This window comes from Cervus elaphus, chromosome X (assembly GCF_910594005.1).
Source record: "Cervus elaphus chromosome X, mCerEla1.1, whole genome shotgun sequence".
NCBI classification, from domain to species: domain Eukaryota; kingdom Metazoa; phylum Chordata; class Mammalia; order Artiodactyla; family Cervidae; genus Cervus; species Cervus elaphus.
In genome coordinates this window covers 112,486,827-112,558,915 of record NC_057848.1, presented here as the reverse complement: position 1 = coordinate 112,558,915, position 72,089 = coordinate 112,486,827, and the positions used below count along the sequence as shown (strand labels likewise).

Sequence of the window (72,089 nt, the reverse complement as noted above, 5' to 3'; positions counted from 1 at the left end):
ATGTAAATTCCACAAGAGAAGAGATTTGTCTCTTATTCACTGGTACATTTCTAGTGCCAACCACATAGCTGATGCTTCATAAACATTTGTTGAATGAATGAATTCTAATTATAGCTTCCTCCTTAGGATTGGTCTTTTGGATCTATTTCTGGATTCTCTATTCTGTTCCATTGACCTACTTGTCTTCTCTTGTGCCAATACCACTCTCTCCAAAAGACTATAGCTCTATGTTAGTTTTAATATGAGGCAGAGTGAATTCCACAAATTGCTCTTCAAAATTATCTACTGTGATTTTTTTTATTTTTTAAATTTTATTTATGTTTTGGCTGCATGGCTTGTAGGATCTTAGTTCCTGAACCAGGGCTTGAACCTACACCCTCAGCAGTGAAAGCGCAGAGTCTTAACCACCGGACAGCCGAGGAATTCCCTAGTGAGGATTTAAAAGTGTGGAATCTGAAGCCAAATTTCCTCATTTTGAGTTCTGGTTCTGGTGCTTACTGGCTGTGTGACCCTAACCAAATTATTTAACCATTCTCTGCCTCAGTTTTCTCATATATGAAATAGGCACAAAACAGTGCCTATCTTACAGAATTATTGCTAATCATGGCCATTTGCTTTTTGATATCATTTATAATCAGCTTTTTAAGTTCCACCAAAAAGGAAAAAAAAACAGTTGAGATTCTGACTGGAATTGTATTGACTTTACAGATTAAACTGGGAGATCACTGATATCGACAACAGTGTGTGTTTCTATCTGTGAATATGGCATTACCTTTCTACTTGTTTAGATCTCTTTAATGTTTTTCAACAAAGTTTTAACATTTCTCCACAGAGATACTAATATTTTATACAGGATTTTTATTATGCTCATATGAGAGATTGACCTATAAATTTTCCTTTATTTTAGTGTTCTGGTCAATTTTGTTATCAAGGTTATAAAGCTCCATAAAATTAATTGAGGGGAATTTTTCTTATTTTTCTATTCCCTGAACAAGTTTCGTGTGAGTTTGGATTCATCTGCTTCTCGAATGTGGAGAGAACTCATCTGTGAAATCATCTGGGTTGTGAGATTTGGAGTGAGGAACATGGTAGCATTCTACTATTGATGTATTGCTTTAAGGTTTATAGGTCTATTCAGGTTTTCCATTTCTTCTGCAGTTACTTTTGTCAAGTTATGTTTTCCCAGGATATTGTCCATTTTGTTTAAGATTTCAGATTATTGTCATAAAATAGTTCATGGTAATAACATTATTTTTTGGTAAAATATGTAATTTTACAGAAGTAATTCTTTTAAAATTAATAAAAATATTTGTGCATAATATAGAAAGAGTAAGAGAGGGGCATAAAACAGTAACACTTAACACTTCCCAGCCCACTCAAATTAATCACACAATTTTTCTATTTCCTGTGATGCACTCTGTGTTACAAAATGAGAATCATCTCCCAAGCATAATCAATGATCCTTATTGTTATTTTGTTTTGTTTTCCTTTCTTTTTCTTTTGGCTCTAACTTTATACCTAAAAATATTTTGGAACTCAACTATACATACATCTCCTTTCCTGATTTACCATCAGATATAGTCTACCTCCTTAGATAACTTTTAATTTCAAAAAGCTCATTATTGCTGCTTCTCTCATATTGTTTCTATTTAATCTTATTATAATGGTATAAATATCAGTTTTGGCTGCTCTACATCTACCAGGACTATCTTCTTAAAGGATGCTTTTATTTTCTCCTTAGCTTGGTATTTCTCAAAGCATTCACTCCAGAGGTCTGCATACACTTTCATAAATGAGTGTCAATTAATGGAGTAAAAGGATAAATAAAAATGGTAAAATAATTCATGAATGAATAAAAGTATTTAAAGTAAAGTTAACACCTTATTTCTAAATAAAGATCACCCTGAAGTGTGGCCTATTAACACCAAGGTGATTCAGATTTATCTAACAATAAAAATGTCTCAATATAGTCAACACATACAGCAGAGTAAAACTGTATTTGTAAAGCCCAGGACAGAGTCAAAATCACTTCCATGTTTTTATATGAAGAAGGTACACATTATGCATTGTTTCTACTTTCTCTGCTCTAATTATCCACTCCCCCCTTATTCAGTTCAGTCAGTCACTCAGTCATGTCCGACTCTTTGTGACCCCCATGAAGCACAGCACGCCAGGCCTTCCTGTCCATCACCAACTCCCAGAGCCTACCCAAACTCATGTCCACTGAGTTGGTGATGCCATCCAACCATCTCATCCTCTGTCATTCCCTTTTCCTCCTGCCTTCAATCTTTCCCAGCATCACATCTTTTCAAATGAGTCAGCTCTTCACATCAGTTCAGTTCAGTTCAGTTCAGTTGCTCAGTCGTGTCCGAATCTTTGCGACCCCATGAATTGCAGCACGCCAGGGCTCCCTGTCCATCACCAACTCCCGGAGTCTACCCAAACCATGTCCATCAAGTCAGTGATGCCATCCAGCCATCTCATTCTCTGTCGTCCCCTTCTCCTCCTGCCGCCAATCCTTCCCAGCATTACCATCTTTTCCAATGAGTCAACTCTTCGCATGAGGTGGCCAAAGTATTGGAGTTTCAGCTTCAGCATCAGTCCTTCCAATGAACACCCAGGACTGACCTCCTTTAGGATGGACTGGTTGGATCTTCTTGCAGTCCAAGGGACTCTCAAGAGTCTTCTCCAACACCACAGTTCAAAAGCATCAATTCTTTGGTGCTCAGCTTTCTTCACAGTCCAACTCTCACATCCATACATGACCACTGGAAAAACCATAGCCTTGACTAGACAGACCTTTGTTGGCAAAGTAATGTCTCTGCTTTTTAGTATGCTATCTAGGTTGGCCATAACTTTCCTTCCAAGGAGTAAGTGTCTTTTAATTTCATGGCTGCAATCACCATCAATCAATCAGAATGCAATCAGCACTCTTTGGCATTGCCTTTCTTTGGGATTGGAATGAAAACTGACCTTTTCCACTCCTGTAGAGACTGCTGAGTTTTCCAAATTTGCTGGCATATTGAGTGTAGCACTTTCACAGCATCATCTTTCAGGATTTGAAATAGCTCAACGGGGATCACCTCCACTAGCTTTGTTCGTAGTGATGCTTCCTAAGGCCCACTTGACTTCACATTCCAGGATGTCTGGCTCTAGATGAGTGATCACACCATCGTGATTATCTGGGTCGTGAAGATCTTTTTTGGCTGAAGATCAGCCTTCTTTATGGTCCAACTCCCACATCCATATATGACTACTGGAAAAAACACAGCTTTGATTATACGGACCTTTGTCAGCAAAGTGACGTCTCTGCTTTTTAACACACTGTTTCTCATAGTTTTTCTTCCAAAGAGCAAGCATCTTTTAATTTCATGGCTGCAGTCATCATCCACAGTGACTTTGGGGCCCAAGAAAATAGTCTGTCACTATTTCTACTGTTTCTCCATCTATTTGCCATGAAGTGATGGGACTGGATACCATGATCTTAGTTTTTTGAATGTTGAGGTTTAAGCCAGCTTTTTCACTCTCCTCTTTCATTAAGAGGCTCCTTAGTTCCTCTTCACTTTCTGCCATAAGGGTGGTGTCATCTGCATATCTGAGTTTTTTGATGTTTCTCCCTGTGATCTTGATTCCAATTGTGATTCATCCAGCCTGGCATTTCACATGATGTACTCCGCATATAGTTAAATAAGCAGAGTAACAATATACAGCCTTGCTGTACTCCTTTCCCAATTTTGAACCAGTCCATTGTTCCATGGCCAGTTCTAACTGTTGCTTCTTGACCTGCATACAGGTTTCTTAGGAGGCAGGTTAGGTAGTCTGGTATTCCCATCTCTTTAAGAATTCTCCACAGTTTGTTGTGATCCACACAGTCAAAGGCTTTAGCACAGTCAATGAAGCACAAGTAGATGTTTTTTCTGGAATTCTCTTGTTTTTTCAATGATCCAACAGATGTTGGCAATTTGATCTCTCATTCCTCTGCCTATTCTATATCCTGCTTGTACATCTGGTAGTTCTCAGTTCATGTACTCTTGAAGCCTAGTTTGAAGGATTTTGAATATTACCTTGTTAGCAAGTGAAATGAGTGCAATTGTATGGTAGTTCAAACATTCTTTGGCATTGCCCTTCTTTGGGATTGGAATGAAAACTGTCCTTTTCCAGTCCTGTGGCCACTACTGAGTTTTCCAAATTTGCTGGCATATGGAATGTAGCAGTATAACAGCATCATCTTTTAGAATTTGAAATAGCTTAGCTGGAATTCCATTGCTTTCCCTAGCTTTGTTCATAATAATGCTTCCTAAGGCCCAATTATCAATTTAAAATTTCAGTACTTTGGTGGATTTCATCCAATTACATTTATTCTGATCACTGTCATATTTTTCATTTATTCATATCATCTAAATTAATGCTTTATATTTACTCTGATTTTTTATGCTTCTTTTTTCTCCTTTTCTGTCTTATTTACAAGTAATTGAGGTTTTCTTGTTAAATTTTTCCATCTACTAGTTTGTATGTTGTATGCTCTATTTTCTATTCTTTTAGTAGTTACTATTAAATTTCAATATTCATACTTAAATGAACAAAGTCTAAATTTAACTACTATTTCTACCTTCTGGTTTCCCTCATGGCTCTGAAGGTAAAGTGTCTGCCTGCAATACGGGAGACCTGGGTTCAATCCCTGGGTTGGGAAAAGTCCCCTGGAGAAGGAAATGGCAACCCACTCCAGTACTCTTGCCTGAAAAATTCCATGGACGGAGGAGCCTGGTAGGCTACGGTCCATGGGATCGCAAACAGTCGGACACAACTGAGCAACTTCACTTCACCTCACATTTCTCTCAAATGATACAAAGATCTTCTAGTGCTTTAATGCTGATCACCCCCTCAGCTTACTCGTTGCTGTCCAATAAATTAATTGCACCCTTTTTAAAACTCCCAACTCAGTCACTATAGTGTCTCACATAGCAAATGGTTGTTTATATTTATCTAAGTTTCTTTGCTCATTATTATTCTTCTCATCTCATTCTTCTTTCTGGAAATTTGATAAGATCTTTAGTGAGGATCTGATTTTATATATATATATATATATATATATATATGAATGACTTTATTTGGCTCTTATTTATCAATATTAACTTTTCAAGGATGAATATTCTAGGTTGACAGATATTTTCCCTTGGCACTTTGAAAGTATTATCCCTATATCTTCTGACTTTGTTGCTTTTGAGAAGTCTGTTCTCAGTTTAATAGTCATTGCTTTGGAAATAATTCCTTATTTCTGCTTGGCCCCTCTATCTTTTTACCACAGTGTGTCTCTATCTTTTTACCATACAGCTTTCTTTGTCTTTGTTCTGCCTGAGATTTATTGTAATTCCCAAATCTAAGAATTCATGTCTTTCATCAATAATGGAAAATTATCAGCCATTTTTCTTTGAATTTTGTTTCTCTCTCATTTTCTTCATTCTCTCCATCTAGAAATGCAATTAGATTTATGTTATATTAGCTCATTCTACTACCCATATCTTTTAATTTCTTATTTATAATTCCTATCACTTTCTCTCTCTTTCTGTTGCATTCTGAACAATTTCTTCAGATCTATTTTTCTAATCACTAACAGTCTATTTCTGTCTAATTTGCTATTTAATCTGTCAGTTGAATATTTTAAATTAAACTAACAATTACATTTTTCAGTCTGAAAAAATGTATTCAAGTTCTTTTTAAAAGTGATCTAGGCTTCCGTGACACCAGATGTGATGGTATAGGTTAACTTATCCCTACTCTCCTTGTGGCAACTAGAAATCCTAGAAATAGCACGTGAGGAAATAAAAAGAGAACTGTGAAAGGTGGAAAGATGACAATGAAATGTTTAGAGAGCCATGGACTTCAGGAAAGGGACATCAGCAGGGCATCTAAGAATCTCCTACCCGACAGATGTTGACCCAGGCCTATCATAATTGACCCCCAATCTAGTAACACAAGGAAACCAGGTAGGTTCATTTCTTCCCCAGATGGAGCAAGAGTCCCAGTAACAACCCCAAGTGATCTTAGCAACACTGGCAAGGGAGATTAACAAGGATCACCTCTGAAAATAAGTAACCAGAACAAGTTTCTCCTTCCACACCAGTTCCAAGAATCTCCTCCACCACAGAGACATAATATGTGGCCAGATAGTATCAGCATGGGGTACCCCACCATAACAAATGACATAGGCCTGAAATTTATTGTACCCATGGGCCTGAGACTCCTCTGCCCCAACCAGGGACATGGAATATGGCAGCTCATGGGTACCAACAAGGAAAATCCCATTGCAACAAGTCATCTGGGCCTGAAGCCACTCAATCTCCCACAGACAGGAGGGTAATCCTGCCACAGGAAGCACCTGGCCAGAAAGAAGTCTCCTTCTCTCACAGAGCCAGAGACATCCCTCCAAAATAAGTGAGAGGCAGGGCCAGTGGTGAGGGAGACCCCACCATAAGTGGCTTGGACCAGGAAGCATCCTCCTTCCCTGTAGAGGATCGCTTTCCCCATCAACAGGCACTAGGCAGTCTGACTTGAGAAAAGTGCTTCTGCAGAGACCAATGAGAACCCAAGCAGCACCAGATAAACCAAGGAGATAAATGGATAATAGCAAAGGCTATGAAAATTAAATTATCATTGGAACCAGAACCTACAAAAGTAGGCCAGGACCAGTGTGCTGTACCCAAACAGGATGAAGTGCCTGCTAAAATAAGAGATTTAAACAGGACCCACAGTGTTTCAACTTAATGGCCAAAATGTCCAAGATACAATAAAAATCATCTGGCTCTTCATAAGAAGAATCAGAGCCAGAAAAATCACAACATGAATAAGAAAAAAAAAACAATCAAATAACACCAACACCAAGATGAATCAGATGTTAGAACTATCTGTCAAGGATCATAAAACAGCCATCATAAAAATGCTTCAACAAGCAGTTCAACATTCACTGGGAAAAAGTGAAAAACAGAAAATCTCAGAAAATAAATGGAAGTTACAAAAAATGGAAATTATGGAACTAGAAAATGCCATACAAAACTTGCCACATGGGCTAAATAGAGTGGAGATGACAGAGAATAAAATCAGTAAATTTGAGGACTGGTCAATAGAATTCACTATATCTGACGAACAGAAACAAAAAGGATTGAGAACAAAATTAAGTGAATCTCAGATGCCTGAGGGACAAAACAAAAATCCAACATTCTTTTCATCAGAGTTCCCAAATGAGAAGAGAATGCAACTGAAAGAATTGTTGAAAAAGTAATCTCTGAAGCTTCCTAAAATTAGTGAAATACATAAACCTATCCATGGAAGAAGCTGAGTGAACACCATAAAGGATAACTCTAACAAAATCCAAACCAAGGCACATCACAAATGAACATCAAAAGCCCAGTCTGTAAAAGGAAAAACTAATAAATTGAACTTCATAAAAAATTAAAATCTATTGCTCTGCACAAGACTTTTAAGAGAAGAAAAAACAAAGACTGGGAATATTATTTGCAAAGCACACATCTGACAAAGGATTAATACCTAGAATATATAAAGAACTTCAAAACTCAATAATTAGGGACTTCCCTGGTAGTCCAGTGGCTAAGATTCCAAGCTCCGAATTTAGGGGGCCTGGGTTCGAACCCTGGCCAGGAAACTAGATCTCACATGATGCAAATAAGACGTGGCACAACCAAATAAATAAATAAATATTTTTTAAAAAACTCAATAATTGAAGAAGAAAATAATCCAATTAGAATATGTGCAACAAACATGAATAGACATTTTACTAAAGACTGTATACAAGGACAAATAAGCACATCATTAGGGAAATGGTAATAAAAACCATAATGAATTATTACTACACACCTATCAGAATGGCTAAAATAAATAGTGACAATACCAAATGCTAGCAAGGATGCAGGGAGAAGGCAATGGCACCCCACTCCAGTACTCTTGCCTGGAAAATCCCATGGATGGAGGAGCCTGGTAGGCTGCAGTCCATGGGGTCGCAAAGAGTCGGACATGACTGAGGGACTTCACTTTCACTTTTCACTTTCATGCATTGGAGAAGGAAATGGCAACCCACTCCAGTGCTCTTGCCTTGAGAATCCCAGGGACGGGGGAGCCTGATGGGCTGCCATCTATGGGGTTGCACAAAGTCGGACACGACTGAGATGACCTAGCAGGAGCAGCAGCAGCACCAAGGATGCAGAGAAACTGGATCACTCATACATCGCTGATGGAAATATAAACTAGTAAAGTCACCCTGGAAAGTAGATTAGTAGTTTCTTTTTTTAAAATAATGATCACATGATCCAGCAATTGCACTTTTGTGCATTAATCCAAGAGAAATGAAAACTTCTATTTACACTAAAACCTGAACACAAATGTTCATAATATCATATAATAGTCAAAAACTAGAAACAATCCAGATATCCTTCATCTGGTGAATGGGTAAACAGACTGGTACATCCATATTGTGGAACAATAAAAAGGAACAAACTATTAATAAAAAACAAAGTAGATAAATTTATAGGCGATTATGTCAAGTGAAAAAAAAGTTAACCCTGCAAGGTTACATACTGTAGGATTCCATCTATATAGCACTTTTGAAATGATGAAATTATTGAGTTGAAAAACAGATTAGTGGTCATCAGGAATTAGAGAGAGGCATGGAGGCAGGAGCGTAATGGGTATGTTTATAGAAAAAAGAAACATACGAGATCCTTGGGTGATAGAACTGTTCCATGTTTTAACTGTAGAAGTTGATACACGAACGAACCTAACACATGATAAAATGGCATAGAATTAAACACATACACATACAGAGAGAGACAGACAGACACACACACACACATGAATACAAGCAAAACATAGGAAATCTGAATAAAATTGGTGAATTATAACAATACTAATATCTTGTTTATTTTTGCTTTTATTTCCAATATTCTGGGAGGTGGGTCATAGAGGATCCTGCTGTGATTTATGTCGGAGAGGGTTTTGCCTATGTTCTCCTCTAGGAGTTTTATAGTTTCTGGTCTTACATTTAGATTTTTAATCCATTTTGAGTTTATTTTTGTGTATGGTGTTAGAAAGTGTTCCAGTTTCATTCTTTTACAAGTGGTTGACCAGTTTTCCCAGCACCACTTGTTAAAGAGGTTGTCCTTTTTCCATTGTATATTCTTGCCTCCTTTGTCAAAGATAAGGTGTCCATAGGTGCGTGGATTTATCGCTGGGCTTTCTCTTTTGTTCCATTGATCTATATTTCTGTCTTTGTGCCAGTACCATACTGTCTTGATGACTGTGGCTTTGTAGTAGAGTCTGAAGTCAGGCAGGTTGATTCCTCCAGTTCCATTCTTCTTTCTCAAGATTACTTTGGCTATTCGAGGTTTTTTGTATTTCCATACAGACTGTGAAATTATTTGTTCTAGTTCTGTGAAAAATACCGTTGGTAGCTTGATAGGGATTGCATTGAATCTATAGATTGCTTTGGGTAGTATAGCCATTTTCACAATATTGATTCTTCCAATCCATGAACACAGTATATTTCTCCATCTGTTTGTGTCATCTTTGATTTCTTTCATCAGTGTTTTATAGTTTTCTATGTATAGGCCTTTTGTTTCTTTAGGTAGATATACTCCTAAGTATTTTACTCTTTTTGTTGCAATGGTGAATGGTATTGTTTCCTTAATTTCTCTTTATGTTTTCTCATTGTTAGTGTATAGGAATGCAAGGGATTTCTATGTGTTAATATTATATCTTGCAACTTTACTATATTCATTGATTAGCTCTAGTAATTTTCTGGTAGAGTCTTTAGGGTTTTCTATGCAGAGGATCATGTCATCTGTGAACAGCAAGAGTTTCACTTCTTCTTTTCCTATCTGGATTCCTTTTACTTCTTTTTCTGCTCTGATTGCTGTGGCCAAAACTTCCAAAACTATGTTGAATAGTAGTGGTGAGAGTGGGCACCCTTGTCTTGTTCCTGATTTCAGGGGAAATGCTTTCAATTTTTCACCATTGAGGGTAGTGCTTGCTGTGGGTTTCTCATATATAGCTTTTATTATGTTGAGGTATGTTCCTTCTATTCCTGCTTTCTGGAGAGTTTTAATCATAAATGGATGTTGAATTTTGCCAAAGTCTTTTTCTGCATCTATTGAGATAATCATATGGTTTTTATCTTTCAGTTGTTAATGTGGTGTATTACAACAAAGGAAACTATAAGCAAGGTGAAAAGACAGCCCTCAGATTGGGAGAAAATAATAGCAAACAAAGCAACAGACAAAGGATTAATCTCAAAAATATACAAGCAACTCCTGAAGCTCAATTCCAGAAAAATAAATGACCCAATCAAAAAACGGGCCAAAGAACTAAACAGACATTTCTCCAAAGAAGACATACAGATGGCTAACAAACACATGAAAAGATGCTCAACATCACTCATTATCAGAGAAATGCAAATCAAAACCACAATGAGGTACCATTACACTCCAGTCAGGATGGCTGCTATCCAAAAGTCTACAAGCAATAAATGCTGGAGAGGGTGTGGAGAAAAGGGAACCCTCTTACACTGTTGGTGGGAATGAAAACTATTACAGCCGCTATGGAGAACAGTGTGGAGATTTCTTTAAAAACTGGAAATAAAACTGCCATATGACCCAGCAATCCCACTTCTGGGCATACACACTGAGGAAACCAGATCTGAAAGAGACACGTGCACCCCAATGTTCATCGCAGCACTGTTTATAATAGCCAGGACATGGAAGCAACCTAGATGCCCATCAGCAGACAAATGGATAAGGAAGCTATGGTACATATACACCATGGAATATTACTCAGCCATTAAAAAGAATTCATTTGAATCAGTTCTAATGAGATGGATGAAACTGGAGCCCATTATACAAAGTGAAGTAAGCCAGAAAAATAAAGACCAATACAGTATACTAATGCATATATATGGAATTTAGAAAGATGGTAATGATAACCCTATATGCAAAACAGAAGAGACACAGATGTACAGAACAGACTTTTGGACTCTGTGGGAGAAGGCAAGGGTGGGATGTTTCGAGAGAACAGCATCGAAACATGTATATTATCAAGGGTGAAACAGATCACCAGCCCAGGCTGGATGCATGAGACAAGTGCTCGGGCCGGTGCACTGGGAAGACCCAGAGGATTCGGGTGGAGAGGGAGGTGGGAGGGAGGATCGGAATGGGGAATACTTGTAAATCCATGGCTGATTCATGTCAATGTATGACAAAAACCACTACAATGTTGTAAAGTAATTAGCCTCCAACTAATAAAAATAAATGAAAAAAGGAAAAAATAAACACCTCTAATATAAAAAAATAATAATAATAATATCTTGGTTATGATGTTGTACTATAGTTAGGCAAGCTCTCACCCTTGGGGCAAATTGGGTAAAGGGTACATGAGTTCTCTCTATATGTCTTACAACTGTATATGAATCTACAACTATTTCAAAATAAGATTAATTTTAAAAGAATTATAATAAATGTGGTATATCCTTATGATGTATTATTCAGCAATAAAAAGGAATAAAGGATATTGACTTCCAGAATTGCAGTGTGAGGAATGCTGCAAGTCCTCTCCCCAGAGAAAAACCAATCTCACTGCTGAAGATTATTTTTAAAACAACCATTTAAAGTCTCTGGAAATTGTTCTAAGCATGTACCCCAAACAGAGAAACATCTATTCAAAAAAATGTGTAACAGTGAGAGTCTGTGATCTTTGAGTCATGACACACTCCCTTATCAACACCCCAGCTATCATACCAGTCATGTGTGGCCAAGAAGACAAGCCTCTCTCTTCATCTACCTCCCAGTCTGGCACTGTGGTTTCATCTTTGGAGGGGCAAGTGTTATTTCTCCAAGATTCATATTTCAGAAGCTCTGCTTTTTGGGCAAACACTGCCAAGAGGACCAGTCTCCTTTCCCCAACCCAATCTCCATTGGTAAGACAGAAGCTTGACTCTCGGCATGAGAGGTTGAGAAAGTTGGGTCCCAAATGCCCTTGTTTCAGCTTATTCACAGGGTTAAGGGGTAAGTTCAAAAGGGGCTACTGTCTCAGCTGTGAGCCTTGCTCATAGAGCAGTACTGTCACAGAAGCAGAAGAATCAGGCCACTGCCCCCACCCTTAACTCCTGTATAAGGGCAAAGAGTTTCTACCCAAAGTGAGACAGACCATAAGAACAGAGAACTCACACTTACATGGGTAATTAATCTACAACAAAGGAGGAAAGAATATACAATGGGGAAAAGATAGCCTCTTCAATAAAAGGTGTTGGGAAAACTGGATAACTATAAGCAAAGAATCAACCTGGGCCACTCTCTCACACTATGCACAAAAATAAATTTAAAATGGATTAAGGACTTAAATGTAAGATCTGAAACCATAAAACTTCTAGAAGAAAACATAGGCAGTATGCTCTTTAACATCAGTCTTAGCAATATTTGGGTGGTATGTCTCCTCAGGGAAAAGAAACAAAATAAAAAACAAACAAATGGAACTCGATCAGACTAAAACACTTCTGCACAGTGAAGGAAACTATCAACAAAATGAAAACGCCACCTACTGAATGGGAGAAAATAGTTTCAAATGATATATCTGATAAGGGGTTAATATCCAAAATATACAAAGAACTCACACAAGTCAACATAAAAAAATTTTAAAATGGGCAAAAGACCTGAATAAGTATTTTTCCAAAGAATTTATATAGATAGTCAATAGGCACAGGAAAAGATGCTCAACATCACTAATCATCAGGGAAAGGCAAATCAAAACCACAATGAGTTATCATGTCACACCTGTCAGAATGGTTATCATCAAAAAGACAATAAATAATAAATGTAGGCAAGAATGTGGAGAAAAGGAAACCTTCATACACTGTTGATGGGAGTGCAAATTGGTACAGCCACCATGGAAAATAGTATGAAGATTTCTCAAAAAATTAAAAATGGAACTAACATACAATCCAGCAATTCCATTCCTGGGTGTTTATCTGAAGAAAATGAAAACACTAATTAGAAAAGATATATGCATTCCTATGTTCATTGTAGTATTATTTACAATAGCCAAGATGTGGAAGCAACCTAAGTGTCCATCAACAGATGAGTGGATAAAGATGTGAGATAGATAAATAGGTAGATATACACACATGAAATATTACTAAGTCATAAAAAAGAATGAAATCTAGCATTTGCAACAACATGGATATAATATGTAGAATCCAAAAAACAAAACAAATGAACACACATAACAAACAAAATTGAAACAGAGCCATAGATTCAGAGAACAAAAAGATGGTTGCTGGCAGGGGGATGGGGGAAGGAGAGTAATAGGTAAGGGAGATTAAGAGGTACAAACTTCCAACTGCAAAATAAATGAGTCACAGGTATGAAATATAGTGTGGAATGTAGTCAATAAATATATAATATCTTTGTATAATGACATATGGTAACTAAATTTATCATGGTGATCATTTTGAAATGTATAGAAATATCAAAGAACTATGTTGCATAACAGGACTTCAAAAACAAACAAACTCATACAAAAAAGAGATCAGATTTGTGGTTACCAGAGGCAGGAGTGGGAAGACAGGAAATTGGATGAAGGCAGTCAAAAGGCACAAACTCTGTTATAAGATAAATACGTACTAGAGATGTAGTATAGTGGTGGTGATTTAGTTGTCAAGTCATATCCAACTCTTGCGACCCCAGAGATGTAGTGTACAGCATGATAAATATAATTAACACTGCAGTATGTTATAGATGAAAGTTGTTAAGAGACTTAATCCTAACAGTTCTAATCACAAGGAAAACATCTTTTTCCATTTATTATTTTTGTATCTATATGAGGTGATGAATATTCACTAAATTTGTTGTGGTAATAATTTTATGATGCATATAAGTCAAATCATTATGTTGTATACCTTAAACTTACATGATGCTGTATGTCAGTTAGATCTCATTAAAACTGAAAGAAAAAAAATGTTAAACAGAAGGCTCTGTAGCCCTCCTCAAAGGTACTGACATTACTTGGAATAGAATGTGGGGAAGTTCATGTCTAAGTCTGTTGTTCAAAACAATGGAGACCTTGATGGTAAACAATTAAAAGGAAGTTAGTATCTCCAGAATACTCAAAGCAACAAGTAAAATAGTATACCATCTAGAAGTTTAACAGAAAGACAGAAAGCCTATGCAGGATCTGAGCAGCCACAAACATTGGCAACACTAGGCTTCTACAAAGGGAATCTACTTTAATCAGATCAGACCATGGAGTGATTCACACCCTAGGGCATCATCACAATCAATAGACTAATCAGCTAGCAATTAACTGAGGCTAACAACTGGGTGGGATACCAGTAGAGGAAGACCATCCCAGGTACTCAAGGAGACTGTGCACTTGTCCAAGGCTGTGCCTCTGAGGAGGACAGAAGAGGCAGCAAACTGTAGGGGAAACAGGTATCACTGAAATAGTCCAGCCAAGTCACTAAACCATAACCAAGAAAACAAGCAAACAACAATAAAAATAAACCCCAGGGAACAGGGGAATCAGTATCCAGGGTTGCTACAATATATTATCTAAAACATTCTGTTTTCAAAAAAAAAAAAATCATGAGATGTGCAAACAGTAGGAAAGTGTGACCCATAAACAGGAAATAAAGTAGGGGCAATACAAACTGCTTGTTAGGAAGCCCAGATGTCAGACTTAGCAGATAGACTTCAGAACAGTTATTATAGGTATGTTCAAAGAACTAAAGTAAACTATGATTTAAAATGTAAAGTAAGCTATTTTGGCAATGTCTCATCAAACAGGAAATATTAATAAAAAGATAGGAATCATTTTTTATGAAAACCAAATAGAAATTCTGGAGCTAAAAATGTAATAATTGGAATTTTAAAATTCACTAGAGGAGTTCAAGAGTAATTAGAGCTAGTAGAAAAAAGAATCTGTGAACTTGAAGATAAATCACTAGAGATTATACAATCTGAAAAACAGAGAAAAAAGAAAGAAGAAAGTGAAGTGTGAGACACCATTAAATACAGCAACATACATGTAATGGGAGTACCAGAAGGAGAGGATAGAGAGAAAAGAGCAGAAAAATACTCAATGAGATAATGACTGAAAACTTACCAAATCTGATGAAAAACATTAACTTATACATCAAAGAAGCTTGATAAACTCCAAGTATTAATACAATAAAGACAAAGAGATCCATATCCAGATACATCATAGTTAAAATGTTGAATGACAAAGACGAGGAGAAAATCTTGACAGTAGTAAGAGAAAAACAAATCATCAAATGCAAGATGCCCCAATAAAATTAGCAGCTAACTCTTAATCAATAATGAAGACTGTAAACAGTGTGGAGATTTCTTAAAAAACTGGAAATAGAACTGCCATATGACCCAGCAATCCCACTTCTGGGCATACACATTGAGGAAACCAGATCTGAAAGAGACACGTGCACCCCAATGTTCATCGCAGCACTGTTTATAATAGCCAGGACATGGAAGCAACCTAGATGCCCATCAGCAGATGAATGGATAAGGAAGCTGTGGTACATATACACCATGGAATATTACTCAGCCATTAAAAAGAATTCATTTGAATCAGTTCTAATGAGATGGATGAAACTGGAGCCCATTATACAGAGTGAAGTAAGCCAGAAAGATAAAGGACATTACAGCATACTAACACATATATATGGAATTTAGGAAGATGGTAACGATAACCCTATATGCAAAACAGAAAAAGAGACACAGAAGTACAGAACAGACTTTTGAACTCTGTGGGAGAAGGTGAGGGTGGGATGTTTTGAAAGAACAGCATGTATATTATCTAGGGTGAAACAGATCACCAGCCCAGGTGGGATGCATGAGACAAGTGCTCGGGTCTGGTGCACTGGGAAGACCCAGAGGAATCAGGTGGAGAGGGAGGTGGGAGGGGGGATCGGGATGGGGAATACGTGTAACTCTATGGCTGATTCATATCAATGTATGACAAAACCCACTGAAATGTTGTGAAGTGATTAGCTTCCAACTAATAAAAATAATAATAATAATAATAATAAAAATAATGAAGACTGTAAGGCAGTGGGATGACATGTTCAAAGTGCTAAAAGAAAACAAAATTATCAACCAAGAAACATTTACAACAAAACTGTTTTTCAAAAATGAAGGGAAAATTAATACATTCCCAACTTGGCAGTTGCTCTAAATGTAAACACACGGTTACCTTAAGAGACAAGAAAAATTAAAACACGTCTACACAAAGACTTGTACATGCATATTCATAGCAGCCTTGTTCAGAACAGCTGAAGGGTGGGAACAGACCCAATGTGCATTGACAGACGAATGGATGAACAAAATGTATATCCATACAATGAAATGTTATTTAGCCATAAAAAGAAATGAAGTACTTATGGATACATGTTAAGCATGAATGAGCCTTGAAAACATTATGCTAAATGAAAGATGCCTCTGTGTGTGCTAAGTTGCTTCAGTCTTTATGACGCTGCGGACTGTAGCCCACCAGGCTCCTCTGTCCATGAGAGTCTCCAGGCAAGAATACTGCAGTGGGTTGCCATGTTCTCCTCCAGGGGATCTTCCCAACCTAGGGATTGAACCTGTGTCTCTTTGTCTCCTGCACTGGCAGGCAACTTGTTAACCACTAGCGCCACCTGGGAAGCCCAAGTGAAAGATGTCAGTCACAATAAAAACATATTATGCCATTGGTATGAAATGTTCATAATGGGCAAATCTATAGAGAAACAGAGTAGATTAATGGTTGTTTAGGACTGGGGGTAGGGACAGGGGGAGCTGGAGAGTGGTGGCAAAGGGGTTTAGGGTTTCTTTTTGGGTTAATATTCTAAAATTGGTGTGGTGATGGTTGCATGATTCTGTGAATATACTAAAAATCAGTGTATTGTACACTTCTATGGGTAAATTGTATGGTATGTGAATTGTATCTCAATAAAGCTGCTTCCAAAAAGAGGGGGATAAAGTATCTCATAAACACAATAACATGTAGAATATAAAAACATTATATGACCAAAAAAACCCTAAAAAGTATATACTGTTATTCCATTATATGAAATTCTATAACAGTAACAGAAAATACATGCATGGTGCCTACAGGGGCCGAGTAACTGAAAGTAGAAATGAGAGAACTTTCAAGTGTGATAAAAATGTTTTACACATTTTTGATTTAGAGTGGTAAAAATACAATGTACACATTCATAAAAACGCATTGAGTTATTACATTTGGGATAAGTACATTTCACTGTACGTAAATTTTATCTCAATTGAGACAGAATATAGGAGACAAGAGGAAGGAGAGAAAGGGAGAGGGGAGGGAGCAGATATAGAAGCTATTTAAAGTAAAATCTATAAATTTGGCATTCAGTAGGATACAAAGGGTAAGGAAGAGGAAGGGATCTAAAACAACAAAAGGTGGCAGATTCTATTAGAATCCTGGCTTTAAAACCAGATAATCCTCCAAGACCTGTCTGTGAGACTGGCAATCTCACCTCTCTGAGCCTTGGTTTATTCATCTGTGAAAAAGAATTGTGATCCCTCTTTCACAAGATTTTTATGAGAACTAATGAAATAATACATATAAAGCACCTAGAGGTCTTTATTATTATGACTCCAGATCTCTAACTTTGCCCCTAGATAGGTCAAGTTCCTCCTCTGGGATGGGATAGGGTCTTGGATACAGGAAGGATTTGTATAAGGAATACCTGAAGGAAGGAGCCAAAAGTGAAGATGAGCAGCAGTCTCCCAGCTTGCTGACGGATGGACTTAGAGCCCAAGATGAAAGTCGCTACATCTATTGATATTTCCAGGAGCCCTTCCCCCACCTAATTCCTAAGCTGAGAGGTGAGATGCTGGTGGTATCCTTACTCTGCCAGCTCATATTCAGAGAGGCATAAACCCCTCCAAACCTTCTTATCTCTGTCTGGGCGATCAAGCTTGGCTTTAAACTCATTTTCTGGCTCAATAGGTAGAGCAGTACTCTCTCTGAGAGCAATGGGACACTTCTCTGAGGTCCATGGAAGAGCCTACATCATTTGCATCAGATAAAGAGTCTGTTTCCTCTTCCATTCATGCCCTAATGTCCAAAGGTGTGCAAAGCCCAGAGGGCGAGAGGTGGGCCAGCTGGGTTCTGGATCATGTTTGACCTATCAGAGCTACCTGGCAAAGAAAGATAGAAGCTAAGTCATGACACCTAAGTTAACTTCAAGGCATACTTAGGATGCCTTTGAGAATACTTGTGATAGACTTTGAGACAGATGCTTGGGGATCTTAAGGGGCTTCATGCTGATAATTTTGAGACTGAGCATGCTTTGAGAGGAATTATAACCTTCCCAGTGTCTTGAACACCCTCTTTCTCCATTCACTTTCCATATCCCTAGAAGAGCTCTGACAGAGGAAGTCTGGGTATAGGCCAAAGTGATGGTCTGAGACTTACCAGTCTCAGGACTCGACCAGGTTGTGTCTTTCTCCTGCCCCGACTGAGAGCCATGTTCTTGGCAGCACTGCAGAGAGGGTTGAGAAAGCCACAAGGAGCTAGAGAAAGCAGCCAGCAGTTTGGAGATCTGACAGCCTTATTTCACAAGTCATCTCAGGTGAGGAAAAGTAACCTCAGTTACCATGGGGGGGCAGCAGAGGCCAAATTACAGAGCCCTTAGCCTAGACTCAGAACTCCTGGGTTAGAATCTGTTTGTGCCTGAGCATGGAGCCATGCCGGGGCAGCTCAATCCTGGGCAGCATCACTCCCTGAAGCCCAGTTCATATGGAACCCAATGTAGAGGATGGAGTCAGCCCAAAGAGCAACCAGCGAAGTTAGAGAAGATGAAACGCTCCAGGACAGTGGGGCAGCCTCAGGGACTGAAAATACCGCAAAAGAGAAGTCCAAAGCATGGTAAAGGAGGAAGGCAGTTATTTGCAAATAATTTAATTCAGTCCTTACTATGTCTGTGGGGCTTCCCAGGTGGCACAGAGGTAAAGAATTCACATGCCAATGCAAGAAATGCAAGAGACATGGATTCGATCCCTGGGTCGGGAAGATTCCCTGGAGAAGGAAATGGCAACCCACTCCAGTATTCTTGCCTGGTGAATTCCATGGACAGAGGAGCCTGGTGGGCTATAGTCCATAGGGTTGCAAAGAGTCAGACACAACTGAGCACACATGCAACTTACTACGTCTGTGCACAGAAATCTCTCCCTCCCTAACTGACTCTCACATAGAAACTTTCTCCAACTTTTGATATTCTAGGCTGAGCTGTGTAAGCCTAGAACTTCTGATCAGCTGCTTCAACTTCTCCCCCAGATCATCCTAGCAATGACTTTTATTCCATGTCATTGCTGGGAAACCATGCTGGTTTCTCTGGCCTGGAAAAGCCACCTTCTTACTTTTAAGGTCCATAAATTTAAGGTACCCAGATATTGTAAGAAGGCAATGCAGGGACTCTTCCTAGAGTTTCACCTTCCCCTTGGGTAGACCAAAAGAGTGAATAATCAGTGATTTCTTGGGGAAGAAGGTGAGTCTGGTAACCAGTTCTAGCTTAATTCATTACTAAACTCAGAAGACACTGGCCATCCACATCCTGCAAATGAGCTGAAAGCCAGAAGCACTCCTAAAAAATAGGTCCTTATTGGGAGAGTCCAAAACCAAGCTCAGAGTTCAGAATAGGAAAAGAGAGAGTGCTAACTGACATATCAGAGCCCCAAAGGGGTTCAAAAGACCATGGAGCTGATAGAATAAACAGGCTCAGATTTTAGACCAACCCATGAAGGTGCTGAGCTTCCCTGAGGGATACCTTGCAGAAGGAAGCCTCTCCCATGCTTTTCCTCCTAAGCTCCCAAACCATGTGTGAACTTCATACCAACTCCAAGAGATCCACTAGCTTCCTTCCTGAAGACCTAGGGATTCAGTCTCCTTTCCTTTTCTGTCTTTTTTTTTAAAATATTATTATTTATATGGCTGTGTCAGGTCTCAGCTGTAGCACACAGGATCTTTGTTGCAGCATGCGGGATCCTTCGCTGTGTTACACGGGCTTCTCTCGTTATGGCACACAGGCCTAATTGCTCCGCAGTATGCGGGAACCTAGTTCCCCGAACAGGGATCGAACACATATCCCCTCCATTGGAAGGGGAAGAATCCCAACCACTGGAACCACCAGGTAAGTCCCTCTTTTCCTGGCTTACCACCAAGGCAATACAGAGCAGAAGCAACACATTGCACATACTAGGTTTGGTGAAGTATTACAGTGGAATGAATATGAACTGGTGAAGTTTCCATCTTCCAAAGTTCCCAGATTGAGGAGACTGAGATTGAAGAGGTTGTGCTCTATCTCCTGACTCCCTTCTGAGATGCCCACTAGAAGGTCTGTGAGGCTTTCTCCCTCTGCATTATTTATCCTGAGGGTGGGAATTACTTCCCCCAACACCCCTTCACACACATTTCTCCCACTCATACCTGAGCAGCAAGGGCATGGAGGCTCCCTTTCTCTGGATCTCAGAGGATGTTTATCCTGAGGGGCATGAAGAAAAGCACCCAGCCCACAAGCATTTTCTCTTAGCCAAGAACCAGACTTAATAACTTGCTAGTGTCTCAAGCAACAGAATAAAGACGCCATGAGAGACAAGAAGGAAATACCTACCTTGTGCTATAGGGGCTTCTCAGGTGGCACAGTGGTAAAGAATCCGCCTGCCAATGCAGGAGACACAGGAGACACGGGTTTGATCCCTGGGTCAGGACCATCCCCTGGAGAAGAGAATGGCAACCCACTCCAGTATTCTTGACTGGAAAATCCCATGGACAGAGGAGCCTGGCGGGCTACAGTCCATGGGGCCGCAAAAGGGCAGACATGACTGAGCATGCATGCACCTGGTGCTTCAAGGAACAGTTCAGGGTGGACTCATACATACTGAGGGCCATATAGCAGACACTTCAGAGCCATCATGACATTTTATCTGCACAAAAGCCTTATGAAGTAGCTATTTTTTCCCATTTTGCTGATAAGGAAACATAGGCTCTGATGGCTTGTGCTGGGCTGGGAGGCAAAACCAGGCCAGGTCTGCCTGACTCCAAAGTCTGTACTGGTTTTACTACAATGTGCTGCTTCCCAAAGATGGTGGGAGCCATAGACTAGAGCTCACAAGGTCAGCTGAAAGAGGCAACTTTTAAATCACTGTGCATGCATGAGTGCTAAGTCGCTTTAGTCATGTTCAGCTCTTTGTGACACTATGGACTGTAGCCCACCAGGCTCCCCTGTCCATGGGATTCTCCAGGCAAGATACTGGAGTGGGTTGTCATTCCTTCCTCCAGGGGATCGTCCCAACCCAGGGATTGAACCCACGTGGCTTAAGTCTCCTGCATTTGCAGGTGGGTTCTTTACCACTAGTGCCACCTAGGAAGGCTTAAATTACCATGCCATACCCCAAAACTAAGGAGGAGAATCACAGACCCTCCAGGGGACAGGACAGCTACAGAGCCAAAGTGCAGCATATGCCAGGATGTGGACCCCAGTCAGAATCAGTGCAAGAGCAGGTTGTGGGAGGGACTGGGGAAAAAGCTCAAGTCTAGGAAATCCAGGCCTTCCTTCCTTCAAGGTCCCAGATCATAGATTGAGCAGCATCCAAGGTAATTTGGACTCTAGGGCTCAGCCCAGCTCTGTTGCATTACAATCTCCACTCAGTTCCCTTCTATATTCATCTCTGCTGGTGTCAGAAGATGAAACAGGCAGTGACTTGGTATTGAGTTGTGGAGGATGGAGGCCTACATTTCACCACACAACACACAAAACTACAGAAGGAGACTTTCTGGCAATCGACACTGGATCCCAGACTGGGAGCCTTTTGACCAAGGCCTTGCCCAACCTAGGGGGCTGGTTCCAGAGAAGACCTAAAGGGCAGTGCTGGACAGGCCCCATCTGCCCAATGCCAACTGGAAAATCTACTTGTCTCTATAGATAGGTCCTTTGTTAACCCATAAGAAAGTACTCAGTGAATATAGAAACCAGTTCCCTCATTATGCACTGAAAAGAGCATGGGAAAGAGGCTGTGGTTGCCTCCCAACTCTGGTCTATTAAATCTCCCTTACCTTTAGGGCCCTAGGTCTCACTCTGATCTTACCACTGTCACTCCTTTGGCAAAACAGAATATGGAGTCTCTCAGACTAGAGCAATGACAACCTTGAGAAGGAGGGTATGCAGGAGGGAAGCTCTCACTCCCAGGACCTCCACAGTGGGCCCCATGGTAGGGTTCTGCCTCTTTCTCATTGAACCTGCTGCCATATACACAGCTTCAGAGATATGACACTCTCTTTTTAACACTCTGGCCTAAGAGGGCTACAAAACCAATCTTTGGGTTTTCCTAGGCACAGCAGAGGCAGCATTTACATGAAGAGCTTCCTAAAGCATCCAGGGGGAAGCACAGGACAATGACAGAAACCCAAACAGCCCAGCTTCCACAGCAACATCTCTGAGCCAACTATGGCTAACTCTTCTCTGGGACTCACACTCTGTCTGTACTACATTCAAGCTCCAAAGGATCAGAGGCCAGGCTCCTTCCCTCTCTGCCCCTGGCCCATGTTCACAGGGTAGACCACTCACCTCCAACTTCAGCGAGGAAGCATTTGAGGGCTAAATTCCCTCCCAGCCAATACCACAGAAACCTGATTCCCAGAGACTTTCTAGAGGCCTCCTCCTCAGTCCTGGTTCCCTGTCTGACAAATACATTTCTTTCTCAGGTGATCCTCAGGACTATGATAGATATCATTTATTAGTCCACAGTTCAGGTGAGAACCAGTCCCCTACACTGAGAGGCATGGCTTTGACCCCCATGGTTTTACAATAGTTCAATCTTACAAGACCCTTAATATCTGAATACCAAAAGTAGCCCACATACAGTAAAACAGATGGCACCTCAATTCTCTGTACTGTGAAATGTGGGGACATATATCCAGCCCACAACAATGACCTTTATTAAGAACTCTTTGGAAATAGCTAGGGCAGTGTACTTCTAACCTTACTAGGAGGAACATGAGGAAATAGCTTTAAATTTAAGCAGGAAAGATGAAAATTGGAAGCAAGGTTGTCAGTGAATGACATAACTGAGAGAGCCCTGGAGGTTAAAGAATCTCTAACCACCCCCTAAAGCAATCCTCAATGTAAAAAAAATGTTGGTCTTCCCAAATATGGACTAGGAAAGATCTCAAGGAAGAGATCCTAGGTTTGGTCTTGGATGTGTTGAACTTGAGTTGCATTTTAATCATCTCAGTAGATATATAAAAATGGGATACATACCATAATCATCGATGAGATTTCCTAGAGAAAGAGAAAGAAGATAATGCAGATTTGAGGAACTCCAACATTTAAAAGTCAGTTAGAGGAAAATGAGCTCCCAAAGGAAACCAATGAGGCATTCTCAGGTAGGAGAGGTAGGAGAAAAACAAAGAAAAGAGGCTAATGGGAGAAAGTATCTCAACAAAGAGGAAGCAATCAATAACATCAAATGCCACTGAGATGTTAAGGAAGATAATGACTGAAAGAACTCTTTGAATTTAATGGCATGAAGATCATTGGTGACCTGAGTGAAAACACTTTCAGGGTGGTGGGGAGGAAGCATATTTGGAGTAAGCCAAAAGTTAATGTAGACAACTCTTTTGAGTTTATTTTGGCAGGGGAGAATAATGACTGATAACTTCAGAAGAGTGTGGAGTTGAGGGGACATTATTTTTAAGACAGGAAAAATTTACCTGCTACTGAGAAGGGTCCATTTGAGAAAAAAAGATTGAAACAATAGACTAGAAAAGAGACTGTTGATAGTGTGAAAAGGAGGGCAGGAAAAGGCTACAAATAGCAGTGGAAGGAATGGGCTTCTGAGAAGAACAGCCACCTCCTCCACTGTTACAGGAGGAAAAGTCCGACAGAGATGTTGATTAGGTAATGTGGGAAGTGGAGGCTCTGCCTAGTGCATCAATCTTTTGATAAAGTAAATGATATTATCTCTCATAGTCACCTGCTATGGTAGAGAGAGAGTAGACACAAGGATTGGAGGTTTAAGAAAAGAGTGGAGAAGATTTGAAATAGTCATTCTGGAGTGTTACAGGTACTAAAACAATTGAGTACCTAGTAAGATTATGAAATAGTATTGATGGCTCGATTGAGATTGCTGGTTTCTAGTAGAGTAGACCCAATTTGTGACAATAGAGGTAGGTGGCTCAGGTGGAGTGGAAGAGATGATGATGTTTAGGAAGCAGGAGGTCCAAGTGATGGCTGAATCATCAACAAGGATAGTGAAGTTCCTTAGGATCATGACAAGATTTGCAGTGGGGAGAAAGCCAGTGAAACAAAAACCAAAGTCTTCACTGAGAAAGAGGATGTATTCATTTCCTAGGGCTGCTCCAACAAATTACCACAAAATGATTTGCCTAAAACAGAAATTTATTCTCTCACAGTTCTGGAGGCCAGAAGTCCTAAATCAAGGTGTTGGAAGGGTCAATTCCTTCTAGCACCCCTGAGGGATTATCTATCCCATGCATTTCTCCTAGTTTCTGGTGATGGTCAACAATCCTTGGCATCCTTTGACTTGACCTATAGATATCACTTCAATATCTGACTCTGTTATCACATTCCCATCTTCCCTCTGTGCCTGTCACTGTGTTCAAATTTCCCTTGTCTAATAAGGACACCAATCAGGGACCCACCCTAATTTAGTACGACCTTCTCTTAACTTGATTACATTTATAAAGGCTCTATTTCCAAATAAGATCACCTTCACAGGTAACAGGGGTTAGGACTTCAACCCACTATGGAGGATACGTACATGACACCAATGAAAAGGAGCGAGTGATATATCAACATGATGTGAGTCTCAAACAAGCTACAGTTTTTGCAAGAGGGAGGAAAGCTAATGGGCTGGAAGTAGTAGTGGGGAACAAGGAAGGTATCTATCCCACCTCCTGACCCTAAGATACTGGACAAGACACCAAGCAGCCTTCACATAAGAAAGCAGCAGGGGAAACAGAGCCTTCTGGGTAGAACTAGGTTTCTAGGTTTCTAGGTAAAAGAGGTTGAGACTGCTGATTAGGGAGCAGCTGGTCAAGAGGGCTCTAGTGGAAGACTCAAGAAAGTGAAGAAAAACTGGAAGAATGGATTGGATAGTAGTACCACCACTACTCTGATAGTAATGTGAAATTCAATGGGAGGGTAGAGGTGAGGCTTACACTTTGGGAATGAACTGATGACATCAGGAAATATGGATCAGGGTGGATTTACTCCTAATGTCTATAAGGAGTTATCAGACTCTGGGCCTGGTGGCCAGAAAATCAGGTCTCTTGGCCTGGGTTGGTGGTAGCTGCAGGAGCTGCAGGCCCCAGGGTAGAGGTGGCTGACCATCTCTACCATTGTGGGCTACAGTGGAAGAATCTACGGTGAGGTCACTCTGTCAATTTTCTAGAATTGAGGTTGGATTCCTCACACTAGAAATTGGAAGCAAGAGGGAAAGCCCAAGATGGGCTAAGATATGGACATTTACTTCTCTTGGTTTCAACTGAGAAGCTATCAAAGTATCTAAGAGGAATCCCCTGAGTTGGAGGTCTTAAAATGGTGCCCTATATCTGTCTGCACCATCTATGCCAACTTACTCACCACAGCTGAACAATCAAGCAAGCTGCAAATGGTCTCTGGTATTCAAATCTCAGAAATTACCCAGAATTACCAGCCCTTTTCAAAGAGGAGGTAAGGTGAGCATGAATTTTTATGTTCAACTTCTACCTCAGCCACTTTCTAACTGGGTAATCTTAGGCAAATGACTTAAGGTGTCTGTCATCATCTGGAAAATGGAGACAATAACAATTCCTATCTCACAGAATTGCTGTCATAGAGGATTAGTTCAGTTCAGTTCAGTTGCTCAGTCGTGTCCGACTCTTTGCAACCCCATGAACCTCAGCACTCCAGGCCTCCCTGTCCATCACCAACTCCCGGAGTTCACCCAAACCCATGTCCATCGAGTCAGTGATGCCATCTAACCACCTCATCCTCTGTCATCCCCTTCTCCTCCTGCCTTCAATCTTTCCCAGCATCAGGGTCTTTTCAAATGAGTCAGCTCTTTGCATCAGGTGGCCAAAGTATTGGAGTTTCAGCTTCAACATCAGTCCTTCCAATGAACACCCAGGACTGATCTCCTTTAGGATGGACTGGTTGGATCTCCTTGCAGTCCAAGGGACTCAAGAGTCTTCTCCAACACCACAGTTCAAAAGCATCAATTCTTCAGCGCTCAGCTTTCTTTATAGTCCAACTCTCACATCCACACATGACTGCTGGAAAAACCATAGCCTTGACTAGTCTTGACTAGACTTGACCTTTACTGGCTTAATATATGTAAATGCTTAGACTGGTACCTAGGACATAAAACAAGTACTGTATAAATGTTTGTTTTTATTGTTATTGATTCTCTCTCCCACTTAATCTCTTGATACTACCCTGGTTGCTATAACATCCCTAGCTCTGAACCCTAACTTTAAAAATTACATCTGAGCCTTCCCCCTGGGTCTATTTACCTCTAGACAAATAACCCCAGGTCTTTCAAATGTTCCTCATATAATGTGGCTGTTGGTGCACCAGTCTAGTGACTTGCCTTTGGACACTCTGCACTTTGTCATGTATCCTTATTTAAAGGGGATGTCCAGGATGGAGCACAGTGCTCTGGGTGGGATGTGACAAGTGTAGAGAAGGGCAGAACCGTCTTTTCTCTTGTTCTGGTTCTACACTTCTATTAATACAGCCTAAAATCTAAGTACCTCTTTTGGCAGCATCATCACTTTGTTGGCTCGCACTGACTTTACAATCAAATCAAGGTCTTTTTCACACGTGCTATGGTTAAACCAGGCAGGTCTCTTCTATCCTATGCTAGAAGAACAAACCAGCTGTAGTTGCTGTGAGGAATTTAAGTCCAACAGTCAAAGCCCAGTATCTGCAGAATTTACTAAAAAAGGAAAGGTGGTCCAGGCAAGCAGTTGGTGGTTGGGGTTCATGACAGATGCTTCCAGTTGCCTACTTAGTATGGATTTCTCTTTCCTGATCATTTACAGTATCCCAACTTTGCTTGGAGCAGCAATGTGCCCAACTAAAAGTATTGGATTTCCCAGCTTCCTCTGTAGCTAGGAGTGTCCATGTGACATAATTCTAGTCAAAGAGATGTAGGTAGAGATCACTGGGTAGAGTGCTCCATTCTGGATTAAAAAAGTAAAGCCTCTCTAGAAGCTCCATTGTCCTTAGCCATCTTGCCCTGTGAATGTTTCCCTTTCTTTCTGTCTATACTATAAACAGGAGGTCCAGAGCGACAGCAGCTGTCTTGTCACTCTGAGACAAAAAGCAAGTAGATGAAAGCTGACCCTAAGGGTGGTGGAGATAATAAGCCAGGGTCTGGATGGCATTTCTGAACTTCCCTTCCATCCCTGGGCCATGTACTCAGGGAAATTTTGTTGCATAAGACAAAGAAACCTATCTATTTAAGCTACTGTTATAGAGTTGTCTATGTCTAGCCTAAAGCACACCTAACTGACTTAGGGTTATAGTATAGGAAAATTGGGGATCCAAATGGAAGGTAAACATGACTAGAGGCATTTAGACATTTATAAATACAAGTGGGCAGCAGGATCAAAGGAATCTATCAGTAAGCCATCAGCCACTGTGTTAGGGCTTGGGGTTAGGACTCTCTCCCTAGATGGTGAACTAAAAGAGCATGACTGGGCCTAGGCCTTAACATGAAACTGGTGATCAGGTTGCAAGACTCAGACATAGAACATGAGACAGAAGGCCAGGGATCAGAACTGAACAATAAGATAACTTCAGTGGAAACTTGAGATCAGACTCAGACCTGTGGCAAAGGGACTACTTGTTCCTGAGTTCCAGTGCACAGAGTGGAGTTAACTTCAACCCTTCCTGTCTTAGGACAGGTATAGCCTGCAGGTGGGAGGGAAATTAGTCCAACTATGGAGGAAGGAAGGGGACAGAAAATGGGATCAGGCAACACCTGACAAGCTTTAGCTCAAGTTGTGCTTTAAGCCATCCTGGCAGTCTTCCTATGCGTTCTTCGATTCACCTTTAATTATGGGCTCTCGTTTTCATCTTTTGCCCATGCCCTTTTAAGATCTGAGCTTAACAAAAATGTCCCTGTGTCACCACATTAGTCTATTTAAATGGATCCCACTTCTATTTCTGCCTAATTGTCAGAATTTCACTATGGGGAAAACCCTTTCCCTCTTCCTTCTACTCCAACTTGTCTTCTCCGCTGTCCAGATCGAAGGCACTCTATCACTCTTCTTGGGCTCCCCTCAGAAGTGATCCACCTTTATCCTCTGGCTTTAGACTCTGCTGACCTGGGAGCGGGTATAGAGAATGGGCTGGAAAGGAGGCTGGCCAGGGCCCACAAGCTCTGGGGAGCAGCAGCCACCCCCCGGCCCCCCACCCCACCCACAAGGCTGTTCTGTTCCAGGGGTCTGATTAGAGGCCAATGCCTTCCCTTCCCTATCCCAATTTCTTGTGTCATATACAGCAGGATAATTCCCTCTGACCACAGATGTGCTACCACTTCTTTGTGTGCACTGGGTACTGTGTGGATAAGTTATTGCTACATTGCATTCCTGTGATAAATGGACCTTTGTGAGACACTTTTCATCCTGTCTGTGCTGGACAGAAGGGAGGAAGTCTTGCCTGAGTGATTTCTCACAGAAAGCTCCAGAGGTGCTCAGAGCTGATAGCCTAGGCCTGGCAAGTTGCTCTTTCACTGGCACTCAAGAATGTCAATCATTGTGGTCCTGCCAATCATCTGTGAACTGGGTATCTGAAAGCCATTAGCCTTCTTTTTAAAACAGAACACTGAACCCTCCAAGGACTAAACAAAGAATGGCTCTGGAAAGATAGTTCCTAGGTGGGCAGAGGCAATTGTGCCCATGTCACTAACTCAGACCCTTTAGTTTCATCCTCCTCCTTCAAGCCCTGTCTCTACTTGATTCCTTATATCCAGGCCAGTCCCAGGTTCGTTCAATTCTACGCCTGTCATTTCCCTCCCAGGTGCATTTCTTATCTCTACTCCTGCTGCTGCTGGCCTTGTTCAGCCTCAATACCTCTTACCTGGACTATTAACCAGTCTCATAATTGGTTTCCTTGCCTTGAGTCCTCCTGACCCACCCCCTGCCCCACCCAACCCAGCTCCATCCTACAGCCAAATCAATCTAAAAATGAAAATCTGATTGTGTCACCTCCTGCTGAAAACCTTTCAACCTCTCCCATGGTGCTTAGTACCCTTGGGATAAAGTCCAAACTACTTAGCATGGCACCCAGGGCCCTTCATGATTTGGTTCCTGCCAAATTTTCAGCCTCATTTTTGGCATTGCTCCCATTTCACACCTAGTCACAATGAACTACTTTGCAGGTTTCTGAGCACGCCATTCTTGGCTTTGCTCCTAGGCCTTTACACATGACATTCCCTCTGCCTGGGACATCCTTCACATCCTTCTCTCCTATCTGTCTAGCCAACTCTTACTCATTTCTTAAGACTTGGATTAAACTCCCTCAGCCCAAGACACGTATTTTAGTGCTGTCTGTGTCTCTGATGCCTAGTACAGTGTCTGGAATATAACAGATCCTCAGTAGATGTTTGCTGAGTAAATAAATTCATTTACTCAGCGACCCCATGGACTGTAGCCCACCAGGCTCCTCTGTCCATGGTGATTCTCTAGGCAAGAATACTAGAGTGGATTGCCATGCCCTCCTCCAGGGGATCTTCCCAACCTAGGGATCAAACCCAGGTCTCCTGCATTGCAAGTGGATTCTTTACCATCTGAGCCACCAGGGAAGCCCAATAAATGAATGAATGCTCCCCAACTCAGTTGGCTGTGTGCAAAATCATCTCTGACAGATGCTGGCAGAGTTGATCAGTCCCTCCCTCTAAGGAGGGAGCCCTCTCTCTGTCTCTTGCATATTATCCTTATTATACTGGGTTGCAATTCTTTCTCTAAAATTCTGCCTCCCTAATTCAACTGTGAGCATCTCAAGGGCAGAGCCATGTTTGATCCACCTCAGGCTTCTACCTAGTCTGCAGCATAATGCTTGAAGTATAATGAATAAGCCTCCCAAACACCTGACAGTTTTGTCCCTTGTCTCATATTCCTTTACTCTCTTCCCCACAAATTCTCACCACTAATACAGCCAAATTGTCACACTTGTAGCTTCACAACCATACAAAACTCCTCCTCATCCCTGAGACTTTTCACCTGCATCCTCTTATTTAATATGCCCTTCCCTCCCACCCACTCAAATTCTGCTACTTCTTTAAGAACCGGCTCAAATTTTCCCTCCTCCAGAAATCTTTCATGCATCTGTCCCAGCCCACCTCTGAGTAACGCTAATGATGCCCACCCATCTCATTCAGCCCTGGGCATCCCCTCATGTTACTCACGGGAAAACCAAAACTCAGAGAGAGAAAGAGGACTCTCTCAAGGGCACAATGCATGTGCAGTGGTAGAGCTATTACCTGAACCCAAGTCTCCAGTCCACGAGTCCTCCCAATAACCAAAATACATGTCTTATCTATACTTTCCTCATGAAGACTACAATTTCCTTGAATGTAAGACTATCTTCCACCCATTTATCTTTCCAGGACTTAACTGGAGTCTTGAAGGCTCTAGAGCCAGACTGCCTGGGTTTCTCTCTTGGTTTCATTGGTTACTAGCCGTGTGACTTTAGACAATCTAACCACTCTAAACCTCAGCTTCCTCATATATAAACGAAGATAAGACCAATGCCTATGTAATCAGACTGTTGTGAATATTAAATGAAATAATGAATATAAAGTGCCTAGCACTCAATGCCTATACACTCAATGAAGGCTATACACATTGAGTGCCTATACACTCAATGAAGGCTACTACTTTCTTAATTGTTGGTATTCTTAATACTAACAAATCCTTGCTGGCAGTGGTTGATCAAAAATTGCAGGTGGGAGTTACTGGGGTAGGAGGCAATGAGAAAAGGAAGCAAACAACCAGCTCAGTCTGAGATTTGGTGGAATCCAAACAAGGTTAGTGGCGCGGCAGGACGTTTGTACGTCTGAGTTCCTAGTGCCATGTGACTGTGAGGGCCCCAAGCACATGGTTCCATCCTGGCGGCGTAGCTTCCCTAACTCTCGCTCAGCTATTCTCAGCAGTCTGTAGGGGGAGCCAGGAAGCTAGGACAGGGAGAGGTTGCTGGAAATCTTACTAAGGGCAGACACCCCATCGCTACTACCCACTGTCTTGCCCCTCCAGGACGCTCTCCAAGCTCTGTCCTCTGCGGTAGCTTAGCCGGGAGCTGTCCTTCAGCACCAGAGGCCGCGTTGGCCTCAGGCAGGACAGTAAGGGCGACAGCGGAGTTAGGGACAAGGGACTGGTCCGATCCGCAGCCGGCTCCAGCGTCGCCTAGTCACGGGAACGGGGGCGGCGACCCAGGGTGGCAAAGAGACGCTACGGAGGTGCCTCCTGCTTTCTGCCTCTAACAATCACCCTCAGAAGTCCCCTAGCCCTCGGGGGGTAGTGAGCGGCCGCTACGGGGACGAAGGCGGGCGCCCGGGTCTGCGGGGGAGGGGGAGCGCCGGGGCCTGGGACTCAGCGTGCGGCGTGTGCACGCGGAGAGCGGGCGGATGAACGGAGGCGCTGAAGTGAATGGAGTTGGGGGTGGACTGGAAACATCCCCAAACAGCACAGGCTGCGGCCGGCTGGGGGGTGGCGGGCGGGGCGGGGGGGGGGCGTAAGTCCTGAGGCGCAGGCGCAGTCGGGGCCCCAGTCCCGCTCCCTCCTCCTCTTCGTGGCTCTTTCTCCGCCCCACTCCCCCCCAAACACACTCGCACACGGGCTCTCAAGGTGTTCTCCGCACAGCGGAAGATGGCGACAGACTGAGGGGGCATGGCTAGCGGGAGCCACGGGGCCGTGCCGCTCGGCGGCCGCCACAGCGGTCCGAACGCGAGGCGGAAGCTAGAGGCGCACTAAGTAAAGCCCCGCGTCGGCGTCCGGCGCCTGTGGCGCCGCGGAGAGCTAGGTGGCCCGCCCGAGCCGGAACTCCGGAAACGACGGGCGCTGAGCCGGAGCGGAGCTGGCCCGGGAACGGCCCCGGCGAACAGCCAGAGCGCGAGCGAAGCCCGAAGGGCTGGGCAGCGGGCCGGCCGGCGGGCCCAGGAGGGCGCAAGCGAGGCAGGGAGCGGTGCGGAGCGGGCAGCCGGCCGGCGGGCGGGCGGGTGGACGGGCGGGCGGGAGCGGAGCGGTGCGGGGCGAGCAAGCTGAGCGGAGCGCGGCGACCGGGCCCGCACGGCGGCGCTGAGGGGCGCAGAGCTGCGCCGAGCCGAGACGGCCGGAGCGGAGTGCTAGCCGGGCGGCCGCCGGCGCGGAGTGGAGTGGCGCTGAGCTCGGGGCAGCTGAGGGGCCCGACACTATGAGGAGTGCGGCGCTGCCGCCTCAGCCGCCACCGCCCCAGTGCCCCGCACCGCCCCGCGCCGGGACGCTGGGCAGTGCCTAGCGGGCCGGGCGGCCGCGCCCGGGCGGCGAGCGAGGGAGCGCGGGACGGGCGCGAGGACGGCGCGAGAGCGCCCCGCCACTCCGGCCTGAGCGGGGCCCCGGGCCGGCCTGCCTCGCCATGCAGCCCCCGAGGTAGAGCCTGGACGGCGCCGGGGAGCGCGGAGCGGCGCGCAGCCGCCCGCCCGAGACGGCCGTCCGGCCTCGCGCCCGCCTGCTCCCTCCAGCCCGGACCCCCCTGAAATATGTTCAGGGGCGCTTGGATGTGGCCCGGAAAAGACGCCGCCGCGCTGACTATCTGCTGCTGCTGCTGCTGCTGGGCTCCCAGGCCGAGCGACAAACCTTGCGCCGACTCCGAGCGGGCGCAGCGATGGCGACTGTCCCTGGCGTCCCTGCTCTTCTTCACCGTGCTGCTCGCTGACCATCTGTGGCTGTGCGCGGGGGCCCGGCCCCGAGCCAGGGAGCTGAGCAGCGCCATGCGGCCGCCCTGGGGGGCCGGCCGGGAGCGGCAGCCGGTGCCTCCTCGCGCGGTGCTGCCCCTGCCGCCGCCGCCGCCGCCTCCCGGCCAGCCCAGCGCGCCCCCGGGCACCTGCGGCCCGGGATACAGCAACCTGACCAAAGCCGCCGCCGCCGCCGCCGCCGGTCCCGGGCCGGACTGCGGCGGCGTCCCAGAACCCACGGGGCTGGACGCAGCTTGCACCAAATTGCAATCTTTGCAGAGACTTTTCGAACCGACTACCCCAGCGCCCCCTCTGCGGCCCCCCGACTCCCCTTCCCGTGCCCCGGCCGAGTTCCCCACCGCCAAAAAAAACTTGCTCAAAGGCCACTTTCGGAACTTCACTCTTTCCTTTTGCGACACCTACACGGTCTGGGACTTGCTGCTGGGCATGGACCGCCCCGACAGCCTGGACTGCAGCCTGGACAACCTGCTGGGGGACCTGCTGGCCGTGGTGGCTAGCCCGGGCTCCGGGGCCTGGGAGGTGTGTAGCAACTGTATCGAGGCGTACCAGCGGCTCGACCGACATGCTCAGGAAAAATATGACGAGTTCGACCTCGTGCTGCATAAATACTTACAGGCAGAAGAGTATTCAATCCGGTCCTGCACGAAAGGCTGTAAGGTAGGGACTGGCGTCCGCGGCCACAACGGCTACCGCTTTGGCGGCGGGAACGGTGGCGGTGGAACCGGGAGAAAAAAGGTTTCCCCCTGTACCCACCCGACCGCCTCCCATCACCCCCACCGTTGTCAGTGGGCCACGGGTAGTGCTGCTGTGGGACCCTCCGCGGAGAAGGGGCCTCAGGGATTTAGGTCAGGTAACCACCTGGCCAACTTCAATTGATTCTGGGTTTGGGCACCATCGGACAAGGGCTTTCTTGCATCCCGCCCCCTGCATGAGGCGGGAAGGGTTGTGGGGGGGGGGGGGCAAGTCAGCAAAGGGGTGGAAAGAGGGCTCTGGTTCCCCCAGCCCCCATCCTTAGCCAGCGGTGCCCCTTTCCTTTCCTGGACTGGAATGGAAAGTCCTGGGACTGGCTGCTACAAGGGGAAGGCCAAAGGTGAGGGGAAGAATATTTGCCATCTAACCCTCACTCTTCAGCCCCTGCCAGTGGGTGAGGGGAGGGGCGCTTGGTCGTGGGACACAGCACACTGCTGACCTTATATGACCTGAGGTGGCTGGTCAGAGCCTAGGCAAGTGGAGCCCCGGGGTGCCTGTTTTCTCCCAAGAAAGGAAGCTGCTAGCTCCTCTCCCCCGACAAGAGAAGGAGCTGGGAACGGAGCACAACAGCTTGTGAGAGGATCACTGGAGGCTGGTGCATTACAAGTCTCAGGTGTCTTCCCAGCACACTGGGGTGGCAGTGGAAGAAAAGCCGGCTTTCTAGCTGTTGGGGACAGGCATCCAGAGGAGAGGTGAGGCTGCTGCAGAATGCACCCGCCTGGGGCAGAGCTGAGTGTTGAGAAACTTCTTGACCCTGAGCAGGGTCGTTCTGGACAGTCAGTGTGTGAGGGCTGTAAACATTTGGGACATGGTGCCACTCCTTTGTTTGTGCAGCCTGCCAGGTGGCCTGCCTTTGAAAGGAAAAGGAACAGCAAGGTCAAAGGGTCAAGTGAAGAAGAGGCCAGGTGGGGTGCTGGCCTCACCCATCCTAGAACTGGGGGCTGAGAGGGAGACTGTTACCTCCCAGCCTAGCTTGTCTCCCTCTGAGGCTTTGGGGAGGGGCGGAAAGTGCGCCTTTCCATGCAATGTGACACCGTGGCTTTCTGCAGGGTTCCAAGTTCTCGGTGGGCTCCTTAGGGATTTGAGCAGGGGGTTGGGGAGGAAAGGGGTAGCTCCTTGCTCCTGACTTCACTTTCTTGTTCTCCTTTTTCCTGTTCTCGTAACCTAGCTGTCTCCCTCCCGCCTCCCTCAGCCTCAGCTGACTCACTGCCTCACTCACACTACCAAATGAGATATTCCACTTCTTAAAGGTGTACAGACAGACATGCACACACTGCCAAACAGCACCACCACCACCCCAGGCAAAGTCACACAGAGATGGAGAGAGGTCGGCACACCCACAAACAGTGCCACTGAATCAGACATGGTGTCATACACTTGCGCATCTCCCCAGCATTTCAGGACACACAGGCAGAAAAACCGTCACATGAAAAAAGGACACATTTTGTCACATAGGGATAGACATACACCCTTGATGTCAGCCACAGATACACACACTCAGCACAAACAGAAGGATGCAGCCCACTAGCAAGTAGAATAAAGGATGTCTGTCTTTTTGTGGTCTTCACTCTGACCCCATGGCCCTGACATTTTCTTTCCCACAATCTGCAGGATAAAAGAGAGACCATGCCACAACTTTCCCATGGGGTTTTCTTTTTCTCCAGGTCACAGTTGGCTTCAAACTCTGTCTGATGTGGCACTAAATAATAACCCCTCCCATTGATTATTTTTATCAGGCAGTTTGATGGAGAAAGGCAACTGGTCTCTTGGATTCAGAAGGCCTGATTATCTCTACCACTTGTTTGTAGTGTGACCTTGGGCACGTCACTTCACTTCTCTAAGCTTTTGTTTCCTCATTCATAAAACAAGGATAATAACCCTGGCTCTGCCCACATCCTGAGACTTTTGTGAAATTGAAGTGGGAAGAGGTAGCTGACAATATTTTGTAAGAATAATAGAACATCTGATGGTGATGTCCTGCTTAGGGTTTTTATCCTCTCTCACATATATTATGAGATCACAACTGCCTGGGGAGGCTGGTAATACCAGCATCATTAGCTCCATTTTACAGATGGGGAAACTGAGGTGCAGGCTCAAGCAGTTTACCCCAACGCCACTCAGCTAACGAGCAGGAGTACCAGGCCTCTAACCCTCATGGTGTTGGTGCTAAGCCCATGCTTTGGCCATGGTGTCTTATGTAGTCCACAGTGGCCTGGGTCCTCCCTGCTCTCCTTTGTCTCCTTGTCGTTTTCGCTCTCTCACTGTCTCTCTCCCTCTCAAGTGAACTCCGCCTGCTCTCTTGCTGCCTGCTGTGCCGGGAGAAGGGCAGTGCAAGCTCCACGGCTTTCTTCCTGTCTTTCCCACCCTCTCCGAGAACGTGCTCTCCCTCCGCTGAGGCCTACACCCACAGGCCTCTCAATCCAGCTGTATTACAGGCCCTACAGGAAAAGACAGCCCTGTTCCCCTCCTTCCTGCAGCCTCTCTCACTTCACCCCAGTGCCCCATCTCTATCCCAGACCTTTTTTGCAGATCCCTAGTCTGACCTGCAGCTTCAAGCCCTCCTGCCCAGCCCCTCCCCCAAATGGGACCCCTTGGAGATAATGCCCTGTCCTCCAAGCTTCTCCAGGGTGGAAAGCCCACAGCCCCAGGCCAGGGTGAGGAGGCCTCTTCTGCTGCTGGAAAACAAACCTAGAGACTTTGCTCCAGGGCCAGGTGACACCCCCCCCACCCCATCCCCAGGGGCCTGTCCCGAGTATCTCAGATCTTTCCGGGGCAGCCCCAGAAACCCTGTTCTCTCCCTTTGCAATATCTGCCCCTGTTTTGGGCCACACAGGGCCCCACGCATCATACCTGTCCTCACTGCTGCCTGTGACACCTCCCAATTTAGTACCAGCTGCGACATTTCCTTAATGTGCGACTGACTTCCTCTCTTACAGCCTGGTGATGATAACTTAGACTGATGCCCATCCCCACCCTGGCCTCTCCCAACCCCCAGGGCCACTCTCCACCCCTCCCTTAAGTCCCTGTGCAGGTACCCCCTCAGGCTTTGCCTTCCCGCTCTGCTTGGCCCTCCTGGCCCTGCCTACAGTTACTGGACCACCCCCTCACTCCCCCAGCCCTCTCCATCTCCCAACCCTGCCAGGCCCTGCCTGGTTCTGATTGCATCTTCCTTCACCCCTGCCCCTTCCCTATTCTAAATTCAGTATAGTCTGATGGGGACAGTGGTGAAGATGAGAACAAAACCCTGACCTCTTCTCTCATAACTCTGATCCAGGAGGAGATAGAAGCCCAAGAGAAGGCCAGTTCTCAGCTCTCTCACTAGCCATAGGGCCAGGGAAGGATGCAGTAGTACTCTTCTCCTCTAGACTGACCTGCACCCACCTGGCAGATTGTATATTTGGTTCCGGGTCTCACACTGAGCAGGTAGGAGGAGGCTGAAACCCAAGTTCTCCTGGATATAGTTGAAGGAGCTATTTCACCAGAAGAGGAGACTCAGGAGGGTATGGTCTCTGACTTCAGACCTCAGAAGAGTTGTCGGGGTGCCAAAGAAGAGGCATGTCCTGCTTAACCCCAGGGGGACTTCATGGTTAGAAAGTCCTAGGCTCAAACCCAGCTCTTTTATGTATTACCCATGTGACCTTGAGCTAGGGACTTCAGTTCTCTCATCCTCAATTTTCTCATCTGTAAAATGGAGCTAATTCATTAGAATGGCCCTGTGAGCTCATTATTAATGAGAAATCTGCACAGTACTTAGACCTGGAATATCAGAGTTGTTCAGTTAACAGTTTTTTTTCCTTCCAGAGAAGAAACAGAGTACCTTGAGAGGTGAGTTCCTGCTCCCAGGGGAAAGGTCTAGGCTGATTCAGGCAGACCCCTGGAGGACTTGCTGTGGAGATGACTGACTCCAGTTTATAGGGCAGGTTGGACCAGCCACCTCTGAGGTCTGTGTCAGCTCAGAGCTCAGGCTCATGAGCAGAGGCTGCTCCCTCAGCAGCAGTATTGAATAGAGAGGGCCAGGAAGGAGGCCTAACACCCACAAGCAGGGGAAGGGGCTGCCGGAGCCAGCACCTTGCCTTCTGCCCTTACTCTAGGGGCCCTGCTCTTCCTCCACTCCGGCTGGCAGCTGTTTCTGCCTCGCTGCCTTCCTCTCTCCTCCCACCTGCCACAGCTTTCCTGCCAATCAGGACTCCCAGGCTAACACTGGTGCTGTGAGCAGGAAGCTCAGGGCACTGGGCTAAGGGCAGGAGCCCCAAGTTGGCAAGTGGTCCCTGTTGTCACCCAAGCTTGGAGGCAGGAAACAGTGCCCCACAGTCAGCTTCCCTGACCCAGGGTTCTTACAGGCAGAGAACCTGTTCACATGTGGGGGGTGGAGGAAGGAAGGGGGGGGGTCAGTCAAGAAGCAGGCTCCTAGGAACCATGTCAAAGCTTCGAGGAGGGGCATCCAGATCTGTGGAAGTTCGTTGGCCACAGACTTGAGCACTGGGCTTCTGGGAAGGGCCAGAGATAGGGAAAAGGCAGTGTTTGTAGCTCAGACAGGATGTAGGAGTGTAAATGTGGGAGTGGGAAAGTGGCCTCATGCTGCCCACACCACTCTGAACCCCTTCACCCCATCCTGACCCACCCCACTCCCAATCCCCACATTCGCCCCAATTCTGACCCACCACCAACATCCCCTATCATTACACCAAGGACCACACAAATTTCCCAACCTCCTGCTAGAAGGTCTCCCTATGTTAGTCACTCAGTCGTGTCCAACTCTGTGACCCCATGGACTGTATCCCCCAGGCTCCTCTGTCCACGGAATTCTCCAGGCAAGAATACTGGAGTGGGTAGCCATTCCCTTCTCCAGGGGATGTTTCTGACCCCAGAGATCAAACCCCAGTCTCCTCCATTGCAGGCGGATTCTTTACCGTCTGAGCCACCAGGTAAGCAGAAGGTCACCCTAGACCCTTCCCAAACCACACCTGCACCTCACTCTCTATTTCTTATCCCCACACCTACACTTCTCTAGTCCCCACTTCTCCCCACAGTTACCCCCACCTGCTCCCACCCCTTCCTTTCCCCCTCGCCCTTCACTGCTCCCTTCTAACAGCCAGCCCTCTCCCCTCTCCCATCCTGCTCCATTCCCCTTGTCTCTCACACTCCCCAAACCTTTACCCTGCCCCACTGTGATCCTCTTCTGGCCTCATCCCCTAAACACTATACCTCTTGCCCTTGTCACCTCCATGCCCCCTCACCCCTCGCATCCCTCACAGCCCACTCACTGTTTGCCTCTCTGATCCCCATCCATCTTCCTGCCCCCTTTGATCTTCTGGTCCCCTCTTCTCCTGTCCTCTCTCTGCCTCGCTGCTCTTTTTCTCCTTCCTGCCTTCTCTCCTCCCCACTCAGGGTGGACATGTGCACACATGCTTAGACACATAGATACACAGACACACAGTCTTCTTCATGGCAACTTCCCATCCTTCCCACAGGCTGGTGCCTGACTACTATAGTCACCATAGCAACGGGAACCTCCAGGAAGGATACACTGGTATCTCCTGAAGGTGGGGGCGGGGGGAATTAGGTGGAGGAAGGGAGCCCAGCAGCCTCCCACCCATCTCTTGGTCTGGCTGGAAGAGTCTGCTGAACACAGTGGAGGGAAGGGTGAGGAAAGGGGAGACAGTGGGTGCCGGTGGGGCTTGGACTAAAGGAAGGCCAAGGATCTCCAAACACATCACAAGCACGGGAGGGTGCTCCTAAGCCACGTGGCTGTGTGTTGGTCTCCTCCTGCAGCATCAGTATCTCAGGGAAAGGGCACACCCACCCTTCAGTATGTGGGTACATCTATAGGACACCTTAGACTCGAGGGTGGGAGTTTGCCCTAGAAAAACTTCTCCCTCAGGGCAGTCCCACCCTGTGAGGCTGTTTACCTGTTGTGTGCCCTTGCACTCGGGAATCAGACCTGCCCCTCCCTGCCCCCAGCTCACATCTCAGCTGCATGTGGATTCCAGCTGCAGGTGTTTGTTGGAAAGCCAGAGGCAGCTTCTGAGGCTGGGGTAGACAAATGTGGGCCTCCAGGAGCACCATTCTCTGATGCTGACCCAGGAGGCCTCTTGGGAACAGATATGTTATTCCTATGGTTACAGGGGTGCAAACCAGGGTGTGTGCAGTGATGCTGGACCAGACTTTTCTTCCTGGGCATGTAAGGGGGTTCAGAAAAGCCTGAATTTTTTAGCCAGATAGGTGCTTAGAGGGGAGAGCAAGGGTACCAGGTGAGTTGAAGCTAGCCCTGGGGAAGGGAGAAGTTACTGTGGAGTAACAGGAGCTGCCAGGGCCAAAGCTCCTGTTCGAATGGATTCTTGAAAAAGGAGCTGGAACCTGGACTACAAGTCTCTGGGCCAGAAGGCAAAAGGCAGGCTGGCACCAAAGAAGAAAGAGAAAGGGGAAAAGAAAACTGCCAGCTTTCAAGTGCCTAGGAGATGCCAGGGGCTTTATGTGTGTCCATGAACTCAGTTAGTTCTGACAGTCATCCTAGCTGGCAGGTACTCTTATAATCCTTTTTTCACAAATGGGACAACTGAGGTTCATCAACAGAAAGGGACCCATCCCGGCCACATAGCTGAAAGGTGGGAGGATGCCACAGGTCTGTCCGTTGTCTCCCCAGTCACACATGGATAAAGACGTTCTTAATAAACTCCCTCCAGCTGTCAGAGGCAGTGCCCAGCTGACTACTGAGAGACTGGAGCGAGAAGCTGACCAAGTGCCAGGGGATCCAGCAACACCTACTGCCAACTTGTAGGGAGCCCCTGGAGCGGCTCAGATCCAAAGTGGGGACCTACCAGCACCGTCTTTGTTCAGTACCCCAGTCTCTCACCCTTGAGCCCCAGTGATAATCACTGGTATCCTCTTGGGATGGTGACAGAAGATGAGGAAGAGAGGTGTTTACTCCCTTCTATTTCTAAAGGCTCTTCCAAGGAGATGGGAGGAGCTGGATTCCTCTTGCCTGGAGGGAAGGTATCTATTATATTCTCAACCCAAATCTGCTAGAAGGATCAACCAGGATAGGAGAGGAGTACGTCCCCCTAAACAGGCCTGAGCCCTGCCCAGCCTTTGCTGGGAGAGAAAACTATAAGACCTTGTTACCCCAGAGCCTCTGGGCTTTGGACACACAGTTCCCATGCCAGGGTTTTGGTGAGCCCTGGCCTAGGATGGCTAGTTTCTCTTAGAGGTAGAAGGAAGTACAAACTCACCAAGCTCTGCCTGGAGAAAGACATGTGGCAGTGGTGGGTGTTACTATTGTTCCCTGTTTCTGTATTTGGTTTCCAGCAGATAGCATGGCTACCTGGCTGATCTGTGGAAGGTGAGCATATCTGCTTAGTGCTGAACTCAACTAAAACTTCCAACCAGGTTAATCCTTCAGAACTATTATAGCCTCAGAATCTTGAAAAAAAAAACTTTTTTCTCAATTACCAAAAAAATGATCTTTGAAATGTTTTGAAAAATAGAAATATAACAGTTTGAAAGGGTCCTTGAGATGTTCTTAATGTTAGTGTATTTCCTCCCAATATGTCTTTTTGTGGCATAGTTTTTTACTGTAGTAAAATATACATACATCAAATTTACCATTCTAACCATTTTTAGGTGTACAGTTCAGTGGCATTAAAGTATATTTGCAATGTTGTACAACCACCTCCACTATACATTTCTAAAATGTCTTTATTCTCCTAAATAGAAAGTCTTTACCCATTAAACAATAACTCTCCATTCCTCCTCCCCCAGCCCCTGGTAACTTCTATTCTTCTTCACATCTCTATAAATTTGACTATTCTAGATAATTCATTTAAGTGGAATCATATATACTTTTTGTCCTTTGTGTCTGGCTTATTTCATTTAACATAACATTTTCAAGGTTCATCCACATGGTAGTATGTATCAGTACTTCATTCTTTTTTATGGTTGAATAATATTCCATTATCTGGATATACCACATTTTTAAAATTCATTCATCTCTATGGACACTTGGGTTGTTTCCACTTTGGGACAATTATGAATAAAACTGCTATGAATGTTCATGGACAGGTTCTTGTGTGGACCTATATTTTCATTTCCTTCCATCTTTTGGCTACTGTGAGTAATGCTGTTATGAACATTGGTATACAAATATCTATTTGAATCCATGCTTTCAGTTCTTTTGGTTGTATACCTAGACTTGCTGGATTACATGGTAATTCTATATGTAACTTTTTGAGGAGCCTCCTATTGTTTTCTACAGTGCTGCGCCATTTTACATTCTTACGAGCAATGCACAGGGTTCCAATTTCTCTACATCCTCATCAACGCTTACTCTTTTCCTTATTTTTTTTTTGATAGTAGCCATCCTAATGGATGTGACTATATATTTTTTACATAGTTGAAATCATCTAGGTTTTTTACTCTTCTCTTTCTAACTTATTGCTAAAGTTATACTGAGTATCTTTCCATGCAATTAAATATTCACAAACCATATTCTTTTCATTTTTTGGCTGCACCACGTGGCCTGTGGGATTAGTTCCCTTAACAGGGATTGAACCCAGGCCCTTGGCAGTGAAAGCACAGAGTCCTAACCACTGGACGACCAGGAAATTCCCACAAACATCATTCTTGATGAGCATATAATATTCCATCCCATGAATTTAGTGCAGTTTATTTACCTAGTCCCCTATTATTAGATACTTACTTTCAACTTTTATAAATAATGCTGTGATGGATAACTTTGTCCATAAATCTTTGTCACATCTACAATTTTCTTTTTCTAATAAATTTTCTACCTCAGTCATTTTTTCTTATTTCTGTACTTTGCTAAGTTTCTTAAATCACAAAATAATGCACCTTCATTGTACCAAATCTAACAATACAGAGGTTTATAAAAAAATATTTAATAATCTTCCTGTTCCCTCCTCTCCCAGTCCTACTGCCCTGAGGCCACTGATGTTAACAATTTGGTGTGTATCCTTCCATCCCTCTTTCTGAGCTTACATCAGCATTTGTACACAAAATGATTCTTTCCCTTGTTTTGCATACACGTGAAAGCATATACATTAATTCTGCAGAATGAGCTTTTGGGATGAGTCTTATGGAATCAAAGAGTATTAACCTTTTTAAAGCCTGTGGCATACAAATTTCTTTCTTACCAAATTTCTTTCCAGAAGGGTGATTCTAATTTAAACCCTCACCACAAATGTGAGACTAATTTACCACTCTTGTCCAGTATTGAGTATCATATTTTTAAAAACTTTATTAATTTGGAGCTAAAAATGGTATATCATTGGTTGTAATTTGCATTCCTTAGGTCAAACATTTGTTTTTCTTATTCATGGGCCATTTGTATTGCTTGCTTTGTGAATTGTCTGTTTATGTCTTATGTCTTTATTATTGATTTGTATGTACTCTTTTATGTGTATTAATGAGTATTAATGAGTTTTTTCTGATTACATTTATGGCATTTTTTTCCATTTATTATTTGACTCTTGGAGCTGAAAGGGGTGCATTGGAAGGAAAGGAACTATCCCAGGCACTTTTATATACTTTATCTCACTTAATTCTTATATCTGTCTTGTGCCTATGTATTTATCCCCGTTTTACTTAGAAGACTGGCTCAGAGAGGTTAGGTAACTAGCTCAAGGTCATCCAGCTAGTAAGAGTTGGAGCTGGAATTTGAATCCAGGTCAAATCCAGGGATTTAGTTACCAGAAGGCAATGGTACTACCCAATGTGTACCAGTGTAATTTTACTATAGGTAAAGCTTTGTGCTACTTGATTTACAGACATCATTTACAGAAAGTTTAAGGATATATGCTCATACTATCTCCATATTGTAGATGAGGAAAGTATAGATCAGGGAATTTAAGTAACTTGTGTGAGGTCTCATAACTAGTGACAGCAGACCTGACCTTTGACCACAGGACTGTATGAAGTTAGAGATGTTTGACCCTGTCTTCTCCCTATACATGCTGCCTCCCTAGGGACCATCTTCTTGGATACAAATTGAGGCTCAGGGAGAGAGTACTTTGCTTACAGTCACATAGCAAATTAGTGACTGAGTCTCGCCCTCCTTACAGATGACTTGTCTAAGTTTATACAGCCAGTTCGTGGCAGAACCCAGCTCTGGCTAACTACCTGACTGGAGCAAAGGCTTTTCGATGAAGAACATTTACAGAGCAAACTGGGGAGAAAGAACAATTAGGTAGAGTGTGTCGCTGCCCTGAAACCTTTCTAAAGGAATGAACTCTGGTATTGGAGCCTTCTAGAGCAAGGCAGTTCCAGGAGCCCCTACATGATAAGACCTAGGACAGGAAACCTCATGTCCAAAGACAAGAAGACCTTTTTACAAGGAGACAGCTGCCTTCCCATCACCAGTTGCTAAAGCAGGAACAGTTGCCTCTTTTCAACACTCCCAGGGTGTGTGTGTGTGTTTGTGCTTGCACACATGCATACATTTAGAGAAAAGAGGAAAGGGAGTGCTTTGATGGAGGAATGGAAATGGTCTTTTGTAGCCCCTCATACTTGAATGTTCTTCACCCCACACCCCCTTACAAAGAAAACTTATATCAGGAATGAGCTGCATACACAGATTTTAGAAAATCACTCTCCCATCCAGTCCTGGAAATCTCTCCCCCAACTTGACCTGAAATTCCATCAAAAAGATTTGAGTAACAAGCTAATTACTTCAATGGTCATAGTGAAATGGAGGGACCATCCAAGAGGCAATATCATATATAAGAGCTTGGGCACTGAAGTCCAGGTAAACCTGACTTCAAATTCTGGCTCAAAACCTGCCTACTACATAAAAATCAGTTATTGAGACCTTTCATCTCTCTTGGAACCTCACTTTCTTTGAATTCAAAACTAAGAAATTGGGTCATTGTGAGGTTTCAATAACAAATAACACGCTAATCTCTCAAGAACACAGTGCCTATGAAATGGAAAGTGCTCAAGAAATGGTAGCCACCATTATTGTTATTGTCTGTGTGGCCTTGGATGAGCTATTTAAATTCTGATCCTTCCTGTTCTTACCTGTAAATATGTCTCCATCTCAGGAGGTGGTTGTGAGGATTCAATGAGTTAATAAATGTCAGTTGCTTAGAACAGAGCCTGGCATATAGTAAGCACTTAATAAATGGTAGCTATTATTATTCTCACCTTAATTAGATGTGTTTAATCTAAACGGCTGCTTAATACTCAATTGAGATCAACAACACTTTCCCTTAGGAGGAGGAAAAGGTAATTTGGGAGCAGGAGGTGATGTGTTCAGCGTGGAGGTGGAAAGTTAGGAGCCAGAAGGCAACTGGAGAGGGTCTAGTGAGTGAGAACACAGAGACGTGTTCAGGTAGGAGAGTGTAGAGCCAGAGATGGAAAGACTCCAAAGCCTTTGTTTACCTCACCCTCAGAGACCAAGCACAACTGACAGGTCCTTTTAGTAGGTCTCTGTTCTCCCCATCCTGTCATCTGTTGAGCAAGGTTCTGTGTCTGAGGATGGAGTAAGGTAAGGGCAAGGAGCTGGTTTCAGAATGATCCCCGCAGGAAGCTGGAGATGCCTGCCTGAGCCTGAGCCCGAGCCCAGGATTAGCAGCATGTGGCAGACAGGCATGCCTATGAGCGGGCAGTGGGATTTCATGCCCAGCATGTTTGTGTGCAGCTCAAATGAAGCTATGGTTGTCAGTGTCACAGTGGCACCATTTCTGTGGTGGGTAGCCTGCACTGCTTGGGTGCAGAGGCCACCAAAGTTCCCCTCCTCTCACACTAGTTCTTCTCTTTGGCTATGGGACCACTCATTAATTTCACTGGCCTGTTAACCTGGCCCAAGCCCATGGCCCAGACAGTGGTGATGGAATAGACGATCCACGACTGGACACTAGGACCTGGGGTTTTGGGGCTGATTCTGGTAAGGTTGATCAGGTCAAGTTTTGGGGACTTTGTTTTGTTGTTTTTGAAGTTCATGGCTGCATATTAGTTTATATTCTTATTTTATTTTCATTTTATCAAAGTAATATTTGTTCATAGTTTTAAAAGACATATAAGCTATACATATATTACTGAATACTAAGTTAAACACTTAGCTTTTTCTTTTGATATTTATTGTCACATTTTTCATGATGTGCCAATACTGCTGTTATTTTTTTACTTTTCTGTTTGAAATATCTTTGTGCATACGAAGATACACACATATACATATATATGTATACCTATCACATATATACATATATATCCTTGTAGCATCTATCTCTTTTAAATTATATATAATATAATATCTTTTAAATAATAAATAGCAATCTCAATGCTTATAATTAAAGCAGAAGCCCTCTGTTCCAACCCTAAGCCTCATTCTTCAGAGTCAAATACTTCTAAACTTCTTAGCTGTTTCTTCTGATATTTACCTCCACATCTCTAAATAATATGCCAATATTATTATTTCTTGTTTTTTTTCTGATTTAAATATGTACTGACTTTTTATAGAGGGGGATTTAGCTGTCTTACTACCAGTAGCACCGTATGCACATTCCTCTCATATATCCAATATTGTCATATCATAATTTCTGGTTTTAACAGTATCCCATATTTATATTATTAGGATTATAAATATTGTTCATAGCTGAGTCATATAGAATACTGTGATTATATTTTCTTCCTTGGCCAACTTGTTTTCCTGGAGTTAATAATTGCCTCTTTTTTCCCCCTATTTGCTTAGTTTTCTATGATTTTTTTTTTTTTTTTGCTAATGCATTCCCAATTTCTCCATCATAGCTGTAAAATTCATGTAGCACATTACATAACCCATTACTTCCATCCTTTTCTTGGAGATCTCCACCTTCCTCCAGTCTGGGCTAGTTGCTGGAGGCTTGGCTTTTAAGTGCTTGGATTTCAAGTACTTAGCAGGCATGTCTTCTATACACCTAGTTCCTTGTGAAGTCCTGAGGGAAATACACAGATATGTAAGATACAACCCCTGTCCTCAGGGAGCCTACAGTCCCAAGAATGTTAATAATTCATTCAGATATCTCACCAGAAGGCTTGAGCACCTTCCAGGGACTTTGATCTAAGCTATGTCTTTGATCCCACACTCTAGGCAGAACTTCCTCCCTCCATTTCCACTAAATTATCAGAAGAATACATATAGTCTCCCAGAGAGCAAATGTGTTCTTAGACTGTATTAACAGAAACAGAGCTTCCAGGATTGGAGGACTGATACTTCTACTTGACTCTGTTGATAAACTCTGTCTAGGGATTGCGTTTAGTTGCAAGGAACATGGAAAAATAGGAACTTGTCAGAAGATGATGATGGCATAGCAGCTTGGACCAGTCAGAGGGCCCTGAAAAAGGTGGTTTTGGGATGTTGTCCAAAGTTGGCTGTAGCAGCCAGAGCCCCAGCTCCAGCACAGGGGCCTGTGCAGAATGTCTGATATTTAGCTCCCTGTGGTATACTGATGAGCAGAACACTTCCACTACACACTTCAATTTTGCCTAAGGAGATATATGCAAGAACTTTCTTCAGAATCACTGCACCATTAATAAACAAAAGAAAAGACTATTCAGAGAGGAGAATTATAGGATGTTCTATGCAGGAAATATATGATGTAGTATTAGGAATGGAGGATTACAAGCGTTTTGCTCCTTGGTGCAAAAAATCAGATGTAATATCAAGGAGATCTGAATACTGCAAAACATAATTAGAAATTGGGTTTCTACCTGCAGTGGAGCACTATATATCAGTAGTAACCTTAGTGTAACCACATTTGGTAAAGGCATACTGTGCTGATGGGAAGCTCTTCAATCATTTGGAGACTGTTTGGCATTTTAGCCCAGGTCTTCCTGGCTACCCAAGAACTTGTACTTCGGATTTTTTTAATTTCTTTTGACTTTTGCAAACTTCTACCACAGCTTGCCACCTGGTTTTTCAATGAAGTTGTAAAGCAGATGATGTCTCCCTTTGAAAGAAGAGCATGTAAGCTGGTATGGTCCAGAAACAAATATACTTCGGGAATTAATGCTTCATGAAGTTCATCACACATAAAGAGAAAAACAAAGGTCACCTACTTGCAACTAGTTTATTTACTTTTAGGAAGTGCTTTCATCATTTGCTTTTAGAAGTCAGAAAGAAAGAAAAGTGAAAGAAAGTGAAGTCGCTCAGTCATATCCGACTCTTTGCAACCCCATGAATTGTAGCCTACCAGGCTTCTCTGTCCATGGGATTTTCCAGGCAAGAGTACTGGAGTGGGTTGCCATTTCCTTCTCCAGGGGATCTTTCCAACCCAGGGATCGAACCCAGGTCTCTCACATTGTAGGCAGACACTTTACCATCTGAGCCACCAGGGAAGTCAGAAAGCATTTGTCAAACCTAGCTTTGATTATAAACTTGTACCATTGAAAGTTTGCACTTGAAATATGGAACCACGTGTATGTAGAATTTAATCAAGTTTAATTCAGACTAATATGTATATTAGCATATTTATAATAATGGGGTGTCATCACTGTTACTAGAATACTGACATCACTCTTCTGAACAGAAATCAAAACTGTAAATTTAAACCTTTTAATTATCATGTCACCTGAAGAGGCTGGTTGAGATACTCATGAAGTGTGTATAATATTAACCATATCATGTTTAAATTATTGAATTCAGACTATTTATAACTTATTGTCTTAGGGCCTGCCTCATGGCTTAGGATATTGAGTAGTCATCAGATAAAGTAAAACTTTGACTTAAAAATATTGTTAATGAAGATTCCCTGGCACTTTTCTTATTTTTAAATTGTTCCTATGGGTAGTGTAGATAATTCAATGTTAAACTGAGTTTAGCTTCCAGATAAATAATTTTTTGTTGAGTGGTCCCGAGTTTTAAGCTACTTTTCTCTTTGTTTGCAACCCTCTCCCCAGTCCTTTGACTGCTATTTAATAATGCTGAATCAGTGTCAGATTTTGTCTATAGCAATGGACAGTAGATGAAGATAAATTGGTTGATAAGTTTGCAGCACCATGCATCCTTATTTTCTATTTATTGTGTGTATTCACTTTCAATAATGTATTTCAAACTGATATTTTTGTAAACAAATCAATGTAAGGACTGAAGTGGTAACTTTAATAAAGTTAATTTGTTTAAAAAACGAAAAAAAATAGGAATTTGTCTGAATAGGAACAACCAGGATAAAACAGAAATGGAAACTACATCCCCCAAAATAGCTGAAAAACTAGTTTGGCTTCTTGGAAGAGTAGTGTACACATAGCTCTCTCCATTTTTCTTCCTCACATTCCCTTTTAAATTGGTTTCTGTCCCTACTGCTCCACTGAAACTGCTCTCACCATGATGAAACTGCCAGCATGTCCTCATCTGCTGACCACTCTTATTCTTTGAAACTTTCCTCCCCTAATTTACAGAATGCCACTCTCTTCTGTTTCTTTTCCAAGCTCTTTAACCACTCCCTCATCTTCATCATACTCCTTCTTCTACCTACCCCCTAAATGTTAATGTTTTCCAGGGATCCACTGTTGGTCCTTTTCTCTATGTATTCATTCTCCCTAGGCAACATCCTCTACTTCTTTGGCTTCCACCATTGCTTTATCAGTCAGAGTGAGCTAGGTTGTGCTGTAGTAGCAAACAATTCCCAAATATCAGAGGCTTATCACAACAGTTATTTCTTGCTCATAATACATGTCCAAAACAGGTCATCAGGGAGCATCTGTTCATGATAGTCACCAAGAGACCTAGGCTAGTAAAAGACCCATTTCAACATCACTTCCACAGTCAGCAGCAGAGGGAAGAGAATGTGGCAAATCATACTCCAGCTTCTTAAAGCTTCTCCCCAGAAGTGATCCAGGTCACTTCAACTCACATTTCATTGGCCAAAGTCTTGTGGCCACAGCTAATTTCAAAAGATGTGGGAAAGTATAGTCCTGCTATGTTCCTAATGATTAACTCCTTAACCATTGGTAACTCCCAAACCTTTATCTCTAGCCCAGACCCTCCTTCTGAACTCAGACCATTATGTCCAACTGCCTCCTTGACATTCTACCTTGCCTAGTATATATTGACCTATACTTCAAAGTCAGCATGACCAAAAACTGAATTCATCTTATTGACCCCCAAATCTACTTCTCCTGCTTTCCCTTCCTTAATGAATGAAACTACTATTCATCCTGCCACCCAAACAAGAAACCTGGTAGTCATCTTGACCCCCTCCCTCACCCTCAATCCCCATATCCCTAATTTATCTCTTCTCATATCCATCCCCTTCTCTCCATTTCTTAATTCTGCTGCTACTGCTTCAGTTGAGGCCCCTACCATCTCTCACTCAGATTGTGGCAATAGTCTCCTAGCTGATCTCTCTACCTCCAGTCTTGATGCCTATAATCCATCATCCACATTTTCAGAATATAAATCTAAAAGGTTAGTCATAGAAGTGATAAGCAGTCTTTTAAAAAGCAGTTATTTAACACTCACGAAAGGTTCTCTGTTGCCTATGGGATGAAGCCTGGCATCCAGAACATATAATATATTATGATATTATGGGCATGGCCTTCCTCTGCAGCCTTATCTCCCATAATGGCCCCCTTTGTATCCTCTAACTATGCTGAACTACCAACAGTGTCTGAACCTGGCTGTATTTCAAACCCCCAAGCCTTTATACCTGCTTATTCCTTTGCTTTAAGTGCACTTATTCCTGCCATATTCTATCCAGTGAACTTCAACTCATTTTTTCCAAGCCCCAACTCTAGCCTCTCCCATATGGAAATGTTTTCTTATGCTTCACCCCTCAAAACACAGTTGATCCTTCCTCCCTTTATGGGATCACTTGTACCAAGTACATACTACTTATTACAGTGACTTCTAATGATTGATACACAAGGTTGTCTCTCCTGCTCCTTAAAGATAGCAATCTTGTCTTCCCTATCTCTATCATCTTTAGCTCTCCAGCACAGTGCCAGGCACTCAAAACCTGTTCAAAAAGTGATCATTGCAGGAAAAAAATTAATTGGAAGACCTGGCCTGATTCAAGGAAGTTTACAAATACCTCCTGCAGGGCTGGCATGGAGACAGGAAGTTTATGGCCCCAGAAGAGCTAGTAGGAGCCATGAGTAATGCCACAAAGAGGCATTATGTCAGCTCAAAAGGAGAAAGAATTCTTTAGCTGTGAGAGTTGTCTGAAGGTACGGGCTTCCCTAGGAGAATGTGTGCTATGACAAGAGGTTTACAGTCAGTAGCTGGATAAGATGTGGCAGTGATGTTAAAGTGGAACTTCCAACAGCAGATAGGGAGGTGGGGTTATGATTGTCACAGTCCTTTCCACTCTTGCATGGTCATGAACCTGCCTCCTCTGCTCACCTGATTGATATGGGTCATCTAGGCTCCTTCAGAGAGCTGCTCTTGTACCAGGGTCACCACTTCTCCACTAACCAGGCTGCCCCTGGTCTTGGAGCAGGTGGCCTAAGAGGCTTGGAGGTAACTGGCCCCTCTGGAACTACACTGACTCTGGGTTCTTATACACCTCTCCAGCTATCTCCCCTGTCTTTCCTCCAGGCCAGGCCAGGCCACTCTGACTCATGACTGCTCATTCTCAGCAGCAGGAAAGCTATTGCTTATTTTTATAGCCACTTAAGTAAAGCCATGTCACCCACCTGCATTTGCTCTGTAATGCCTCTAATCTCAGTCTGACTTTGCCAGTCCCAAAGAACTACTCCCAGAGTCATGTCCATTATCTCCCTCCCCTGGGTTGGAGAGATTGACTTTAACCTTACCCTGTTCTGATCCAACTCTTTGAAAGCCCAGAATCAGGAATAGGCGCACGTGGCTCTTTTCAGACCTGCCCGCGGAGGTCCTTCACACAATGCTAGGTGTGGACGCAGTGCAAAGAGACCCTGGATTAATCATCAGAGTAACTCCCTTCTAGTCCTGGCTTTATATTAATAGTTGATTTCTTGCATGTTTCTGAGTTGGCTGAAACAAGTCCCTTTTCTGGGCCTGTTTCCCTCTAGGTAAAATCTAGAGGCAGGGTGGTTTACTTGTGTGCTGTGGACAGTGGGTTTCATCCCCAAGCCCAGCCCAGACTGCCATTCTGCCTGCACAGTCTCTGCAGGTGCAGCTCCTGGCCAAGTGTCCCAGGGGTGCATTAGGACAACAAGCAGCAATGAAGAGAAGGTCTATTGGGAGTATTTGGATGGGAAAACAGGCCCTAGGGAAGGAAGCAAGTTGGAATCCAAAAAGGAAACTGCCAACTTTCCGGTTGGCAAGAACTGAAGCCCTACTTTCTGAAGGGTTTTCTGGTCCCCAAAACAAGGAGTCCAGGGTGGCCTCCTCTTCCTAAACCTTCTGGCCCTGAGTTTTGGCTGTGGGCTGTGTATGTACACACATACATTCCCGCAGCACCCTGGGGCCCTGGACAAGTCACCTGCTTCTTCGCAGGGGAGCATAGGAATAAGAATGCCTGGGCCAGGGCTGCACGCCAGGGAGCAGGAAGTTAAGGCTCTTTAGGTCCTCCCACTCTACCCTAAACTAGCAGCTGCAGAGCCCAGGATGGGTGGGGATCCCTGTCATCTTACCCGCTCCCATTTCAAGAGTGGTTTAACAGCCCAGCCGGGAGGAGGGATGGGATAGCCTTCTCAGCTTCCTTTTTGGGTTAATTGGTGTTCCCTCTAGTTACTCCCTGCTTCCTTCCCCTCCCAGTTCCCATAGCAACTTGGCTGTATCTGCCAGAACTTGAGTGAGCCCAGCAGCAGCCTGCTGGACGTGGGGAAGGGGCTTCTGTAGGGAAAAGAGGGCACTGCCAGGTCAAGGCTTCCACCCCACCCATCGTCTGCTGCTACCTCAAGGGTCCAGGATGCTTAAGCACAGAGTACAGGGTGTGATAAAGAAGCCTTTCCTGCCAGAGCTGGAGTTTGAAGAAAAGCCCAGAGCAGGCCTGGTTCTCCTCAGCTGTCCTCCCCTCCCCACACACCTGTGTCCTGAGTTTAGCATGCAGTCACTGATAGGATGGTCCAGGAGGAAGAACCCTGGAGTTGGAGTCGAGAAACTGGGTTTCAAGTTCCTCTCTCTGCCACTATTTAGTGTGACTGTAGACAAGTCCTTCCCCCCTTTTCTGAGCCTCAGTTTCCTCAGCTATAAAATAAAGCAAGGCTAAGATCTCTGCATATTAAAATTACCTGAGCTGTTTTGAAAAACTCTAGATGTGTAGGTTCCACCCACAAGGATTCCAGCTGCTTGGTCTAGAGTGCCATGTGAGCCAAGCAGGAGCGTTTTTAAAAGACTGAGTGATTCTAATATGCAGCCAGAATTGAGAAATGGGCAAAAGATCTCCAAGGGTCTCCCAACTGACTGTTGTCTGGTTCTGAGACATTTCTTCCTTTGCCCTGCATGCCCCATCTCCAGCCAACCCTACAGGTCTCGAACCTGGCTCTATCAGCTCTGCCCCTTCCTTGTGGATGAATGCCCAGGACCCCTGCAGCTGCCCAAGCAACACAATCCCCTCTGGCTCAGTCCTAACACTGATGAGACGAGGCAAGTGACTTAGGCCCGTCCAGGGAAGAGGGCTGCAGAGACTAAGGCAGGCTTGCTGTCCAGGTGGTCGCCCTGAAAGCCAGACTTTTCATTTGAGAAGGATCCCAGCCCCTCTTAAAGCATGTAGACCAGTGCAGCGACCTCAGCTGGCCATCTGCTGAGCCAAGGAACTGGATTACCTCTCAGCCCCTTCTTCCTCCATTCCCCTCACTAGTTCCTTGCCTGTTCCTGCCTTGCCACCCACAGGCCTGGTGTCTTCCTCAGGCAATCTGCTCGCCCACTTGTTGCCATGGTGACTCTGAGGAGTGGGGCTTGAGGGAGGGTCATCTAACTAAGGAGAAAGGCCTCCCTCCCACAGTCAGGCCACCTCTCTCCCTGCCTCATCTCCCTCAACTCCCTCCCTCTCTCCTAGGGCAGAGACAGGGAGTGCCCAGCCACCAGTGCCTGCTGTTAGGCTAATTGCAGTTGCCTGGGAGGAGGGCTGACCCTCCACTGCAGCCTCCTCACCTGGGAGCAGGAATATTGAACCAGAATCGCCCAGGGAGAATCCCGAGGGGGCCACTGAACCCCAGTGGTAGAGATCTGCGCTGTTCCACACAGTCCAGGGTGAGGATGGAGGTAGACTCTGGGTCCAGTCTATAGAGATTGGGGAAGAGGCTGTGGACAGAGAGATTTCTCTTGGAACTCTGGGGCCCACAGGATGGAGGGGGGTCTCTGAGGTCCTGAGGCCCTTAGCATTATGGATTTCCTTTTGTCTTTTCTTTCTTTCTTCCCCATATCCTTCTGCTCTTATCCCTCTTTCTTATCTCAGCTTTCCTCTGCTCCCATCTTTTTCACCTTCCATATTCCCATGCTGGCTCTTAAACCCTCTTTCTTACTCCTCCTTTCTTGCCTCTCCTCTTCACAGCCCCTCTTCCACCTCTCCTGTACCTCACCGTTATCCCCTACTCTTTCTTACCCTTCATCTTCTCTTAGCCTCACCACACCTGTTTGCCTCCCTTATACCCTCCATCTCTCACTCCCCTGCTTCCTCCCCAACCCTTTTTTTCCTATCCCTCAAGTACCACCATTTCTCCCCCTCCAACTCCCTACTCTTTGTTACCCTGTTTCTTCCTCTCCTACTCCCTTGTACTGCTGACCCCACTACCATTCTCTCCAACCCCTGAGCCCCTCTCGTACCACTCCAGCTCCCTCTTCCCCTGCCTCTTACCTTTACTTGTCGCTTTCCACCCTCCTTCCACTCCCTTCTCACTCCATTGCACAGATCTTTTATGCCAATAATTTCACTCTTAAGAGTTTATGTAAATAAAATATAACACAAGTATTCAAGAGAGATGTGTATAGACCTATTCACTGAAGCATTGTTTGTGATCGTCAAAACCTGGAAATAAATGTCCGTTTACAAGAAATAGGTACCCTTTGCACTTTATTCATACAAAACCATTCTCCATTCTTCCAACACATTGTACACTGCACTCATGTCTGTACCTTTGCTTAAGCTGTTGCCTCAGTCCAAAATGCCCTTTTGTCTCTGTCCCATCTCTGCCTTTCCCATCTAAAATCCTACTTTGAATCCCTGCTCAACTCTTATCCCCTTATTGAAATCTTTCCCAGCTTTCCTATTTGCTTCCCTCCCATGGCCAGTGATTTAATTTCTCTCATAGAAAATGTGCCATAGTTTCAAGTTAGATGAAACCAGAATTTCTCTGAGAGTAGGAACATGTCCTCATATACTTGTCTGGTTTGTTCCATTAACAGTTGTGTTTTTTTACATATATTGTACTGAGTACATAATGGTAGTAAGACACGCCTACATCTGCTTTCATGCAACTCACATTTTAGTGAGGCTGACAGAGAAAAACAAAACAAGGATGCAGACAAACTCATACTTGTGGCAAAGAAACAGTTAAGGAAAAGAATGGTGAGGGGTCATTCTCTAGCTAGAGTGGTCAGAAAGACCCGCTTTGAGGAGATAACATTTGAACTGAGGCTTCAAAGTTGAGAAGGACCCAGGCAGACCAGAAATGGGGAATCAAGAGCATATCAGGCCAAGAGAACAGTGTGTGCCAAGGCCCCAAGGTGGGAAGAAGTAGGGCATGTTCAAGGAAAAGAAAGAAAACCTCAGCGTGTGGAGCATGATGAGCTGGAAGGGAGAGGTAGAAAATGAAGTTGGAGAGACAGACAGAGGCCAAGTTATGCAGGAATTTGAAGTCTGTGGTTGAAAGTTTGGATTTTATTGTAAATGCATTGAAGGATACGAAGCAAGGCAGTAACATGATCAAATGTCATTTTGAGATCCCTCTTACTCTTGTGTAAACAGTAGATTGGAAAGAGCAAAACTGGAGGCAGCGAGGCCACATAGGAGACTGTCATACAGGTGACAGATGACAATGGCCTGCACAGAGTCGTGGACATAGAGGGAGACTTGGCATGCCTTGCTGATGGACTGTGTGTGGGAATGCCTATTAAGAGAAACATGATGGCCGACACCTAAGTTTCTGGCTTGAATATTCAGATGCATGATTGTGACACTTAACTGAAGTGGTCAAGACTTACTGGTGTGGGCAGATTTGGAGTTAAAAAAAAGAAGACAGGAACTGAATTTTAAGATTTAGAACATGTTAAATTTGAGAGGCCAGTGAGATAGCAAAGCTGTGTTCCTCAGGGGGATAATCTGCACCACAACCCACTACCACCATCCCCCACCACCACACCCCTGCCCCCACTTTGGAAAAGGCCAGTGTGGGGTTACATTGCCAAAGTCCAGGTTCACAATGGAGTTATTTGCTTTTGAGTGTAAATGTCTAATGTCTGTGTAAGAAACTCTGACCATGTTGCCCAGAGTGTGGTGGAAAGGAGTCTGGAAGCAAAATGACCTGGACCCTTGTTCCAAAGGCAGATTCCTGAGCCCTCCTCAGTCCTCTTGAAGCTGAATTGGAGGGGGCCTTCTGCCTATTGAACAAGTATCCCAGGGGATTCTGAGGCACACTGAAGTCAGAGAGCCACTGCTACAGGGAGCAACTGAAGACATGAGGACTGGATGTGGGCAGAGCTCTGGGCATCTTGTTAAAATGCAGGTGTGACTTGTCAGGTCTGGGGCAGGGCCTGGGAATCTGCACTTTTCACAAGCTCCTCAGTGATGGTGATGCAGCTGGTCCAGATCCACACTTTCAGGAGCAAGAAGTTAGATCAGTGGTTCTCAATGGGAGATGGTTTTGTGTCCCTTGCCCCCCACCCTGCTCAGGGGATATTTGGCAATAGGCAGAGACAATGGGGGGGGGGGGCGATTAGAGGATGTGACTGGCAACTGCTGGGTAGAAGCAAGGAATGCTGCTCAATATTCTACAGTGCACAGAACAGCCCACACTACAAAGAATCCTGCAGTCCAAAATGTCAGAAGTGTCACCATTGAGGAACTCTGGTCTTGACGATAGCCAAATAGTACAGAGCAGGAAACCTTTCTTAGCTAGGACCCAGTGCCCGGTAAGAGAGGGCTAGATGAGGGGCAGAAAGTAAACCTGTGAAGTGAAATGGCCAAGCAAAGTTCGAAGCAAATGAAATGTGGTGCCTGCTCCACTCCAAGGCCGAAGTCAACAGGACAGAGCATGGATTAAGTAGAGCTTGAAGGCACATCTGGTGCTTAGTAAGGCAGATTCCTGTTTTTATTAAAAAATAACCCCTCACATTTGTACTGCACTATAGAATATAAAAACATTTTCATATGTGTCATATTATTTGATCCATACAACACCTTAATGAGATAGAGCAAAGATTATCCTCTCCATCTCTTTTCTTGAGTTTAGACACTTAACACCATCAGCCAAAGAAATGTTTGCTGAATCGAATGCAAGTGAAATTTACCTCAATATAAGTAACCTCAGAGAAGTCCGGACATCTCTTGGGACCAGTTATAAAATGGTGCAGTTGGTTGGGATGACTGGTAAGACCTTTTCCAGCTCAGATACAGGAGTCATTTTGTGATTTTACCAGTGAATAAATTAAAAGTCTTCGATTACTGCAGACTGGGGACTCTGAGTTCTGGCTATGAAATGTGAGATTTTGGGGTAGGAGGTAGTGGTTTTGACCCAAACCCTTCTTCCCCAGCCCCTGGATCTTGGGGTTGGCTTAGTAAGCACACAATACCCTCCCCCAACAGACTACAGGTACACCCCTCCTCATCACTTTCCTCTGATGCCGGAAGGGGCTGGCACCTGGGCTGATGCTCTTTCCTCTCCCCACAGGCTGTCTACAAGGCCTGGCTGTGCTCAGAATACTTCAGCGTGACCCAGCAGGAATGCCAGCGCTGGGTGCCCTGCAAGCAATACTGCCTGGAGGTGCAGACCCGGTGCCCCTTTATCCTCCCTGACAATGAGGAAATGGTATACGGAGGGCTCCCTGGCTTTATCTGTACAGGTAAAGACAGGGCCCTGGGAGAGGGGGAGGCTGGGGGCCCAAGGCAGGCACCAGGTTAGGGCTGTGGTCGGGGAGGACAACAGGGAAGTTGGGTTAGGGGAAAGTTAGTGGCTGCTGGAGTGGGTAGTAAGACCCCAGGTGGGGATGGGATGAAGTAGAATAGGGCCAGGGAGTTATCCCAGAGAAACTATCTGGGGTCCCTGGGAGATAGTGTCCAGAAAGGGATTGTACTAAGGGACAGGGGGAAGAGTCTTGGGCAGGACTGCCAGAGCAGCCCCAGCTTTGACAATCACCTCTCTCAGAAAGGCATAGCCAGCAGCCCCCTTAGCACCCCACCCCGCCTTCCTTATCCATTGGCAGGGTTGCTGGATACTTCACCAAAGCGGCCAGAAACCAAGTGCTGTGACGTGCAGTGGGTCTCCTGTGAGTCGGAGAAGAAGAAGTTCAAGGAGTCTGAAGCCCCCAAAACCCACCACCAGCAATTCCACCACTCTTATTTCCACCACTACCACCAACAGTACCACCACTACCATCCCCGCCACGAGCCCCCAGGCCGTCTCGGCCACAAGCCCTCCCTGCTGCCGGTTTCTGGGGGCTCCCGCCTCAGCCCCAGCAGGATCCGGCTCTACATCCTTGTTCTCGTGCTCCTCCATACCATGGTGTCCTTCTCCAGCAGTCAGAGTGGTGGGGGACCGGGCCTGGAGGCACTGCCTGCCCTAGACGAGGGCCTGGCTCGGGAAGAGTGACCGCAGGGAGGGAGATCAGACCTCCACCACACACCGACATCAACTCCAGCTCCCCCAGGGGGAGGGGGAGGGGCCCCTCCCATGGGAGGTGTAGGACCAGGTAGGGGGCAGGGGAAATGGGGGATCACACATCACCCCCAACCAACCCCCACCCCAAAAGCAGCTCCAACAGAGCCGCCAAAGGGCCCCAGGAAACTGCAAAACTCATCCGGGAGAAAAAGGCAGGAGCAGCAGGTGCCCCCCTCCCAGGCTCCATATATGGAGCTTAGCCAAAAGAAAAGGGGAGGGCGGGTGGGGGCTGGAAATGCCCACCCCTACTGAGAGCCCTGACCCCAGGGAAGAAGGCTGCTTATCTGATCTTGGCCCTGCAGGGAATGTTGGGGGGCACAGAGGGGAGAAACTCTTTTCCCCCCTCTGCATTCCTTTTGTTGCCACGATCCTTAATTCCCTCCTGCCCATACTCCTACAGGCAATGGCAGACGATGCAGTGGCCTTCCTCCCGCTCCAGCGCCCCTTGTCCCATGGCGGAGGGGGGCCTGCCACAAGGAAGGACCAGGCTGGGACACAAGGTGTATGCAGTTGCAGCTAGGTCGGGGCCCCAGTTAAGCTGTGCCCCAGCACCCTAGGTGATAGGAATAGTGGAGGGTGGGAGTGAAGAGGAGAGAGGAACACAGAGGGCTTAAAAAGATGGCTGAATGGCCTGTCACCACCTGGCACTGGGGAGGCAGATGATCAGTGTTGAGGCAGGCTCAAGGACACCGCCCCAAATCAGAAAAGGTTGCAAAAGGAGCCCTCTGGGGAAAAGAGCACAGGGACTGGGGTCTTGGGCCTTGAAACCGAAGACTGAGGGCACATGGTCAGACTGCCACTGTCTGAAGGGCCATATCTTACAGAAGGTGCACATACTCCCAAGGGCCACTCTTGCCCTGGAGATCTTGGCCTTGGGGCCAAAGACGTTTCCATTTCTGATCTCCACGGGGAGGAGGGACTTAAGCCCAAGAGGGTCAGGCCTGGCCTGGGTCCCCAAACTCCCCCAACTCATCCTAGCCCAGGCCTCAATGAAGGAAACCCTGGTGGTGTTGCCCCAGGGCTTTCCAGAGATGAGCCTCCCCATCCCCAGCCTGTCCCCATTCCCAGCCTACCAAAGAGTATTCATCCTTTCCAATCCCTGACCCCATGGGTTACTACCCTAATTGTGGAACCACCAGACTGCTCCTCACCCTACAGCGGGCCCCCTAATCCAGCCACCCTTGCCCCTCGCTGGAGAAAGTCCAGAAACTGGCAAGAGGACCCACTGGATAAAGACAATGTGCTGCGGTCCCTTGGCCAAGAGACTTGAAGTATTTAGTCATGCTACAGTGCTGCACGAGAGAAGAGGCCTGCAGAGACCCTTGGGGGCCATCAGCCTCGTGCTGATCTCCTGGGAGTGGAAGGCCTGGGACATCTACAAACCAATAGGCACAGACAAGAAAGGGAGCCACAACTATGTTTCTGGGACAGGCCAAGTGGCTTTCGGTGCCAGAAGGGCCTGTGTCTGGGATGAGATGCCAGTGAGTTAAGGCAGGGGGTGGGGAGTGGTGGACCTGGAACTGCATTAGGCAAAACAAAGAAGGGGACAGCTGGAACCAGTTGGCTGAGGGATAAATAAGAGACCTCAGTAGTAGAGAGGGAATCATTCAGGGGCCTCATCAGGGTCCCCAAATAGGCTTTGTGAGGCTGCAGAGTCCTTCCACACCAGGTTTCTCATTTCTCACAGCGTGTCCCCCCACCCACCCCCAGCCCTGTGCCCTGGCCACACGCTCCCTGTTGGACCTTCAGCATTTCAGGCCTAGCCACATACCCCATCTCTAGAGTGCTCTTTTCAGCTGGGGAGGGTAAGAGGTGCTGGCTCCTTTCCAGAGATGCTTCTGTAGACGTGAGAGACCCTAGGTACTGCCTTCTAATTCCTGCATCCTCAAGAGGGGCAAAGGGACTGGGAAGTAAAGGGGGGGCCTTAGGGCCCCAGGAAATGGACCCTTGGAGACTCCCACCCCACTTCCCCCTCACCAAGTGCCCAGGAGACCCCTGGCTCAGACCAGCCCAGGGCCTTGCCCAGTGGCAGGGGAAAGGGGCACCTCACTCCACTTCGAAGTCATTTGACTGTCCCCATCCACCCCACTGCCCAGATCTTCCACCACCCCTTCAGTTGCCTCTGCCCTTCGTCACAGGCAGCGGAGCTGGGCAGCTTTCTTACGCCATTTTCTACACTGTGCTTCATGAGTAGGACTTTCTTGCACTAGTTCCTATGACTGAGTCTCCAAGTCGGATTCCTAGTAGTCCCCCTCCCTCACCTGGCTATGACTCACTTGTTGCCCTACCCCTGCCTCTGTGTTTCGGTGAGAGTCTGTATGTGTACCGCTTTCTGTTTTGTTGCATTGTGGGGCAGAGGCCTCTCTGCTCTTGTTTAACCCCATAAAGAAATAAATGGTAAAGAGTTGATGATAACCCTCCCTTCATGGTTTTCTTCCATGGCGTCAAAATTGCCCGAGGAAAAAGTCTGTGGCTTGGAGAGGAGGCGGGACCAGGAGATGCTGACCCCTCTGCCCTGCTGCTTGTCGGCTCAAGTCTCAGAAAAAAAGAGTAACCTCTGTAGCAGGCCATTCGAGAGAAGGAAGTCCAAATTCAACCTCCAGCAGGGATCAGGCAGATAAGTGTGAGCGAAGGAAGTGGACCAGGCTGGGCTGAAGTACAGACACACCAAGGCTGGAAGTGGTGACAAGTGCAGGGTGTAGGCATCTACATGGACAGCTCAAGTCAAGGATTGACTTGTGGGAATATGGGCCCAATGTTGACAGGTCATCTCATTCTTCAAGGGACATCAAGACTTGAGATTTTTATGTGAAGCCTTGAATGTTGAAATGTTGGCTCAAGTCTAAAACAAACAAACAAACCCACATACCTCTCTGTGGGCTAAATATGCAGGCCCCACATGGCCTAGGGATTAGCAGTTTTTCACCTTCATGGCAGCCTTTGTTTTTAGTCTCCCAGCCTCATCTCTCCCACACCACCTCACCAGGCCCATCTTCCCATCCCAGGTGGGAAAGCGCTCAGGTAGCAGAGGAGAGGCGGCAGACAGAGCCCTCTGCCACAGCCACATTCTCACATACCTAGGATAGGGGAGAGTGTGACCTGGGAGGGAATCTTGGCATCCTCACTGAGCTGCCGAATTTCTTCACTGAGAAAACCCAAGTCCCCCAACTCCCCCAGAAAGCAGCAGAGCACGGAGTTTAGGGCGCAGTCTCTGGACCCCGACTGTATGAGTTCACAACTTGGCATGAATTCCTTGACTTCCTTGAGCCTTAGTGTCCTTATCTAGCCTGGTTATTGTGAAAGTTAGATGATAGACATCAAGGGCTCTGCACAACAGCTGGCATGAAGGAGCTGCTGAACTATGGGTCATTATTATTGTCATCAGTCTCTTAATCTTTCAACTCTTTCCTTGAACTCCACCTAAAACAGTCACCAAGTTCTATCAATTCTTCCTGTATGATGTATCAAATCCTTCCCCTCTTTCCCACCCCTGCCTCCCCACGTAGCCACTTCAGGCCCTCTGCAAATTTTGCTTGGTCTACTACAATACCTCCCAACTAATCTCTTGTTCAATTACTCCGATTCTGATCCATCTTCCCCAGCACTACATGCTTTGGCATTTAGGAGGCACACTATAAATATTTTGTGAAAGAACTGCTGTGGTAAAGTACACATCTAATCTTCCCAAAGAGAACATATTATACCTATGATCAAAAACATCAGATGGCTCCACATTGCCTGTAGAATCAAGTTTAAACTTCCTAGCAAGACTTTCAAGGCTCTTTGAATTCTGATTCCCATCCAACCAGTCTGAGACTGTCAAGCACTCCCATCCCATACACCTTCACTGAATGAGCTCTGCACCTTCTCACCTCTTGTCCTTGGCTCACATGGCTTCTTGTGACCAGGATGTCCTCTCTCCATCTCTACCCATCACTGCCTTAGCTAGTTTTCAAAGTCCAGCTCAAATGCCACCTCTGCTACAAAGATTTCCTTATTCCCCTTCTCCCAGGCTAAACACTCTATTCTCCTCTTCTGTACTTCTACACCACTTTGTACCTGAATCATGGTACTTATCACATCCTGCCTGTATTCGACTTAGTCATTCTTTCATTCAAAACATACCTATCAAGGAATTACGATAAGTCAAGTACTATGCTATGTGCTGGGAATACGGCAGTAACAAGACATAGACATGTTATTGGTCCACAAGATAACATGATGTCATGTGCTCAGCAACCATAACATACTTACTATAACATTCAAGTTTTTGTCTCACCATATGTCCATGAGGCAGCCAGGCTCTCTTGACCAAAGCACAGGAAAGTAAGGCAAGAGACTGGGGGAGGCTATGTACCCACAGTGCCAAGAGAGTAAAGGGCACAACGGCTTTGCCAAAGAAGTGACCCTACCAGCCCTACCAGCCCTTTGACTCCTGGATTTTGCCCTGCAGCTGCTCCTTCATCCCGGGCCTGGGCCCTGGTGCACTCCCTTCAGAGCAGTCCAACTGCAGGCAGCCTCAGTCTCTTACAGTCTCAGCATGTGCAGGAGAGGTGGCAGCAGTCACACCCCTGGCCATGCTACAGAATCACCTGGAGAATTTCCACTCTGGTCTCACCAGCAGAGATTCGGATTGAATTAGTCCAGGTTGGGGTCCCAGCTTCAGTATTGTTTAACAAACTCTACAGGAGGTTCTAATGTGCAGCCAGGCATGCCAATCACAGGATGAAGAGATGATTGGGGCTACATGAAGTCCTTGTTATTCTCAGATAAGTGGTGCTAGAAAAAGGCCTCTTACAATGAGTCCATTTGAAGTGGTGACCAATATTTCACAACAGAGAAGGGGAAAAGGAGGAAAAGGTTTGACTGTGACTTTATCTTGGAAAATAAAATGAAATGGTGAGAAACATTTTTATTTAAATTTAAAAAGTGTAAATAATTGCAAATATGCACTCATTCTTTGAACAAAGAATGAATCAATCATTGGGGGATGACAGTCTTCCTGACCAAAGTGCATGACAACACAATATTGACTTTTGCCACACAATCATAAAGTTTTGTTTTGTTTTTCCAAAATTAGAGGCTTCTTCAGTTATCCCTAGGACCTCCTGTAATCCTTTAAGAGTTAAATCATTCTCTTTGAAGCCTTGATCCCGTCATTACCCAGGTCAATTTTCTTTTCTGACAGTGGTAGTGACTGGTCTATCTCTGCCAAATCCCATTTTCAAGGACCTTACATGACGTTAGAGATTGTCTTCTATGTCACTCTCATTGTCTTCATGAAACCCTGAATCTTTTTCAAGACCTGCAGTTTCACTCTGAAATTTATTAGCATTGCATAATACTAGCAATTAACAAGAGGCTGAAAAAGACCTTAGCATAATGGGTTTGGATAAACAGTATTAGGCTATGAAATGGGGGCAGAAGGACTTATGTGTAGGACTCAATTAGTGAATATTTAGTGCTAATAACGATTTTGCCTTTCATAAAGTCACTTTTCCTTTTTGGGCTTTTAATCTACTTATCTATAACATGAAGGAATAGGGTTAGGTGTTTTTTAAAAAAACTAAATAAATTTTTTACAAATTAAATAAATTAACATATGAAGTAGTATATGTGATAGCGTTAAGTGCAGTGTCTGGCGCAGAGGAAGAACTCAAAATCCCTGCTTTTCCTTCCCTCCAAAAACATTCTTAGATTCTTTTAGGAGATACTGAGGGACAAAGGAAAAAGGGAGATATGCATCAGAGTAATTAGAAAGGAGACCCAGAACTTCTGCCCTAGGCCAAAGTTTCTATCTTATTATGATTCCCTCCTGTCACAGTCTCTGCGGAGGGTCACAGAGATCTAGTCACTAAACACTAAGCACTGATTAGATTTAGGGGTGTAGAGTGGGAGTTCAAAGATCACTCAGATAGGGAATGTGCCCTCAAGAAACTTCTGGGTTGGTCAGGGAGAAAACACATGAACAGAAATCACTCAAAAATACCTCTAGAAAAAAAACAAAAAAAAAAAAAAGAAATACCTTTAGAATCCGACAATTTCTCCCACCTCCATTGTCACCACCTAGACCAGGCCACCATCAACTCACTTCTGGACCTCTGCAATGACTTCTTAAATGGTCTCCCTGCTTCCAACTTGGCATCCCACCCCTCCCCCCAACATACACACATAGTCCACCCATAGTGATCTTCCAAAAATGCAAATCAGACCATGTCTTTCCCCTGCTAAAACATTCCAGTAGTTTCCCACACTAATCAATGGGAAACCCCTTACCATGACCCACAGAGCCCTACATATCCTGTCACTTGCCTACCTCCAATCACCCAATACACTCCCTTTAGTATCCTTCAGTCACTGTGCCTTATTTCTTTTCCTCTGATATACTAAGCCTGTTTCTGTCTCAAGACCTTTCTGTGTGTCCTTCTCAGCTTGAAATGTTCTTCCCTTAGATTTTTTTTTTCCTTCCCTTAGATTTTTGCATTACTGACTCTTTCTTGTAATCGGATCTAAGCTCACATGTCACTTTCTCAGAAAGGCCTTTCCTGACTCTTCTAGGTATGGTACTGCCCTTCTTGCCCCCAGACACTGCATCATACCACTTGTTTCTCCATGATCAAGTGTTGGTAACTATTTGAAATGATCTGTTTATACATCATCTTTCTTGTTCATTGCCTCTCTTTCATTTGAATGTAAACTCTGAGTAAACAAGAGTTTTCTGTCTACTCCCTGCCTCCCCAGTGCCTTAGAAAAGCTTCACTACCTGAATGGATATTAATGCAGGTGAGTGGTTCATCTGGGTAAGAGTGAGTGGTGCTTGGATGTGTGGAGTGCATGGCAAAGGATGAAGACTGAAACACAGCTTGAGGTCAAAATATGGAAGGTCTTGAAGGTCACGCTAAGAAATTTGAACTTTATACGGAGGCCCACGGGGACCACGGAAGATGGTTGAGATTAAGAGGAGTATTATCAGCTGACCTGAAGAAAGATTCATTTAGTGCCACCTGCCGGGTGGATTGGTGAGCGAAGCGAATGGGGGCCCTGGTCCACTCAGCTCCCCCCACTCTTCTGGGACCACTCAAGAGCCCTAACTGCCGTTCCCCGACACTGGCCGCTGGGTGGCGCTGTGGTTCCTCCTACCCGGGCAGGAGGCGCCAGGGAGGCGGAGGCGCAACCGCCGAACCGGGCCTTGGCGCGGGGGGTCCGTCGGCGCCTGCCCAGCGGGCTCTTCCTAGTCCGCCTAGTTCTCCCTCCTCCGCGCTGCTCCACGTCCAGGCCCGTCCCGCCCCAGCCCCCATCCTCACCCCCATCCCACCCCCACCCCAGCCCCGGGGGCCCCTTCTGCCTCTGGCGCTCCTCGGCTTTCCGACCCGCCAGGCCAAAGTGGGGCCAGAGGCGGGCGGGCCAGAGGCTGGGGGCCAAGCGGAATGCAGGGGCTCGTGGGGTCCCGGGGGCGCCCTCCCTTTTCAGCGCATTCGGTCTTCAAGTCTCCCTGGACCCCAGGGACGAGATAGAGCTCCCGCGGCCACCGCCCTGAGCTGCCCCGCCACCCAGTCCAGCCAGACCCGAATTAAAGCGGTATCAGGGATGCAGGGATAGCCTTTTGATGAAAAGAGGCCCCAGTTATGAAAGGGCCAATTCCTCATTTGTGTTAACAGCCCTGCTTTACACCTCGGCCCCCTGAAACTAGAAGTCATTCATCTGGGACTCCTCCTTTGGCCCTTCTACTCCCCTACTATAGGCCCAGATATCTGATAACTCTATGTATATTATATATCCTAAACTGATCCTGCCATTCTTGTCTGCCCAGTGCCTCGTTACCTCCCGACAGGCCTCCCTGCCTCCAGCCTCCTGCCCCTGCAGCCCAGACTTCTTGCACAGGACTAGGAGCCTCCTGGAGCACCAGTCTGGCATCCTGCCCATATAATGGCTCCCATCGCTTGGAAAAATGGAAAGCTGGCGTTCAAGACCCTCCACTGACCTCACTGTTTTGGCCTCTCCTCAACTTACATCTAGAGTAAAAGCCCTACCCCTGGTATGCTGCCCTGAGTAGAAGAGGAACTAGAAGGGGAAGTGAACACAGTGGGAGGCTCTGTGGGGCTCTGTACAGGGCTCCATAGGCATCTGTTTGAACAGCTTTAGCTCATGATCACACTGTCACAGCTGGAGAGGTGCAGAGAACGGAGCACCTGCCTCCCTTAGAGCAGCAGTCCCCAAACTTTTTGGCACCAGGGACTGGTTTCGTGGAAGATAATTTTTTCCATGGATCAGAGGTGGAGGGGGATGGTTTGGGGATGATTCAAGTGCATTATATTTATTGTGCACTTTATTTCCATTATTATTACATCAGCTCCCCCTCAGATCATCAGGCATTAGAAACTAGAGGGTGGGAACCACTGCCCTAGAGCATGAGAACATATCCATGTTTATTCCTTTGCCCCCTCTCTTTGTCTCCTTTGTCCCATGGATCTGTTCTACTCTCCTGCCATCTCCCTGTCCCCCTTCCCAACCACATTGCCCACTCCTTTATGCCCCCTCCTACAGATCCATGAGGCTTTTTTTCAACAAGGGCACACCATCCTTTCACAAAGTGGTTGATGACATGCATGACCAGGTTTCTCCATGATGTTCAGTCTCACTTTCAGCAGTTTTTTCTTGAGTAACTTAATATTCACAGATGCTAAGACTATAGGGAGCTCTTCGTGAGTAAAGGCTGCTGCTGCTGCTGCTAAGTCACTTCAGTCGTGTCCGACTCTGTGCCACCCCATAGATGGCAGCCCACCAGGCACCCCCGTCCCTGGGATTCTCCAGGCAAGAACACTGGAGTGGGTTGCCATTTCCTTCTCCAGAGTAAAGGCTAGAGATGCGTATATTGAACTTAGCCTTGTTGAACCTGGCACATAAACATGGGAATTAACAAGGAAAAGCATACAAGTGAACAGGAAAACTGGCAAAGGCAGATGTATTGGCAAACAAAACACTAATGGTTAATTCTAGGCTGCCCTGTGCCCTTGAAATCTGTGCCCAGAGTTAGATATGGCTCATTCATGGTCTTAAAAATGGCCTGATAGATGAAAGAGCTTGGGATCAAAAACATAATCCTGAGAAGAGTGGGATAAGAGTAGGCAGCTCATCTTCCCTTACTCCATCTCAGGGTAGCTTCCCCAAAGAAATGACAGCTTTCTGTTCCCCAAACAAGCTCTACTGCTAAAAATACCCTCTTCCATTTGCACTGAACATGTACACACAGTGTCTTGCGCTCCTCACAATAACCCTGTGCATTAGGTATTATCATTTTGAGTTTACAGATGAAGAAACTGAGTCTCAGAGAGGCTACAAGCCCCACCCTCACACCTACCATCCTCCAAAGAAAGAAAACCATAAATAAAATGCAGAGCAAAAGGCCAGGACTAGAAGCCAAGAATTCCACCTCCCAGACCAGTGCCAGCACCCTTTTACCCACAATTTGGTGACCTACTGAGGACCCAAAGGTAAGACAGCCGGCCCAAGCCCTGGACCATCACTCTGTTTTCAAGAGTGGTTGAAAATGCAGGCAGTTTGAGTGAAGTAGAGGAAGGGGCTTTTACCTGGATCCTGGGCTATGCTGACACCCACCCTGGCTCTGAATGATGACAGGAGAGCTTAGTGAAACATTAAGGTTTACAGGACCAACAAAGCAAGAACCAGTCTTGCCAGACAGCCTCTAAAGCCAAGGTCTCCAATCAGAGGCTTCCAAAGACATTTTGTTCAGTTTGGCACTGTTGGTCTGTGCAGTGCTTAAATTTGACTTTGGTTCCCTCAATAAGAGGTTTAATAAGAATGTTAAATGAAAGTTCAGTGAGAATATAGTCATTAAGAGCATGGCCCAGTTTTGCCTCCTGACTCTGCCCGTTGTTCTGTATTACTCTGGGAAGGTTACTTAAAACTCTCTGTGCCTCCACTTTGCTCATCTGTGAAATGGAGATACACCATAGCCCTCTACCTCATAGATCTACAGCAGTTTTTGAGTTAGGATATCTAAAGCACCTAGAAGAGTGTCTGATATGTAGTAACTGCTATATGCATGTTTGCTGTTACTATTACTATTTTTATTGTCTATAAATTGAGGAGTGTTCACATAAAATCCTTATTTTCTCTTCTTAAAATGTCAGCAGTTCTGATAGTACTGGGGCCCCATTGCCTGCTGGAACAGAATTGGCCCTCTTCAGATGGAGTGCACCGTTGCTTAGTAAACCACTTGGCAAAGTCACTACTACAGTGATTATTCCACGTCCAAGTGTACTTAAGTTAGTTTCACTCTGCTCCTTCCTGCCTGGGCCACTTCATCTACTCTGGTTGGCTTGGCTTTACTCAGCCTCTATGGAGTCCAGGTTTGGGCTGCCTCCTTGGCACCTAGAAGTGAAGCCTTCTGAGCATTTCAGCTGAAGTGAAAACGGATTGGCAAGAGCAATGACCAGAAGACCAGGACTTAAAAACCATACTTCTCCAAAAACATTTCTCCCAGTCATCTGGGAGAGAGGGAGCTCCAAAGTGGGCAAAGTACTTGCATCTGAGTTGGGCACCCTCCCAACCAAGGTACCCCTCCTTTACCCAACCAAAGGTCCCCAGTTCAATCCAACAGACTTCTTTCTTTTACCTTTTTCTCTTTTAAAATTTGCATGAAGCCTTGGGCCAGTGTAAAGGTACAGAGGTACTGGAGAAGCAAGGTAAAGGAGACAGAGCACCTGCCTTCTAGAGACTCGCAGTATAGATTCTGAAAAAGTCTGAGTTGAAAGGACTCTGGAGAGGTAACTGAGGTGATGATGGCTTTCCCTCAGAGTTCTGTGCAGGCCTCAGGCTTTAGAGATGTGCTTTAGGTGTTCTGCAAACACTGGATGTGTTGGTAGATATCAGACAGTAACCCTTTATTTCAGATCACTAATTTAATCAAAGTTGCCCTGTAATTCAGATTGGTTTACATTCTAATAAGGTAAATGAGATAAATTTGAACTCAATAAAAAAGTGGGAAAGTGGAGGAAGTGTTAATTCTTTAGTTGTGTATGACTCTTTGCGATCCCATTGACTGTAGCCTTCCAGACTCCTTAGTCTATGGGATTCTCCAGGCAAGAATACGGGAGTAGGTAGCCATTCCCTTCTTCAGGGGATCTTCCCAACCCAGGGATCGAACTCAGGTCTCCTGCATTGCAGATTCCTTGCTGACTAAGCCACCAAGGAAGCCTATTAAACACATTTTTATTCACAAAGTGCTGCTTTGATCTGTTTTATATAGTAGGGTTCTGTGTAAGAGTTCATGAAAAGTGGGAAGGTTCAGCTGCTTTAAAAGGTTCTTGTATGACAGAAAAGGAAATAGATCTAGAGGAAAGGAAAAGACTTACCTAAGGTCACCCAGCCTGGTCCAGAAGCAGGGCCCCCTGCCAACCAGTACTGGGTGATGACTACTATAAGTATGGAATACAAAATCCAATTTAAGAATTGAGTTGGGTTAGGAGCATCCTTCCCTGTGGGATCTTAGCATGGCTAGAACAGATCATGGCTCCGGATACTTTGGAGCTCAACCATTTTCTCCATCATATGACTTCCTTATGGGGTCTGAGCATTCAACAAGCCCCAGGTGTAGGCTTCTTTCTGTCAGAGGCACCACCCTCCTGCTTGCTCTGTTTTCTGGGGCATCCTGAGGTTCCTTCAAGCCAGAGCCTGGGCTAGGAAAGCCAAAGTTTATTACTTGTTCAATATAGCCTGACTCCCAAAGGCTGGATCTGAGCGCTGAGCCTCTTGCCTACCCTTCATTGGAGCTTGCAGCCCTTGCCATGTTCCTGCTCGTTCCACACCCTTCCTCCCAGGCGTTGGACCCCTTCAACGCTCACTTGCTGGCAGACGTTCCTATGGACCCTCCCCTTTAGTCACCACTCCCCCTGAAACCACTACTGCTGCCTCAGAGCTCCTGCCTTTTATCTTGCCCCAGAAGCTGAGCCCTCTGGTCCCTTAATTGTTTGGGTTGCGCTTTTCTGAACTCGCTCCAATTGAGCTCTATAAATTGAAGATAATTGGACTGTCTCGTTCAGGTTATGAGTCCCTGGGGCAGTGTCTTCTGGGTCTGGTACAGCCCTGCCCAGAAAAGGTGGGAGCCAAGGGGAGGGGCACAGGGGAGACCAGCCTAGGGGTCTGGCTCAGATCCCTGGGGAGAAAGCAGAGGGTCAAGGTACAGACATTCCTCCACCTGCTAAGCTTTGCAACCTCAATATGCCTGCCCTGTTCCTCCCAGGCCAGTAACTGTGTGAGAAGCCAACCCTTCACCACCAATGATGTTGGCAGCAGTTGTGTGCTATATAAAATTGTTTTTCAAATACTGTCCAAGAAGTTCTAAAATTCTACACAAAAGATCCTCCTTGGAGGACTCCTGAGTGAGTCACCAGTGAAGAGGTAGAAGCTTATAGGAGGAAACCCAGATTGAGAAGAACCCTGGGCAACTTGCCCCTCAGTGAAAGTGCTCCATTCCATACAATAACATCTTTCCAGGTAAGTTGATGCTGCCACCTATCTTGGAAGGTTGACTTGGCCACATCCAAGGTATCCAGGGAGATGGGATTTATTGTTGCTCTAAGAGGTGGTTACAGTAAGGATTGAGGGGCTAAAGTGATACTGTTTGGCTCTACACTCATGACTCCCTTTCTGCCCATCATCTCATGATGTCATATTGTCATGATGCTGCAGTAAGCCAGGACACATCCTAGAGCATCCCTCTGGCCATTATCCCTGGGTGTGGGACATGCTCACTCCCCACCACTACCAAGATTGTGCTCCAATGGCTCATCCCCCTGCACTTCCCACTGTGTCAAAACCTTCCCATTGCTGTCCAATTCCTGAAGGTAAGAGAACCCACATCATATCTTCAGAGCCTGGCACAAAGTAAATGTCTGTTGAATAAATGAATGTGAGTTAATGAATGCAGGATTATAGTCTGAATTCTTCCATGCTTTACACCTTGACAGAATCTATCTCCTTCCTTCTTTTGTGAGTCTAACATCATAGCATTTCCTCAGAGGAAGTGACAAGGGGACATATTGCCTGTCCTCTTGTCTCCAGTTGGGACTGTAACTATATGCTCCCAAGTAGAAGGTCTTTTAGGGTTTCCACGGCTGAAAGGGAAGCAGCTGGGCTGTGGTTGAAAGAGCACTCAAGCTCGGAATCAGAAGTCCTGTTATGAGATCATTGTTCTTGCACTCACTAGCTAGAACTAAATTGCAAGAGAAGAAATGAGGCTGGAAAGTAGGAATAGGCTTTGTGCATCACTTGAGAGAGAATTTGGACCTCCATTCATTCAACAAAACTTTACTGAAGATCTGATCACTCTGGGTGCTGGGTGAAGCAATCATTGAGGAGCAAGACAATAGACAAGGGGACAAATTAGAAGGCCATATCATTAGTTATGGCAAAATGTAAAGATTGAAAGTGATAGGAGCAGAGAGCACTAGAAACACTGAAGAGCTATTTAGGAAGTAAAATTGATAGGATTTAAGGGAGAGAGGACAGTCTAGACAACTACACTACACCTGGGTTTTTGTTGTGAGA

General features: G+C 45.3%; 1 protein-coding gene and 1 pseudogene across 1 annotated transcript; both read left to right on the top strand.

Moving 5' to 3' along the window:
- The first annotated feature begins 32,675 nt into the window (after nt 1-32,675).
- NALF2 (NALCN channel auxiliary factor 2) lies at nt 32,676-60,935 on the top strand. The gene is made up of 3 exons (XM_043897193.1): nt 32,676-33,698; nt 57,534-57,705; nt 58,066-60,935. Exons 1-3 carry the CDS (start codon nt 32,826-32,828, stop codon nt 58,449-58,451), a joined length of 1,431 nt encoding a protein of 476 aa, XP_043753128.1. The 5' UTR covers nt 32,676-32,825; the 3' UTR covers nt 58,452-60,935.
- On the top strand, nt 46,967-47,967 carry LOC122690170 (annotated as a pseudogene).
- Nucleotides 60,936-72,089: the final 11,154 nt, after the last annotated feature.

Bases quoted from the DNA above. Each gene is read 5' to 3' on its own strand.
- NALF2 (XM_043897193.1), top strand. From the start codon at position 32,826: ATGTTCAGGGGCGCTTGGATGTGGCCCGGAAAAGACGCCGCCGCGCTG. The intron at 33,699-57,533 runs GTAGGGACTGGC...CTCTCCCCACAG, and splicing joins CCTGCACGAAAGGCTGTAAG to GCTGTCTACAAGGCCTGGCT. The intron at 57,706-58,065 runs GTAAAGACAGGG...ATCCATTGGCAG, and splicing joins CCCTGGCTTTATCTGTACAG to GGTTGCTGGATACTTCACCA.